We start from the raw sequence: 71,570 nt of genomic DNA, 5'->3' as shown, positions 1-71,570 counted from the left end.
GCAGCATCACCATCATTTGTCTACACAGAGACACTGAGCTACAGAGAAATTAACCTGTTGGCAGAAACTTGTTAAAGGTAGAAGAGGACAAGGGACAGACTGCAGTTCCATTCCACCCTCCAGGCAGCTGCTCTATCATCCTGCCTTGTTGACTCAAAGAGTCACAAATAAACAGGACACCTCTGCTTTTGACAATAGTCCTCATCACCCTCACCAAAGCCTGAGAGACATCATCTGACCACCTCTGGTTTGCTCTGACCCTTGTGGATTGAAGCTGAGCAGACTGAGGATGACAGTTCTGAATTCAAAGGCTGTAATGAGCTGAGGAAAACAAGCATCTCCTCTCCAAACCAGGACCTACCAGGTGGAGGGGATGTTGCCCCAGGTGCTGTGGAGGTAGGACTGGGTGTCCAAGGAGGCTGCCCTCTATGGAGAGTCCGTCTCCAAACTGTCTCATGTAGCCATAACAGCCAGGAGCAAGGCAGGGAGAGAACCTGTCTAAGGAAAGCCAGTGTATTGTAAACAGGATAAAAGTCACTGGGAAGCCCCACTTATCACTGACTAATGTGTCCCCAGGTCATCAGAGACCTGGACCCCTACCAGCAGCCATGAGCAAGGAAAGAGAATTCCTGATTAACCCCCTCACCTGCATGCAGGGCCAGGGCAAAGGTCTGGCTTTTTCTCTTGTTAAATGATTCCCATGGTCTTTAGGCATTCACGGGGCCCACAGCATAGTTTCTAGAAAGCCCTTCCCTGTGTAGAGGGCCTTTGGAGTCCCCTGGAGCAGATGTCTAAATGGCATTCTTGGAAGGAGTGGAAGTCTGAGGGAGGCAGAGGTAGAGGGTCAGCCGCTTGGCTGAGACTTGAGGGATTGATTGAGAAATGTTACTCGGTGCTCAAGAATACTGATTTGGGACTGGAGGTGAGGCTGAATAGCAGAGCGCTTGCCTAGTGAGCACAAGGCCCTGGGTTTGATCCTCAGCACTGGAAAAAAAACAAAACTCTCATTCGTTCCTTATAAGTCCTTATGGGGCACAGGTATCTAATTTATAGGAAAGGAAACCTGAGGCTCAGAGGAACTGAGTCAAGGGTCCAAAGTTGTTGATCCCATTGCCCAAGGCATACTGTCTAGACCCACACAGCCCAGTATTCTGGCCAATAGCTACATGCCACTACTGAGCAACTGATCTATGGCTGGTATAAATGGAGATATGCTTTAAGTACACTAGCACCTGGCTGTCAAAGAGAATTCAAAAAGTGTGAACTAACACTAGTACTTCCTAATGTTGGTTTATGTTGAAACAAAAACACTTTGCATGCATTGGGCTAAAGAAAACCTATTTCTAAGATTAATTTCATCTGCTTTCCTCCCTCCCTTCATGCTCCTCCTCTTCCCCTCCTGGTCCTCCATTAACCCCAACCCAAAGCTTTGTTCATGCTAAGTACATGCTCTACCACTGGGCTACACCACCCACAACCCCTTTTCTTTTCTTCTTTTCTGTCTTCTAGAAATGTAAGTGAACAGCTCACATTTGCAGCTCCTGATGTTTCTGCCAGTCAGTGCTGGCCTGGCACACAGGCTCTTTGAGGGCTCGGCCTCAGTGCTGCTTCCTCCCTCCCTCCCAACCTGACAACCCAGCCCATGCGCACACTGAGTCACCCACTGTGTACTGGTTCTCCAGACCCCACAGCCCTTGTGTGTGTGCTCCTCTGAGGTCAGGGAAGAGTATGAGGAAAATCAAGGCAGGCTTCCTATTGGATGTGAATGAGGCATCAAGGCAAGAACCAAAGCAAGGCACATAAGAGGCACAAAATATAAGGAGGCCCTCACTTGGATAGCACAGGTACTGACCATAGGAGCCCTGCTTGTCTCTCTCCCTCCTGCTGGCCTCCTCCAGGTTTCAACATGGTGCCTCAGTGGCAGCTGCATGAGTACAGGGGTCTACAGGTCAACTTCCAGCAGTCCCACGGTGGTGGTTCAGTACCCTTGCTCCTGGGGTACTTAACACCCATGGAGCCAGCCTCTGCCCTTCCCTCCCAACTCAACCCCCAAATAAGGCATCTGAAGCTGGTTGTCTTGGTCAGGAGTTGGGGCCTCTTTCTCCCTTGCCTCTCCAAGCTTCCCTCCAGGAGGTATGCTACACTAATGGTGATAATCTTGCAGCTTTGAAAAGGAAGTACCCAGGACCCTGAGGCATGAGGTATGGGGCCCAAAAGGAACGCTCTGAGGAGAGGGCCAGACGGCAGCGGTCCCTCTGAGGCCTCCTTCCCGCTGCAGGCCATGGAGCCAACGTGTCCTAACATTTTCAGGCTTCCTTGCACAAGCCAGACCTCACAGAGTGAGGGGGGTGCGTGAGAAGGGGGACAAGAAGCTTGGCAGAAGGGTCGGGGCTCATCCATCAAGAACTATCAAACAGCAGGGCCATGGCCTGCCCAAATGCTTGCCTTGTTAAAGGGGCCTTCTGGGGCTCACCCACCCCCAGAATCTTAGCCTTCTGGAATTGAGCACATTCCACTGTGAGGGGATTAGAGGGTGGGCAACCTGGGCTGGCCCCCGCCTGCTCTCCCACAGTGCTGGAACTGAACTCCCTACACCCCCAACCCCAAATGGAACTGTGGTTAGGAGGCCCAGGGCAAAATAGAAATTTGTGGGGCCTTTCTGTCTGCCCCTGTTTTAAAGAAAATAGCACACACTTTGAGAGGTAATCTTTATTACGTTTTTTTCCCATTGAAATCAAGACAGTTGAATTCCACTGAAGGTCTCCAAAGCCTTTTTTATGCTAAGAGCTGGAGCTGGAGAGCTGGACGGTTCCCTTGGATAGAACAGAGGACAGATGACAGAGGACCAGTGAGGGTGTCCTTCCCTTCCAGCCTGGCACCTGCACCTGCCTGTCTTCCTAAAGCTTGGGGACAGCCAGCTGCAGGTGCCTGAATACAAAAGTCCTGTATTATATGCTGTTTCCTCCTCCATGATGTCAGTTACAGATGAACAACCATGGCTCCAAAATATTAAATGGAAGATTCTAGAAATAATGCACGCTTTAGCTCACCTTTATTACAGTATATTGCTATAATTGCTCTATTTTATGTTTAGCTATTATCTCTTACTAGTCTTAATTTATAAATTAAACTTCACTTGATCTTAGCCAAAAGGTGGAGAGGCAATTATAAGTTAACCCTATAAACATAGATGTATAGGAAAGCATGGAATATATAAGTTTCAGTACTATTTGTTTCAGGTTTCCATGGGGGAGTCTTCCTTGTGGTATGAGATGAGGGGGATCCTGACTGGGCACATACCATCCTGAGAATAGTAGAACAGCAGGGCCAGAAAGAGCCCTGAGCCTCAGCACTTGCTCACAGAGGCATCAGAGAGGCCTTGGGTTCAAATCCTGGACAGGCTACTTAGATTATGTGGACCTACCCCCTACTCCCTTTCCTTTCAGCAAGTGTTCCTAGTCTACTCCTGTATAGTGGAAAGCCATCTTGCCTTGCAACCAGAGAGACCTGGGTTGAACCAGTGAATGGCAGTGCATCCTTAAGCAAGTTGCGTGACTATTCTTTTTTTTTGGGGGGGGAGGTCTTTTTGAGACAGGGTCTCCCTATAACCACAGCTGTCCTGAAACTTGCTATGTAGACCAGGCTGGCTTTGACCTCACAGAGATCTGCCTGCCTCTGCCTCCCAAGTGCTGAGATTAAAGGCATGTGATACCATGCGCAGCTTGCGTGACTGCTCTTAAAAATTTATTTTTATTTTGTATTTATGTGTCTGTGTATGTCTATGTGTCTTGTCTGTGTCTGTATGGGTATTCCATGTGCCTGGGTACCCACGGAGGCTAGAAGAGGGTATCAGATCCCCTAGAGCTGGAGTTACAGGCAGTGATGCGCTATTTGATGTGTGTGCTCAGAACTGAACTTAGGTCCTTTGGAAGAGTATCAAGTGCTCTTAACAGCTGAACTGTTACTTTTTTTTTTTTTTTTAAAGACAGGGTCTTCCTGTAGCCTTAGCTGACCTAGAACTCACTAACTTCAGTCTCATAGAGCTCTGCCTGCTTATGCCTCCTGGATGCTGGGATTAAAGCCATGTGCCATCACGCCCAGTTGTATGATTAGTCTTAAGCAAGTTTTCGTGAGGACCAAATGAAAGCATGTATATGACAGCACTTGTCCAGACACAGTTGATGTGACTATCCCTTGCTCTGTTCCCTGCCCACCCCAGATCCCAATCACTGTTCCATTTCTCTTAGAAGCTTCACAGTAGATCCCTGATTACCCCAGTGGTTCTCTGTTCGGTGTACCTGTGGTATACTTACAGGCTGATAGCCCAAATAGTGGATCCCAGGCAGGGCTTGGCACACTCATGACACTGCAGCACTGCTTTTGCTTTTGTGCCTTTGGGAGGTGGGCTTCATATTAGTTCAGAGCATCAGTGCTGTCCCTGCATCCAAGCTTGAGCCCTGCCACTTCCTGGATAGCTGACATCAGATAAGTCACTTATCCTCTCTGTGTTTCAACCTCCTCATCTGTACACTAGGCACAGTAATTATAATAATTGTACCCTCCCTCAAAGGTTTAAGGAGGTTTATAGTCATTTGTGATAAGGAAGGACATGGGACATGTGCCATAGACATGTTTTGTGAAATGAAATTTACCTTGTAGCCTACTGGCCCCGGGAGAAAGGCTTTTTGGCAACCTTGTCCTGTGAGGGCAGGGAAGTCCTTGCTGACCCTGTGTCTGTTTTCTTATGGGAGAGGCAAGGGGGCCACACTCCAGAAAGGGCCAGATGATGGCCTCAGTTTGGCCTCCGGGTCTTGCCTCCCACCCCGCCCGTTAGACCTGGTCCCATGCGGGGCCTGGAACTCCTTCCTGGGCTGGCCTCTCAGGAGTGGGGGCTGGGTTGGGTGAACCGCTGTTCTGCGCAGGAAGGGAACGACAGGCAGGGAAGGATTTGTGACGCCCAGTCTCAGCACAAAGGTGGCTCAGGAGGAGCTTCCTCTTCAGGAGGAAGGGAGAAGGTCGGGGCCCACATCCGGCCCTGCCTGTTCCTCCCAGATGCTGTGGAAAGATGGCCTGGCCCCTCCGTCACTCCTGGGCAGGAACTTTCCTTCACACTGGGGCAGGTCCCTTGGAGGACCCTTGTTGACAGGCCTGGGCACACCCTTACAGGCCCACAATCCTGTCCTCTCTCTTGCTAGCACGTGCACACATGGTATGGGATTGCAGGATGAAGTAATCCATTAATGATTTGGCTAACCCAGGCTGCAAAACCTCACTATCTGGATACACATGGAGCTCCTGGATTGGTGGTTTAGCTCTCCGTGCTCTTCACCCGAGGTCATGGGCTGCAGATGCTGTCTTGCACCAAGGCTCACTCTCTCATCTGTGTTTGACATGTGCAAAAGAGATCACCTTATTACCCTGCAGGGCAACATTGGGCCTTCTACCTGTTGCTCGCCCTTGCATTGGTTTCTTTGAGCACCATCTTCACAGGGATCTTCTGGATTCTGTGACACAGGCTGGCTAAGAAGCTGAGCCCATCCCACTAAAGCTAGTGCAGTTTTCCTCTTTGTCCCATTTAGGAACAGACTTTAGGACCGTGGAGACCTCTTCTAAGACCCCAGACCTAGATTTTTTTTTTTTTGGTCTTTTTGAGACAGGGTCTCTCTGTAGCCCCAGCTGACCTAGAACTTGCTATGTAGACCAGGCTAGCCTTGAACTCACAGAGACCTGCCTGCCTCTGCCTCCCAAGTGCTGGCATTAAAGGGGTGCACCATCACGCTAGATTTTTTTTTGCTGGGGTTGGGCAGCTTCTGCTTTGTGTGTTAGGAAGGGAAGGCCCAGGGAAGAGATCTCTAAGGAGATAGGCGATCCCATCACCAAGAAAGGCAGACTTCTGCAAGAAACTGGGCAAGAGAGCTCTTTCTGAGATCTTTACTGAGATCCAATTTTTCCTATTATCTCCAAGCAGGGAGTGGTCCTACATTGATGTGAGGACTTCAGGCACTGAGTTTGGAACCTTGATGGAGGGTACATTGAGAACTAGAAGAGCTGATGGTGGGACAAAGTTGTGATAGCTGGTATATTCCATCTATCCATCCATTGAGTACCCACAGATAAGAAGGTTTGTTGATGGGTGCTAAAGATCCAGGGAGGAGGAAGCTATAGACCTTTATGTTTTCCAAGGAGGGACAGTATTGCTTAGGACACAGTGCCTGAGATCCCTGCCTGAAATGACTTCAGAAAGAAAAATGTCTTCTAAAATAAGGCCAGCGGTAGGGAGGCATCCAGACATGCCATCTGGGCCTTGGTGGCATCATTGAGAATTCGGATATTTTCTATCTTTCTGCCTGCCTGTCTTCCAAGTGCTTGTCAGGTTATCTTGTGGTGTTGAGGTAGCTGTCACACATTTGGAGACTGTAGGCCAACACTGTAAATAACTGAACCATAAGAGATAGTTTCTTCTTGTGACACCTTTAAAAGAGCCCTTCCCACAATCTCCTGCAGATCCTCCCTTAGCTGCCTTTGGTTAGTATGTTCCATCTGCCCATGCTCAAATGCATCTCTGTGAAAGGAAAAGGGGTGGCCACTCCTGGCTTGAGTGAGTCAGGATTTACCTCAAGCTGGGGCGGGGATTGGTGTCTGGTCAAAACTGGGATTTTTTTTTTTTTTTTATCAAAAAGAGGGGCTCTGGGAGCTAGAGAGATGGCTCAACAGTTAAGAGCACTGACTGCTCTTGCAGAGGACCCGGGTTCCATTCCCAGCACCCACATGGCAGCTACAAACCGTCCTTAACTCCAGTTCCAGGGGAATCCGAAGCCCTCTTCTGACCTCCACGGCATTGTATGACACGGGTGCACTCACATACATGCAAGCAACACACTCATACACATAAAATAAAAAAATAATAAAATATTAAAAAAAGAGGAGGGGCTCTAACTGTTGGATTGACTACTCATAGTGTCTGTTGGCAGCCAGACAAAAGATAGTATGTTTTATGTTTCTTCCCTGGCCCAGGAGCAGCATAGCAAATCCAACCCTGACTTTCTGGGCCCTCTATTCTGCCTGTTTGTTTTTTCTCTAAAAGGTCTGCTTGGCCACAAACCGCAATGTGTTTGTTGCTAAAACCTGGCTGAGTGAAAACTTCCTGCTGTTTTGTTCTATCACTCCCTGTGCCTCAGTCACACACATCACACACACACACCCCACATACACACCACATACACACACACACGTGCATGCACACACAAATTCCCCCATCTAGATTTCTGCTGCATTACTCTGAACCCCACATATTCTGGGGAAAATAAGTTCCATTGCATTTCCCCTTCCTACCACAGACCCTCAGCTCCATTTCCTGCAATGTTTGAGCAGATGTCTATGAGCCTCTGTTTCTCCATAAATAAGAGACCAGGTTTGAGCACAGCATGGACAACTGACACCTGAGCTCCCATGCCCTTGTGGGCTGCCCAGAAAGAACAGGCTTCAGAGGGCAGCACTGAGAGGCAGGCTACACATCTAGTGGATACCATCACAAGGACCAGCAGGAATTCCAACAGAAAGGTTCTGATCCCTCCAGCCCAGAGATGGAGCCTGGCAGCTGGACACTGTAGAAAGAACCTAAGGATTTATGAGACGTGCTGAGACACCACTACTAGACACATCCCTTGGGATTCTGTAAACAGCAGACTATAAGAGGTCTAGGAACTTCCCCTGCCACCTGCTACACTTAGAGCCAGAATCAAGTCCTTGGTGCAGAGCCACTGGCCCTGTGTAACAGGCCTGGTCTCTCTCCTGGTCTTGCTCTGTTCATGTCCCCAGCTGTCCTAGACCCATCTACAGTGCCTGCTTGCTGTGCTTTAAGTGGACTGAGCTTATTCTCCAGATCCCTCTACTTCAACTCCTTCCTGTTTTAGCTCAGAAGTCAACTTTTTGTTTTTGTTTTGTAAAACCTTCCTTGAGATCTGGAGTCATCTTTCCTCCTTTATGTGATTTATTTTCATTGTATTGTAGTTGATCAAAAATACATTGTTGTGAGCTCCTATCTTGTTATTGTCTTGCTCCCCTACAAATGCAAGCCCCATTGATGGTGAGACTTTGGACTGTCTTGATTCCTAACGGATCTTAGGGCCAAAAGGACAGAATTTTGCTTGTAGATGGCATTCAGTTATTTCAGCCCAGGCCACTTTTCTAGGTTGAACTGGGAAGCAAAGGCATATAAAACACCTGCTGGAGATTAACTAGAGAGGTCATCTTCTACCCCGTAGCTCCCTGCAAAGTCAAACACACTGGAGTGATGCGGGGAGAAGGAGAAGACTGTCTTGTAGCTCCTTCTTCCTCTTCTCCATCCTATTCTCTAAGGGTAATGGTACTTTCAGGGGCCTCTGTAAGTAGAAAAGGATGGGAGGAGGTTGTGTTGCTATTATGCCAAATAGTAACGCTACTTATGTACTTTCTGTACACTAGGCACTGTTCTATGTGGGTGACACAGATCACCAGACCCAATTTACAGAGGAGGATGCTGAGTCTCATGGAAGTTGAGTAAATTATTCAAGATTCCTTCATTAGGGGAGTATGGAGCAGCCTCATACTTTGACATCTTTAACCATCTTATTAGACCTCTCTCTACCTCCAGTGTGGCGTCACTACAAGAATTAAATGTGATAAGAGTCTACCCACCAAATAGCTTCCTAGCATACTCTAAATAACTACTATATTGAGCTCTCTTGCTTGCTTACTCTCTTTTTCTTTCTCTCTCCCCCCTCTCTCTCTCTTTCTCCAGTTCACCCTTTGAAAGCATACAATTCAATTATTTTTAGTATCTTCACAGCGCTGTACAACCATCACCACTGTCACTTCATTGTCTCCTCAAAACCACCATAACTATTAGCAATCCCTCAATTGCCTCCTCCCCAAGTCCTGGGCATCCATTAATCTATCTTCTGTCTTTATAGGCCATGTGGATGCTGGTGGGCTTGTAGCGTTAATGATTGGCCCTATGATTTCAGCTACCTGACACAGGATAACCAGTGGAGCTGGACAGGGAAGGGAAGGAGAGGCTGAGGTGTCTCTAGGCTCCTGAGCTGCAGCCTGAGCATTCCCCAATCCCTGGCAGGCTCAGCACAGCTCCTTCTTTACAGTTCTTTTTCTGTTGACCTCCTCCCTTAGTACACCAAGCAGCTATGGGTGCTCTGCAGTCTCCTCAGGAACCTCTTGGAGAGTCATAGTCTAGAGCATTTTACTTGAAGCTGCCAAGCCCTAGTGAGATAACATGTAGGCCCTGGCATCCCCAGCTAATGGTCCTGGCTTCAGCCAATTTCTGGGCCATACAGGTTCTAATAGGGATGGTCAGGCCAATACTATGCATCTCTATTGCTTCACAGACTCACTTCCCTCCCCGATGGGCCCTGGAATCTAGAAAAAATAGGGAACAGAGTGTCGAGGGCTGCCTTACAGTGAGAAAAATGTCACAGAAGAGAACACATGGTCTGAGGATGAGGAAACAGAACAGACGCTCATGACTTGGACTAACCTGGCCTCTGCATCCCACAATTACCAAGGTATAGTGGGGACTGGGTCTCTGCCCCCCCCTCTGCCCCTCAGGCTCAGGTTAAGCCCTGCCCTGACACCTCCACCCCGTCATTAGGCACCTGTAACTGGACCAGAGTTTCTCCAGTGGCAGGTGGCTTTTAACAAGGCAAGTGTCAGGGAGGAGCATTAAGTATCACCTGTATTATTTATAGTGGCTTCCATGCCAAATGGGAATAACTTGATCTATCAACTTACTACTAAGAAAATAAGATCTGGGGCTGGTGAGATGGCTCAGTGGGTAAAAGCAGTTACATTGTAAATCTGATAACCTGAGCTCAATCTCAGGGATCCACATAAAGATGGAGAGAATTGATTCCACAAAGTTGTACTCTGATCCCCACACATGTGGTATGGCATGCATACATTTTATATACACACACGCATGCACACATGCACACACGCACACACGCACACAAATTAAAATTGTAAATGATAATAAAATCTGGGAAAGTCATAGCTTTTTGAACCTCTGCAGCACAGAGGCCTGCTAAGGGAATCAAGAGCATGAAGAGGAGCTGAGTGCACAGCCAGGCAAGGCCGCTTTTATCCATCCTCATGTCAGACTGCAAGGTGGGCAAAACTGTAGTCATCCCTACCTCATGGAAGGAACAGTGGCACAGAAAGATTCCATTTCCTGTAACGGCCATGGAGATTTTCACCCAAGGGTCAACTCAGCTCCCAAATCTACATTGGTTAAATTCTGGTCTGCACCTAGTGCCTGGCTGAGTTATTTGGAAGTATTTTGTAAGGGACAGACTGCGTGCACAAGTTATTTATTGTAAGTCGCTGATGGGGCAGGGAGTTGGGTATCCCAGTCAGCAGCCTCTGCATTGACCGGTGGCTGAACCCAAACTGGGCTCCCTTCCCTGGGAGCAGGGCGGTGCCTGGGGATGGATGGCCCCATGTCCTCTTGGCCTGGCCCTGTGGGAACCTAAGGCCACCTTCCAGTGGACTCTGCTGCGATGCAGGCAGGGGGAGCTGCAGAGGAGTTGGGATCCAGCAGGTCCAGGCAGGTCTGCTCTGCTGAGGCTGAGTGCTCCTAGTGGCTGAGACATCCCAGAGCAGGCAGGCAAGCGCATCCAGAGCCCAGGCCCCTGCCCGGGAGGCCCGGCTAATGACCCCGTGCGTTCCGGCCTGCCATGGCCCAGGAATTGACTGAGGGCAGGGCCATTAGCTGGAATCCTCCCAATGCTCACACATCTGAGTGGAGGGGGGGAAAGGGAAAAGTTGAAAAAGAGCTAATTATCGCTTTTATCAGAGCGGTGGGTTGATGGGTCCTGCCCGAGGGCAGCTGGAGCTGCATTAAAGATTAAACGCCAGGTGAGGGGGGAGCTGGGCTGTCATTCCACAGGAGGGAGGCCAGCAGGCTGCCCTACAGAGACCTGGTGGCTTGCAGCAGCCTTAGATCTGTCAGCCGAGCCCTGAGCCCTCTGTCCCATCACCCACCACCACCACATTCCACCAGGGGACCCCCACGGTGCTCAGTGCTTCCGCCGCTGTGAGGAGGGCAGCTGAAGTCCACGTCTGCTCCCTCAAGGGATGCAGCATCGGGGCAAGCCTAATTACCCAATTGGTAGGTTTCCTGGCACCTGTCTTAGGGCACTTGATGACTCTTGCATGTCATCTAGTGACCTTGTGTGTCAAATCTACATCTGAATTGTATGAGGTCTAAAAAGCACCTGAGAACAGGTGGTCTGCCCCTCCTTGTTATTACAGGGGACTATGGTCCAGAGAAAGAAGGGCCTTGGTCAATCACATCTTAGGGGCTTATTTCTGTAAGACTCTAAGTCACTTCAGGATGGGGCTGAGTCTTCAAGCTTCTCTGTACCTATCACACTCAGTTTAAGGAACTGGGCTTCAAGGCCAGGTGACTTCATCGTAGTTACAACTCAGCAATGTTTGGGAACACTGGGTGTTCAGTGAGCAAGTTTTGATTGTGTGGGTGATCTTGATGGCTAAGAGAGCAGAGCAAGCATTCTCTACATTGTTGAGGGTTTATTCACTGGCTGTGAAGAATGGATGGAGGTGGGAATCATGGTTTTGAGTTACCAGTGTACAGGTGGGCACTGGTTTGCTCACAGGAGAGCGGCATCAGATTGGCTGCTGTGCCAACCCAGCTGTGTTAGTCTTTCATGTTTGTGTCTCAATGAAGATGTCTGCTAAGGGCTGAGGATACAGCTCAGTTGGTAGAGTGCTTGCCTAGCATGCACAAAGCCCTGGGTTTGATCCCCAACTTTGCATAAAACCAGGAGTAGTGGCACAAGCCTGTAATCTGAACTCTCAGGAAGTGAAAGGTATATCAGAAGTTCAAGGTCACTCTTGCTAAATAGAGTTCAAGGCCAGCCTGAGACATATATGATATATATGTATATATTCACCAAGACATCTGTGTACCCACAGAGGCACTTAAAACACAATAGTGACCATCTGACCTCACCAGGGACTCACAGCCCTGCCTGGCCACCCTGGCTCTTCTAAAGATCTGCCATTGCCCAAGAGAATGGATCAGGCTCCTTTCTTCACTATCTTGCTGACCATTATACCAACCACTCTAGACTCCTCTAGAAGCCCAAGCTTATCCAGTCTGGTTCCTTTGGGCTTCCAACCACAGATCAGAGCAGATCAGAACTTGAAATTTTAAAAAATTTATTCTTTGAGAATTTCATACATGTATTCAATAAAATATGATCATATTCACCACTCCCCCATTTCCCCTTCTGAATTCCCCCTGGATCCCTCCTAACACATCCCCCTCTTACTTCATGTTCTTCTTTTTAAAATCTAATTAATTCTGTCCATGTGTGCATGGGTATGGGGCTATCCACCAGAACATGGGAAACCTACCAGGGGTCACACCCTCAAAAAAGAAATTATTCTCCCTCCCCCAGCAGCTCAGAAAGGGGTGGGGCCTTGAGAGCTCCCCCACCCCACATTTATGCTGGAATTTTGGTTGGCTTGATCTTCTATGGGTTTTGTGCTTCTCTGAGTTCATGAGTGCAGTGGCTATGTCATTCCAGAAGACAGCATTTCACAGCACGCCTCCCTACTTCTGGCTTTTATATTCTTTCTGCCTCCTCTTCCACAATGTTCTCTGTGTCTTGACAGAGGTAGGGGGATTGATAAAGATGTCCTACTCAGAGAAGAGCGTTCACCTCAATTATTCTTAGCATTTTGACCCAGTTATGAGTCTCTGTACTGGCTGCTGCTTACAGTAAAAAAGAAACTTCTCTGACCAAGGTTGCAACAGCTCAGGTCTATGGGTATTATAAACATGAATATTTAGAAAGCAATTTGACAACATGCTAGGTCAGAACTCGATAGATCGTCACCTGTTCCTATGCTCAGAAGACTTGTAGATAAAAGCCTACTCAAGACAAGAGAGGCTTGACCTTTCCCACCTGCTCAGAGACATTAAAAGAGCTGTGTACCCCAATCTTAAAATGCACTGGCCATATGGGTGGCCAGGGAGGTCAACCAGCATGATTCAGATTGCTTTCTCCTGAGCATTGCTCCTAAGACAAACCAGGAAGTCCTGGACTGCATACTTTACCTCCTGAGGCCCCCACAGAGCCTTTACCACACAGGTGATCATTTTTTTGATTCATCATATGGGAGCTAGATTATAAACTCCAGGAAAACTTTTACTCACTCATGACCCCCCCATTATCTTCCCTGGTACATTGAGGGACTGAATAAATATTGTTTGAAGGTGAAAAGGGAAGGGGGTAGGGAAAAGAAGGAATGAAGGAAGGAGGAAGGGAGGGAGGGAGGGAGGAGCAAGCACCTTTTGAAGAATTGAGGCAGTTGAGATCCAGCCCACAAGGAGCTCATAGACCAGTAGGGGAGTGGGATGGATGATAAACAGGCACCTACTAGACAGGTGGGCAGTGTAAGCACAGGGGAATTGGGTTTGATGGTGGAGCTCAGATGAGGATGAACTTCTTTCTGGGGAGAGTTGGGCTTTGTTCTATGGCTGCATCCTTTGGTTGGTCAGGAGGTGTCAGGTGGCCAAAGGGAAGACTTCATCCTCAAGAGGACAAACACAAATAAAAGCACAGAGGTGCCACGTGTAGCCAGGGTGCCTGGGTAGGTGAAGCAGCTCAGGGTGACTGGGATGTGGTTATCTTGAGAGCTATGGGTGTTGCAGATTTGGGGTGCTGGCTGGAATGCCAGGAAAAGCTGAGGACAAACAGCTACCCATGGTTTGTAAGCAGGAATGTGATGTGTCCAACCACCAAGAGTAAAAGAGGACTTTGAAACTCTGAAGACTGGTGTGAACTTCAGTGGAAACAGGTGTCATTTGGTTTGGAGCCAAGTTCTGGGATCCCTGAAGCCCCTGCAGAGGCTGGTCCTCAGACCGGCATCATCAGAGCACAAAGAAATACCAATGTTGGTGGCAGGGTTAGATTGTCTCAAATGAGGACTTTTCTGAATGGAAGACCATCAGGATGGGTGACAGGAGACACATCTCATGGAAGGTAATTTCATCATTGGTGCTCTGTACAAGGAAACTGTCACCCCTAACTGAATGAGTGAATTGGGATAGGAGAGGTTTGAGGGACCCAGATGGTACCCCTGCTTTTCCACTTCCTAGCCTGTGACTTTGCACAGGGCACTGCATTTCTCTGTCTCCATTTCCTCACCTGTAAAATCATGATAGGCAGACCCACCACTGGAGGCTGCAGAAAGAATTCAACAGGAGCAGGTTCATGTAGTCCTGGCCATAATGGCCCATGGAATGGCTGGCCATTGGACATCCTTGTTGAAGTGACAATTTATCTTCTTCTGGTCCTTACATTTGATGCCCATTCCCCTTCTACTTTTGCTTTTTCCTGTTAGCCTTGCTCAGAGTTACTGATGGACCCCAAGGCTGCCAAGATTGCGTATTTCTGCGCATGTTCATGTATGTGTGGTGTACATGTGTGCAGTGAAGGCCAGAGGACAACCTCAGATGTTCCTCAGGAGCCATCTACCTTGGCTTTTGTTTGTTTTTGAGACCAAGTCTCTCACTGGTCAGTAAGCCCCAGGGATTACCAGCATGTGCCACTACACCTGGCTTTTTATGTGCATTCTGGCAATCAGTCCTCATACTTACACAGCAAGCATTTTGCCAACTGATCTATCTTCCCCAGATACCATGGCAAGAGTCTTGAAACTTGGGTCTAAGGAAGGTAGGTCTGAGAAGGATCACCATGGATAACATCGTTCAAAGGAGAGGCTACACTGGTGTCTGTGAGAGACCGCCTCAGCTCAAAGTCTGGGTTAGCCTTGTGGTTTTGCTAGGAGTATCCTTATGGCAGAATTACACAACCCTGGGACTCCTTTCTGAGTGTCTCAGACATGGTCCCCCATGGGATGCTGTTTGAGGACCCTGGGTTGAGTCTACCCACAGCAATGATGCTGTGATTCTCGGGGCTTTTGCTCCCTGGTCTTGGCCTCAGCTGCTGCTGGCCACTCGTGGAGGTTCTGCTCCCCTCTTTTCCCCCAGTGCAGCTCCTGCTCTCATTGGAAACCCCACCAGGGGAGCTCACAGATCTGCATTCTTCTTCTGAATCACCCTCCAGCTGGGCAGCTCCTGTCCCTCTTATAGCTCTTTAGGCAGAGATGGGAAACCACAAAAATGTTAAGCTGAGATGAAGGAACGTAATGGGCTCTAATCTGAACTGACAGCAGCATTATTAGCTGGCAAAGGGCTGCAGGAGAAGCAGGGATAGGCAGGGAGGGAAGGAAGGGGAGAGAGGTGGAGGAGGGATGGAGGACAAAGAGACACAGTAGACCTGAGGACAGGGCTGAGTATCTGAAGTGGATATGCAGGCAAGGTTGGAGCTGCCATATTCAGTGATCCCAGCAACGACAGAAACAAGAACAGAGATGCTTAGTTAGAAAGGACCATGTGCCTGGCCCTGCTTGAAGCCATTGTACTAACTGATGCAGTCCCCATGATGCAGGTGTTTGTGTTACCTTCCATGTTTTACAGATGGCAGAGAGACCTACTGATGAAGCATGCCAATTCAGACGGCACGGCTGGGGACCGGCTGCTCCAGGAAGCCACCATTGTCTCTCTAATAGTCAAAAGTAATGGTCCCTCTCAGGAATCAAGAAAATGCATTGTGCGTGTGTGTGTGTGTGTGTGTGTGTGTGTCTGTGTGTGTGTGATATTTCCATGTTTGTGCAGGTATGTGCATGTGTGTATGTATGTAGAGGCCAGAGGTCAGTGTCAGATGTCTTCCTCCTCAGGTGCTCTCCACCTTATTTTACTTTAATTTAATTAATTTATTTTTATTTTGTGTGTAGAAGTGTTTTGCCTGCATGTAAGTGCACCTGTGTTGTGCCGTGCCCAACAGGTGGCTAGAAGAGAGCATCAGATCCCCTGGAACTGGAGAAGGTTGTTAGCTGCCATGTGGGTCCTGGGAACTGAATCCGGTTCCTCTGCAAGAGCAGCCAATGCTCTTAACTACTGAGCCATCTCTCCAGCCCTCTCCGCCTTATTTTTTGAGACAGTTTGTCCCTGAACTTGGAGCTCATCCATTCAGCTAAAAGTAGCTGGACAGCCACCTCCAGGGATCTGCCTCACCCTACCTCCAAGCACTGGGGTTACACATGTACCCCACCCTGCCCAGCTTTTACATGGGTGCTAAGGAACCCAATTCAGGCCCTCCTACTTGTGTAGCAGTCATTTTACCAACTGAGCCATTTCTCCAGCCCCAGGAAATGTACTTTTTCAGGACTAAGAAGGGCTGAAGGAAGGGCTAAATGGAGTCCCTGCCTCCAGGTTCTAGAAGGAAAGAAAAGATGCCCTCCCTATCCACAGTTCCTGGAGTCAGGTGAATGCTAGGGAGATGGGGGCCAGGAACATAGGGGTCAGAGGTCTTAATTAACCTTTTAGAAGTTAGAGGTCAGAGGTCTCATTTAGTCATTTAGGGGTCAGAGTTCCATTTAGCCACCAGGGTCTGGAGGCCTTCATCACTGATAGTTGGCTGGTGCCTACAAGGTCATTGTGGAGTTTTGAGTTAGGACATGACTTCCACTTGATTCCAATAAAGAAAGAGTCACCAGCTCTTCTAAAGTAGCCACAGCCTAGAGTTGTGATCCAAGAATGGAGGGGACCTCTACCTTGTGAGGAGTGGCACCCTCTTCCTCATCCCACATCTGGATATCAACACCTCCAGACCATCTGGCTGGCCTCTAGCTGATCTCTCAAAGCTGAAGAGACCAAGTCTAGGAGTCTAGTAAGTTCTGGTGGTGCTTAGGGCTTTGTTAGAACAAGAGGAATGCTTCTTCTCCTGCTGTGGGAGATACCTAGTAGAGGCCAAGAGCTCTGCTTAGGAGCTGGAAAGGCCTGACAGTGTGACCTCATGGAGGTCCCTTAACTTTTTCATGCCTTCGTTTCCTCATCTGCAAAATAAGGTGTGGTTATAGTGTGGAGCTCCTGGTGGATGACTGAACAGATATGTAATTTATTCATGGAAAGCATTTTGCAAAGCGCGAGAGCTTTTCCTATACTCGGAAACTGCTTTTCATGACTACACCTCAGGCCTGCAGCGGGGAGTGGTCCTGCCCTTCTCCACACAGAGAGGCTTCTTGATTTATGACAGGAGATTAACTACCACATCATTGGAGATGTTGATCCCACGTTTGATGGAACACTGGGTTTTTTGTTGTTGTTGTTGTTTTTTGCGGGGGGCATCTTTTTGAGACAGGGTCTCCCTGTAGCCCCAGCTGTCCTTGAACTCACTATGTAGAGCAGGCTGGCCTTGAACTCACAGAAATCTGTCTGCCTCTGCCTCCCGTGTGCTGGGATTAAAGGCATGTGCCACCACGCCTGGTTGGAACACTTTTTTAAAGGACCAGAAATTCCCTTGATGGGGGTTCCCTGACCTCCTGTTTGCTTTCCTGCCTGCAGTGGTTCATGAGTGGAAACCATCCATGCTGCAGCAGTGGTGGAAGTTCCTGGCACCAAGAATGTATCAGTAGAGTTGACAGCAGCAGCATTAGGGTCCCTTCCACCTTTCCCCAGCCCTACCAATGACAGCAGCCATGAATAGGAAAGAACTGTAGAACTGGCTGCCATACTCAAAACACATCCTCTGTGCCAGGCACTTTCTAGGGACATTCTCTAATCCCCCAGTGACTCCACAAGGTTGGCTTTATCACCTCATGCCATAACCTTCCACTGACTCCTACCTCCTACCCCCTCTACAGCATCCCACCTAGTCAGTATCTCCTATGGCTTCAAATGGTGGCTGGGCTCCCTCACTGCCCTGGGAGCCTCCTCTAACTTCCCTGGACCAGGTCTGTACTCCACTCCCCATCAGTGTTCCCATAACCTCTTCTTTCCCCACTTCATTATAATTCATTATGTATGCCAGTAATCTTGGAGGCAGGAAGAGCATGAGTTCAAGGATAACCTGGACTATGCAACAGAACTTTGTCACAAAACAAAATAAAGCAATTCATCACACTTTATTTGTTTTATTTTATTTATTTATTCACATATGTAGTATATTCACGTAAGTTGGAATTCAAAAAGCATAGACAATGAGCCACAGAGAACATCCCAGATCTCCCAGCCTCGTCCCCAACCGGAGTTCTGCCCCAGGGGACGGGTTGTCAGTTCACACTAGATAGCAGTGACTTGCTTATATTCTTCAAGAGCACATATTGTGCCTGCCTCGTTAACTGCTTCATTCTTTGTACCCAGAACAGTGCCTGGCACATGGGAAGAGCACTTTGTATGCCATCTGTCTACCCATCCATTTATTCATCCACCTGTATGTAGGCTGGGCATGGTGGGGCATACCTGTAATTCTAAACTCAGCTACAAGGCAATTCAAGGCCAGCCTGAGCTACATGAGGCCAGAGAGAGGTAGAAACAGAGAGAGACAGAGAGAAGCAACTTGCCTGCTTCACTCTGTGTAACTCCCAAGACCATGCTCACTGGGGACTCGTCTATTAAAGACCATATGTCCCTTCCTTCCTCTTGGACATTTGGGCATCTTCTGGGAACTGGCTCTGACTTCATTTTTCAAGTGTGACTTTTAAATTGGGAACATACATAGTACCCTTCATTAATTACTGGAGCATGGAGAACCATATGTCAGGGAATAAAATATCATGACACTGAAGGCCCTGGAGCCCTGTGAAGCACAGCTTCAGTTGTCAACTTGACATACCTGGAAAGAGGGAACCTCAATTGGAGAATGACCTCTATCAGATTGGCCTGTGGTATGTCTGTGAGGCATTTTCTTGGTTAAGTGATGTGGGAGGACCCAGCCCAATGAGGTTGATGCCACTCCTGAGAAGGTGGTTCTGGCTCCCTTCCATGATGAACTGTGAGCCGTAAGGTGAAATAAACCCTTTCCTTCCTAAGTTGGTTTCAGTCAGTGTTTTATCACAGCAATAGAAAGTAACTAGGACACCCCTCAATTCTCATCCCATTTCAACAGCACCCCAACATGGCTCTAAGGATGCCATTGCTTCAGCTAATCACTCTTTGGACCTCTGTCTCCTGTCCTCTGGTGGTCTATGGGTCTGTGATGTCTTCTTTAGCTTAACTCCTTACTAACTAGGGCTGTGTGCACTGAGAAATAGCTGTAGAAGCTCTGGATTAGCACTATGGGGTCAAAACCAATACAATGGATGAACAAGGAGATGAAGGCAGTTTCCTGGTCTAGCTTCCAAACCATCTAAGGCCATGTCTTTAGCTCTGGCCCAAATCAGAAGTGTACCTGTCTGTGGGTCCTCTGAAGGCCTGGAGGGAGTGGCAGCAGGGAGATGGTCTACAGAAGCAGATAGAGCTGAGGAGCTGAGACAACCTTGGGCAGGGTGACCTCAGCCCACATGCCATCTTTGTCATGGGCCCAGCAAGCTGCTTCCCACAGTGCCACCTCCCTCCATATGGAAAGTCTAGGCTCAGGCTTTGGCCTACCTTTGCTCCTCGTGCTGGCAAGGGAGGCAAGAGGGAGTGAGGGGAAGGAAAGGGAGGAGAGAAAAGGGCAGGGAACTTGGGCGGTGAGGAGCCAATGTGTCAGACACGGACAAGGTATCAGCTACAACAGGAAGTCTGCTTTGCCTGGACTCTGCTAGGGGGGAAATGAGGGTGGGAGGACAGTATGGAGAATGAGATTCAGTCAAGTTCATTTATGCATTTGTTTTTCCTTTCATTCATCCAATACAACAAAGAGCACTCATATCAAGACACAGTTGCTAATTGAGGCATATGCAAAATGTTAAGGAATTATAAAAGAGGGAGCAAGCCAAAAGACAGACTGTAGCTCTGGGGAGGCAGAGACAGGAGGGAGCAAGCCAAAAGACAGACTGTGGCTCTGGGGAGGCAGAGACAGGAGGACCTCCCAGGAGCTCATCGGCCAGTCAGTCTGGCTGTATCGGTGAATTTCAGGTTCAGTAAGAGACCCTGCCTCAGAAACTAAGGTGGAGGGGATTAGGGAGATGGCTTAGTAGTTAAAGCACTTGCCGCACAAATGTGAGGATTGGAGTTCAGATTCTCAGAAACCGCAGCAATGCCAATTGGCTGTGGCTGCCCACCTATAATTCCAGCCTCAGAGGGAAGGCAGAGATGGGATCCCCAGAGCAACCTGATTAGAGCCTAGCTATACTAGAGAGCTCTAGGTTTGATTGAGAGACCCTGCCTCAGTGAAGAGTGCCCCAGGATGATTTCCAACATCAACCTCAGGCATCCAAATGCACTCATACACATGTGAACACTTGTACACATACACACACACACATACACACACGTGTTATAAACACACACACACATAAATGTCAAAAAGGAAGGCAAATGATGTTGACTTTTGGTCTTTATATGCATGGATACACAAACATACATATACATGCAATGGGCTGCAGGAATGGGAAATGTGTGGAGGTTTTAAGTCAAGACATGAATCAAATACAGAAACAGCCAGCCCCTAGTACTCCCCCGACCTCCAAGTCCCAGTCCAACTGTTGCCATCGCTGGGTTGAGTCCTAGCCTTGCCACAGTCTTGCTCTGTGACCTCAGATGAGTGATCAGAGCCCAGTTTTCTCAGCCTTGAAGTAGAGATGATACCAATTTGAAGGGGTATCATGCCATTCAAACATGATAGTGCACCAGCAAGGTGCCTTGCAGGGAGCCCAGCACTGTGCAGAGCATGCTCAAAGTCACTTCCTGTTGCTAGAGTCTACTGCAGTAGCCACAGCCGCAGCTTCCTGTGTGTGTTGAGCTGGAGAGCTGAGGCCTTTCCCAGCATCCCCCATTCCTGCCCCCCCAACTTGGGGAAATATGAGAAGCTGAGCTTGAAGATCTCATGTATGCCCCCCAATACCCCTTAATCCTTCCTGAACTTGAGGTGGGGGTGGCGTGGAGGGCGGCGCCACTGCCACACCTGCACTGCTCTGACATCTCCTGCCTCTGGGCAGAGAAAGCAATTTCAGAAATGACATGTTGCCAACAAGCAGAAATCAGTTTGTGAATTAAAATGTGTCTGCGTCAGGTGACCCCAGGCTCAGAGGGCTGGCTGCATGAAGACAGCTGAGATTAGAGGCTGTCAGCCACAGGAGGGGCTTCACGGGAAGAGGTGGTGAGACCCGGGGCTACCGTTACTCTCCAGGCCCTTGTCAGCCCTGGACTTGTTCAGACAGCAGGGTTAGAAATCCGGACAGAGTCAGGTCTGCCATGCATCTGACCAGCCGTTCTACCTCTTAACTAGTCACTCATGGTAAAGGCTGGGTAGGGGAGTCTGGCTTGGATCCTCTGCACCAACTCCAGTGTAAACACACTAATGGGCCTGAGAGAGTCTGGGAGGAAAGTGGGCCCCATAGCCCCTGGGCATTCAGGGGAGTTGGGAGTGAGGGGGAGAAGGTACCCAAGAGACAGAAACCTGGGCTCTGCAGGTATGCAGAGGGGAGAGAAGAGGAGGAACTCCCTGCAAAACAAGGGGGCAGGTGCTACCAGCCTGGCTGAATGCGTCCAACTCCCAGATGCGCTTTCTGGTGTCCCTAGGACTTGGTCCAACCAGCCCTGCATTCCTAGGACAGAGGTGGTAAATCTCAGCCATGTTTTTCATCGTAGGACCTTGGGCATGGTATGGAACCTTTCTAAGTTTAGTCTCTACCAGGCATGTCCAACCTGCGGGCTGCATGCACCCCAAAATAATTATGAATGCTGCCCAACACAAAATTGTAAACTTGTTTAAAACTTTAAGCATTTTTTTTCTCTCTTTTTTTTTGTAACTCAATTTTCTAGCATGAACTTTGTAGAATGTTGGATCATAATGTCACAAGGCATGTGTGAGATGGGGCTTGATGCTATATGTACCACCATGATTAAATGAGAGGACACAAGACACAGACCGGTCTGGAGCATCCTCGTGGTCAGGCTCACACAGCAGCATCTGCAGTCTAGCAATCTCTTTTCATGTCTGGGACACCCCTGAAATCTCTTCACCCAGCACTTTGTCATTTGCTCCGTGGACTGTGGGTGACCAATCAGTGTTGACTGCATGACCAGTTACAAGTAAGAGAGCTTATGCACCACAGTAGAAAATAAAGGGCACAGGCATAGGACCCTACCACCTTCTCCCAGGATATACTCTCATCTCAGGTCTCATTGTGGTCATTTGCCATCTTTGTTCTAGAGCCAGACTTCAGTAGGCTATGCTCAGTGTTGAATGGGTGATAATAATTCCCCAACTGGAGATGGGGCACATAGGGAGATTGTTCTGTGCATCTTCAGGAATCCAAGAAGTAGAGAAATGGACCTTGGGGCTTCTCAATAGCTCTAAGAGGGGTTAGGGAGATGGCTTAGTAGAGCACTGGCTGCTCTTGCAGAGGACCTGGGTTCAGTTTCCAGCACCCACATAGTGGCTAACAACCATCTATAACTCCAGGTCCAGGAGATCTGATACCCTCTTCTGACCTTCATGGGTATTGCACAACACATATACATAAAACATAAATAAAGCATAAATAAATTAAAAGACTGAGATTTATGGTAACCACAGTGATGCTTCCAAAGCCCAGGACATAGCAAGGGCTGGCAAGGATGGGGTTCTTGGGGACAGTGAGGCACCAGCTTGGAGTCTGTCAGGTGCGAAATGGGCTTGGGATGATTGCGAGTGAGCCTGATTCCTGGATTCCAGAGGGTATCCTAACTGCTCCCCATGCCTTCCCCACCTGCTGGGATCCTATTGGTAATGGACACTGCTCATTGTCCTCTGTTCAGAGCAAAGTCATCTGAGAATTTGAGGAGATTCCAAAGGAAATGAGCACAAGAATTTGAATCTTATCTCTGCCCACTCAGCAAATACTTCAGATTCCCCGAACCTGTTTCCTCATCCATAAAATGGGAGTGATGATTCTTACAGCACAGGATGACTGTGAAGATGAGGAATGTCACATGACTAGGGGAGAATGGAAAGAAAGCTGTTCACTATAAAATATCAACTAAAGGTTAGGGAGATGGCCTGGTTTGTAAAGTACTTGCCACCCAAGTATGAGGACCAGTGTTCAATCCCCAGAACCCATATGAGAAAGTCAGGTACAGCGGTGTGCACTTGTAATGGGTAGGTAGATCTCTGGGCTTGCTGGTCAACCAGCCTAACTTACTTGGTAAGACCCAGACTCAGAAAACTAGATGGCCGGCTGGCTCCTGAGGAATGATGTCTGAAGTTGTCCTCTGCCCTCCACACCCATGTACATAGGCACAGTTGTGCGTACCCGAATGCTAACTGTAAATAGATTCGGGCTGGAATTAACAATAGATGGTGAAACTCTTGGGTAAAAATGTTATTGGGGCCGATAAGATGGGTAGGTAGATAAAAGCACGAAGCTTGATGACCTAAGCTTGATCTCTGGGACCACATGGTGGAAGGAGAGAATCAACTCTGAAAGTTATCCTCTGACCTCTACACACATAGACATGCCACACACATAAATAAATAAATAAATAAATAAATAAATAAATAAATAAATGTAATTTTAACTTATTTATGTATATGTCTATGTGCCTACTTGTCTATATGTGCACCACATGCATGCAGGTGCCCAAGGAGACCATAAGATGTTGGATCACCTGGAACGAGAGTTACAGGCCATCATGAGCTGCCCTACATGGATATTGGGAACCACCTGGGGCCTCTACAAGTGTTCTTAATCACTGAGCCTTCTCTCCAGCCCCAATAAATGTAATTTTTTAAAACATGCTTTTGGGGGGCTGGAGAGATGGCTCAGCAGTTAAGAGCACTGACTGCTCTTTCAGAGGACCCGAGTTTGATTCCCAGCACCCACATGGCGACTACAAATCACCTTAACTCCAGTTCCAGGGGAATCCGAAGCCTTCTTCTGACCTCCACAGCATTGCACGACATGGGTGCACTCACATACATGCAGGCAATACACTCGTACACATAAAATATAAAAATAACAAAATATTTTTAAAAAAGCAGGCTGAGTACAGGCTAGACAAACAAGTCAATAAGCACATTCCTCCATGATCTGTGCTTCAGTTCCTGCATCCAGGTTTCTGCCCTGTGTTCCTGCCTGACTTTACTAAAAGATAGACGGTGCCGTGGAAGTGTAAGGTAAAATAAACCCTTTCCCCAAGCTGGTTTTGGTCAGTGTTTTATCACAGCAATAGAAAGTAAGCAGGACACTCACTGAACTAGAAGCTCACTATTTCAGCTATGCTGGGTAAACAGTAAACTCCTGGGATCTGCCTGTCTCCTTCCCACCACTGTGATTACAGCCACATGCAGCCACGCCAGTTTTTGATGTGGGTGCTGAGGATTGGAACACAGATCCTCATGATTGCACAGCAAACACTCTGGCCTACTGAGCCAGCTCCCCAGCACAGTCTGTTTTATCATAGGTAGGAACCCCTTGAGTGATAGTCTCAACAAGTCCCTGGTTCCCTGGTTCCCTAAAAAAAGTGGCAGCTTTGGATTGAAGCAGCAGAAGACGGAGAGGCCTCCGGGCCTATTTGGGAACCTTTTTGGGGTAGAACAGGGATGACTCAGATGGTGTGGGAGAGGCAGAAGGCAGAGGCTTGAGTCGGCCCTTTGGCAGAAGGGACAGCCCTCTATGCATCAGTTAATCATCTGGCCTCAGTTCCTCTAGCTGTGAAAAGGGGCGAGGCTGTGCACCAGGTGGGGCTCTGGTGAGACAGATTAGAAAGCCTTGCACAAACAGGAGCCTGCTGCTGCGTGTGGAGCTGTCTGTCATTGCTCAGAACCAGCTGGAGTCTGGGCCTGAGAGTACCAGGCCTAAGAAACGTGTTAGGACGGGACACAGGGGTAAATGTAGGTGCCCTCAGGGCTGGCTCCCTCTCTGAGGACTCTGGGTGAGACATGTGGCTTCCAGCAGGGCTGAGAGCTGAGATAGGGCAGGTCTGGGCTGGGAAATAAGGACTGTGAGCTGCTCAGAAACATCTCCCCTGCACCAAACCCCAGGACCAGTGGTTTCCCAGAGCATGCTAGGAAGGCTGTGCAGCTGAAGCAGGGAGTTTGGGGTTGACGTGTAAAGGGAACAAACTATTGTATAGCTGTTCTTTTTGTTTGTCTCATCAGGCCATAGTCCTTGAAGGTTCCCACTTTGCTTTATCCTGCCCACATTCTCCCCATTTTTCAGGCCACAGGGTGGGGGCTCTGGAAAAAAATAAAGTGGAGGTGAGGGAGTGCTCAGACTGGTCTGACTTGCTAGATAACCTAGATTGGATGACGAGCTTCCCCAGGCCTCAGTTTACCCAGAATTCATAACACAGAGTCCATCCCTGCCATGCCTGCCTCTGAAGAGCCATGGAAATGTGGGGAGGAAAGAGCCCTGTTTTGGAGGTTGTCGGATGTGTGTTCAAATCCTGGCACTGCTGTCTGCTAGTGGTCATAGGAGCCTCCTTATCTCATGACTTCCTAGCCTGGGCAGGTGGCACCATCCACTGAGCAGGATATCGCAATAAACTGAAACAAAAAAAAGGTACAGATAGGACTAGAGAGATGGCTTAGTCAACAAAATGCTAGTTTTGCAGGCACAGGACCTGAGCTCACTCCCCAGAATTGACATTTAAAAAGCCACACATAGTAGTACACACTTGTGATTCTAGTGCCTTGGAGACAGAAACAGGAGGATTCCTGGGGTTCTCTAGCCAGCCAACCTAGCCTGCTTGGTGAATGCCAGGCCAAGAGGGAACCTATCGCAAATTAAACAAAAAAGGTGGATAGCACCTTGGTCCTACACATGTACACACACACACACACACACACACACACACACACACAAAGTACAAATAACCAACATGTCATTGTTTATTGGTTTATTAGCTTTCTTGCCAGAATGTCAGCCCCATGATGCTGGGATTTGCCCTTATGCACTGCTGCACCCTAGCACCCCAGGTGGCCCCTGGCATTCAGTAGGAGCTTCCTAAATAATCATTGTTTGTTGGTTGGTAGAATGGATTTATTGGCACTTAACGGTTGCCATTGCAGTCCTAATGTGTGCTCAGATGGGAAGCATTGAAAGCTCATGGTGTTTGGGAGAGGAAACCTTGGAAAATGAGATCTCCAGGGTTGGTACAGTCTCTGTGGTCATCCAGGCAATGGAGGATACCAGACCAGCTGGGTTCAACTAAACCAGGGGACAGGTTCTACATGCCCATGACATCTGGACAGGAGCATGTACAAGGTGAGGGACAGCAGAGGACACTGGGCCAATTAGAGAGCCCCATGCAATCTGTCCAGTGGAGCTCCCTATACTGGCAGCCAGGTGGGGATGCAGGCCCCATTTGCCAGTGCAACTGATTTTTAAAGAAAAAAAATTAGAAATCTAGAGGATGACATTTCTAGAAGAAAACACACACAAGACAGCAAACAAAATTCATCCATGGGCTGGGAGGTGCTATAGCCTGATTGTCTCAGGCAATGTGACTCCTGGGAATGATCTCTATGGGGGTCCTTATATGTCCAAACCTCTCAGGAAATCCCAGTCCCTTATACATGAGACTCAGCTTGCTGGAGAAGCTGATATACCATCCAGATGGAAAAGCCAAGGTCACACACAGCAAGGAATGAAACTACCTCTCTGAGTTCCTGGGCTCAAGGCAGGTCCACTCCTCAGGGCCCAAGTCAATATTCACTCACCATCCTCTTTGTGTGGCTTTGAGTACAGCTCTCTGTTTCTGGGCCAAAGTTGAAAAATGGGCACAGTAGAATGGCCTCACCTAACTTCACAGGGATGGTGAGGAAATCAAGGGAGAGTAAAAAGAGAGAAGGGTCTCTGAAAATGGAAAGTGCTTTACAAGTCCAGGTGTGGTCATCCTTGCTGTCATTGTTATTATAAGCAAAACCCTTTTGCCAGAGCAGGATGGTGCCTGGGACCCAGAAGCAGAGGATCTACAGGCTTCACAAGGAAGATCTAGTTCAGGCTTTTAGGGTTTATCACAGAGGGACATGTGCTCACCAGCTCCAAGACAGACTTTCATGGGACACCGGAGCTGTGTGGCCTCCCCCAGCTACCGGGCACACAGCTCTGTGAGGGCCCCAGGCAGACTCAGCTATGTTTCCCCAGACAGAGGCTTCTGGGAAAACACATGAACCCTACATGTGCTGCCCAGGAAATAGAAAAACTATATAAATAACATAAATACTTTCCCATATAGCTTAGCTATATAAATTACTTTCTAAAATCTATATATGTGAGGTAGACAGAAATACCCTGTGAACATCTCCCTTAAAGTTGCAGACTGAGGGGGGCCCAGCATGGCTGTGGTGGGTCTTTAGGGGAAAAAGAAAGAAAAAAGGCCTGGGAGATAGGAAGAATGGAGGGAGAGGACCTGACAGAGGGTACCCTGGGGCATCAGTGTTAGTGGCCAGCCATAGCCTAAGCTTCAAGTCCAACTTTGATCCTCCTGCACCCCCAGACTTGCTGGCCATAGGGTCCTGGGTGCAGGTGGTATGGTGGTGGGTCAGGGTGTTCTGGTCCCCAAGTTGTTCCAAACCCCTCTTCTTGCTGGTGTGGTCTTCTGCCAGAATAGAAGCAAGTAGGGGTCAGAGAAGGAAAGGACACATCAGGCTGCCAGGGAACAAGTCTCCATGTAGCAGGGAAATAGAAAACCAGCCCTTGATCCATCTTGATCCATTTTTTCTCCTACCAACCTGTGGGTAGCCTGTTTGGGTTAACAAAGTCATTCCAGGGAAGGGTCTCAGGCCATTGTGGCTCTTCCTTGGAGCCTCTGCCATCAAAGATCCTTCCAGTATCCTCAGGCTGCCCTGAGCCACTGAAGATAGGGTAGCCCCTCCTTGCCTATGGAGGTCTTGGCAACAAAGCCTCCTTCCTGGAGTTGGCATCATCGAGGTTACTGAGCACCCATTGATTTTGAAGTTTCCTGTTCCATTGGAGGGGCAGCAACCCCGGGTTCAGGATGGAAGGAAGCTTACAGGAGGGTGTGGCCCAACTAGCCAAGCAGCCAAGAGCTTCCCGAAGGAGGTCACTTCCTCCTGGCTGGCCTCAGGCTCTGCTCTGGAGAAGCACATGGCCTCCAGTAGAGTGACCTGGGTGAGGTCTTTGTCCTGGGCTGGAGAGATGTGCAGTCCTCCGTGGGAAGCCTGTGCCTGGCTGGACTGCATGTGTGCATCTGTGCGAGCCTGTATGTGTGCACTGGTTTCTCTCTTTACACAGGGGGCCTTGGTAGGGGGCACTGGAAAGAGCCACAGGGTCCAAGGAAATTAGCAGTCACTTCTATTCATCTGGTAGGAGTCCAAATAAGGAGCCATTAATAAATGAAGGGGGCCACTGAGGAAGCAGGTATAGTGAAGACTCAACCAGGACGAAAAGCCTGCATTTGATAAGCATCCTTGAGAGCGGAGATATAATCAGCAGGTGTTGGGGGGCTCATAGCCCTGGTGGACCCTGGTCACAGGGAGCTGGTAGAACACACTCCAGGGTGGGCTGGGACACCAAGCCGGCCATGTCCCTCCTGAGCACCAGGACACTACCACCCTCCTCTGGGCTGTAATTAACAGCCTTTGGCCATCAGGGAAAAGGGAAGAGATCACTGTCTCTACATTCAACCAAAGCCGCAGCATCTGAGTCCCATGGTGCAAACTGAGTCCTGCACCTTTCTTACGTGTGTTAGTGGGAGCGGGGCCGGGGGGAGTCTCATAGTGCAGGGTTGGATGACTGTGGGGGACTCAGCTATCAAGACAAGGAGATAAGGAGACAGTCCTGAGTTCCAGGACATTGGGCTTCCAGAAATGGGCTTTGTGACTTGGTCCACCCAAGCCTAGAAAGGTTTCCTTGCTCTCAGCAAACTGTCTGAACAGTCTCCAGCACAGCAAAGCCACTGGAGCAGAGCAAGCATGTGGCATCCAGAGCTCCTTCAGAGTGGAGCCATGCTCAGCTGGATGCCCGCCTGTGCTCCAGCTGTCTCTGCCTCCCTCCTCTACATCCTCCCAGCAGTTTGTGGCCTTGAGATGGGATGACTCTTCTCTCCTCCTGCCAGCCTCCCTCCTGTCCTCCCCCGACACTCATGTGTAGTTCCTCTCTTCTTAGTTCACCCTCCTGTTCCGAGTCCAGGTTGGGGATCATGGGGCTTGGGGACAGAGCTTTGCTGCTCTCTGCTGAGGGCTGAAGAAGGCAGAAGGCTGGCTGAAGGTTTGTGGGGCCAGGGAAAAGAGATGAATGGTACACTCTTGTGCATGGCACAAGCATCAGCGTGTGCTTGCACAGGGTTCAGCAGGAGTCCTGGCAGTGCCACGGCTCACCTGGTGGCAACTTAGCGCTTACAGGTATACACAAGCTCCTGCTGTGCACACTGCTGGCACTCCACGTAACAGCACCACTGCACCTGGCAGTGGCAGGAGAAGGCCACCAGGCGGCTCTGGGTGTCATAGCCCCGCCCACAGCATAGGCTGCTGCAGCTGGCATCACGGGAGCACACCCTTCCAGCTGTGCCAGGAGAGTACTTGCTGGGCCGGCAGAAGCTGGGAGAATCCTCCATGTAGACCAGGTCCCCTGGCCGGGGTGGCAGGCCCTTAGCCGGGCCACCTGGCTTGGCAGGTGTCCATAGCTCCAGGCGATCTAAGGCCTCATTGGTGGCACTAGATACCTTGACAGCTGTGTCATAGCGCAGCTTCAGCACCTGGCCTGTCTCTCGGAATGGGGAGAGCTGCTTCCAGCAGGTACGCACAGCACAGGAGCCTGACACTCCATGGCACTTACAGGTAGTCCTGAGGCCACTCTTTACGGCCTGTAGAGAAAAGCAGAATTGAGACCTGGTCAGTGGCCTGTGGCCCACCAACCCAAGCCTGTCCCACAGTACCAATCCTGCTGGAGAGTATGGACAGAGTGACAGTACAGGAAAACTCATGAGAAGGTGACAAACAGGACCAGAGCCTGCCCTTGAGGCAGCTCTGTGCAAATTAGATCTTCCTTCCTTTGGGCATGCACACCTTGACATGGGCAGTGTAGGTCAGATCTTAGCTCCTAGCTCCTCCCTTTGGCCCAGAGATCTGGTAGAGTGTACAGGCCTCACCACTGAACACAGACACCTTGGTTTACTCAAGCCAGGGACAAAGACAGAGAGTTCAGTTTCCTAAAGAATTGGAACACTAGGCTCCCCTGTCTTCTTACTCCAGTAGACCTAGAGACTTATTACTCTCAGTTCTCTCACAACTGTGTGACCTTGGACCACATCAAAGTTGTCAAATGATGTTGGCTTTGCCCTTGGAATGGAGACCATTCACCAAACACATTCCTACTTTATCAAGGCCTGGTGCCAAGCCTGGCTCCACTTTAATGATGCCCAGGATCCTATACCCCTAGTGTTCAGTAATGGTCCAGAGAAGCTCACCTGAGGGGATGAAGTGTCTAGGGCGAGGTGCCAGCCTCCCGTGGATCTTGCTCCCTGATTCTGCACCCTGCCTGGGGCAGCACTTTGGACAGCAGGGTACTCACTCACCTTGATGCCTACATGGGTGTTGTGGGCATCAGCTCGAGCCCGTAGGTCTTTGCTTCCTCTCTTGGGCCCCAGGAAGTTACTCAGAAACTTGGTGCTGTACTTGAGGTTGTCACCACACACACCCCACTGCCAGGCCTGCCGACTCTCCAGGCCAGGGGAGTCGTCACAGGTACAGCGCTCCATGCGACCGGCACTGCAAGCCCGGGCTAGTGCATGCGTGAGGGCGGCCGCAGACACTGCGTACAGGAAAGCTGTCTCCTTGAAGCCTGTGCAGGAGAAGAGGACGTTTAGAGGCAATCTGCAGCCCTCCGAAGGTAGGTGCAGAGTGAACAGGATTCGGGAGTGTGAGCCCAAGGACACAGCTGTGTGAGGCTCCCCTGTTACCTGCCCCTCAGACTCAGGCTGCATTCTGTCACTTAAATGGCCTCTAGATTTGTGTCCACCTCCACAGAGAACAAGAAGACAGGGCTGCTGACCCCAGTAACTTATGCAAAAAGTAAGTTGGGTACCTGGGGAGGGGTCAGGCTGAGGCTAAGCAGTCATTTTTACTCCAAATGCCTTTGTGACTACTTTGAAAAACCTGTCTCTGGGGTTCCTGAGCCCCTGAGAGATGCCCCATGGGCTTCTTGGTTTCCTAGTGTCTCTCAAATGTCCTTTGCCACCATACTGAAATGACTCAAAGACATGGTTTCGTGGGGGCGGGGTCCTTCCTGATACCTACCCAGTACTGGGACCACCACTATGCTCACACTGTTGGAAGAGGGCCCAAACATGCCTCCTCAGGCTCACTTCCTTCTGCTCTCAATGCGCCTGGAGAGCAGCTGGCCTGCAGAGGGGCTAGCCACCCCAGTGACCATCATTGCATTTTCACAAAAGTCTCCATTAGAGATCCGAGCATCGTGGCCTAAACTCCCAACACTTGGGAGGCTGCGGCAAAACTACTGCTGAGTTTGAGACAAGGCTGGGCTATACACTGAGTTCCATGCCAGCCTGAACTACAGAGACCTTGTCCCCCAAAACAAACAACAACAACAAAAGTCACCATGTCACTTCCACATGGCAATGGAGTCACAACAGGACCTGTTTTCTCCCTTCTAGAAGATGCACTACCTTCCAAGCTGCCAGGTGACATTCAGTCTGCATCTCCAGCCCCTCACAGAGTGCCTTGCTCATTGTGAGCCTCTGCAGATAGTTGGCAGATGGATGAGGCAGGGGTGGATGAGGAAGAGGGGGGAGGCAGGTGGGAAGGGAAGGGAAGGAGGGAATGACATCAACAGATGTGATGAGCAGAGACAGATGAACACACAGACAAACGAACTCGCCTACCTCTCACATTTGTGACTGGGGCCACCTGCCTCCTCTGTCATCTGTTCCAGGAATGCTGTGTCCTTTCCTCTCGTGTTATCCTTGCTCCTCTGCTCCCCAAAATTACTCGCCTTCAACAGAACCTTACCAACTCCCCAGGGCTCTTATTTGGGGCTGTGCCCTGGTAGCCCAGGCAATGAGGCCATCCCACCTCCTGCCTGCCGCTTTTCCTCCCTCCCTCCGTTAGCTTTCCTAGGCCTCCTCTCCCCTCTCAATCCTTCCCAAACCCTTCCACCCCCCTCAGTCCTCCTCCTCCCTCTCAGTCCTCCTTGCCCTCCTCTCTACCTCTCTTGAGCAGGCCAGTCCTCCCCTCCAGGCTGCAGTTCCACCGCTCCTGTCGGAACTGGAACTGGCATTCCAGCAGGCCGAGGTGTGCAGCATCCCTCAGGGTTTCAGCCAGGCCAGGCTCCCTCCGGCAGAGCTGCTTCTGGCGACGGGATAGCTTCAGCAGGTCACACTGCTTCAGGTGGGCACCACCCTGTGCCGGAGCTGCTGCTGTGCCCAGGCCTGGGAAGGGCGTCAGGACCTCGCGCCCAGTTAGGCTGGAGAGGGCAAGAAGGGAGATAGTGAGCCTTGGGGGTCCTGATCACGGATGGCAAAAGATGACTACCTCTGAGGATGCAGGGCAGGGAGAGGAAGAGGCCCTCTTAGGTGCTTTGTATATTGAGCTTTTGGGTGTCAGGTCAGTATCTCCATTTTATAGAATAGAAAACCAAGGTGTTGTAGTAAAAAAAAAAAAAATGGCACAGAACCTTAAACCCAAGCCTTCCAGATTCCAATCTCTGTTCTTCTTCTTAAAAAACTTGTATTTGGGGGCTGGAGAGATGGCTCAGCGGTTGAGAACACTGGTTGTTCTTGAAGAAGACCCGAGTTCCAATCCCAACACCCACATGGCAGCTAACAACTCCAGTCCCAGGGGATCCAACAACCTCTTCTGACCTCTGCGGGCATTGCACGACGTGGGTGCACTAACCTACATGCAGGCAATACATGTATACACATAAAATTAAAAAATTAAATTTAAAAAACTTTATTTATTTAATATGCATGAGTGCTTGCCTGCATGCATGTATGCACTCAATGTGCAGGCCTAGTGTAGGAAGAGACCAGAAGGTGTTGGTTCCCCTGGAACTGGAATTATAGACAGCTATGAGCCATCATGTGAGTTCTGGGAACTGAACCTGGGTCCTCTGCAGGAGCATCCAGTGCTCTTAATGCTGAACCATCTCTTCAGTCCCCAGTCTCTGGTCTCTGCTCTTCTTAGTCACCCTAGTTTTCCAACTTGATCAATTAGAAGTCATCTGGGGTGCTTAGTAGAAATACAGACTCAGGCTGGGTGTGGTGGTGCATGCCTACAATTCCATCATTTGGGAGTCTAAGGCAAAAGGACTGCCAAGAGTTCAGACCAGCAGGTGCACGGAATGAACAAACAGATTCCCAAAATCCACGCTTCGTAGTTCTGATTCTATAGCTCTGGAGCGGGACCTGGAAATCTCTGCATTTGCCACATTCCCTAGGAAGCTGCTGTGTTCAGGGAAGTTTGGAAAATGTTACATGTGGCATTATTGGTCACTTCCTGTAAGGGGAGTGCCATCTTCCTATAAGGCAGGAAGCACAGGGGGTGCAGATGGGGAGTAAACATCGAGACAAGGTCCCCATATCCCTCTCTCCCTTGCATTATATTGTTGCCTAAGTAAGTACATGCCAACCTAGTTCGTTTCCTGGATCCTAGGTAGATCATCAACCATCTGGCCACTTGGTGCCTGGTACAAAAAAAGAAGCTTAGGAAAAGGAAGAGAGGGAGGAAGGGAGACGGGGAGAGTCTGACTTTCCAGACTTCATGTTCTATATCCAAAGTCACTGATTCTAGACTCAGGCTGTCAAATTCTAAACATAACTCTGCCACATCCTAGCTGTGACCTTAAAGCTTTGGTTTCCTTCTCTGTATACATGGAGACTGATTGTCCTCACCTCCCTTGAGTGCTGGTGGGATTACACCGAAAGGTCCAGCAGGCTGGCTTTCCTGCTGGTCTGGAGTTTCCTTCTCTCCTCTTACATTCTAACTAGGCAATCTCCCTTTGTCCTGACAGTAATCAGAGGCTTTGTGAGAAGGTGATAACTACCTCAGGTAATAGGCATAATTTGTTCCCTCCCCCAGAGCCTCACTGTGACATGGTATTATCATTTCAAGATGTTTGCTGTCCCCTACCCTGGTGCACCCCATGTGGATGGAATATACATCATTGAAGGATCCAGGCTGGAGGAAGCAGCTCCCTTCTGGGACACAATAGCCTCTCAGCCAGGGTAAAAGAATAAAGGTAGAACCTGAAGGGGACTCTCAAAGCTTCTACTTGGATGTGGCACATTTGTTTATACGCCACTGGCCAAGGTAAGCCCTGTGACCAAGCCCTGAGTCATCAGAGAGGCCCTTGTCCTATAGAGCCCACTGCTGTTTGGGGTCACCTGCCTCAGCCAAGGCAATTGACTAAGTGCCACAGTCTCTGTATCTGCTTGGGGAGTAGGAAGCCTCACTAGAAGATGGAGGTCCTGGCCAGGCCCCAGGTGCCCCTGTTGATTCCAAATCCATCAGGTGCGGCCAACCCGGCGTGGAACATATCTCCGAAACACTGAGCACAGACAGATGCTATCGGCTCCCCTGGGCCCAGCCTGGACCATGCTCCCCTCCCAGACAGGGTGAGGGCAGGGGCCGGTTAACCATTAATCTGGGGGCAAATGGGTAAGTTTCCAGTCCACCAAGCCTACACCCAGACCCCTCCCTGTAGCCTGGCAGGAAACCCTCAGAGCTTGACCCTGGGCAGGCAGGAGCAGAGCCTGAGGTCAGCTCCTGCGGGCGAGGCCCCATTTTGACTGGCTTCCAGTGGGAAGGGCAGTTCCAGGGCTGCAGAGAACACAGGGGGACTAGCTATGCAGCCTCTGAAAGGTTCGCCTCTCCACACTAGGTGCTGGTGTAAGGGACAATTTGTCTCACACAATTCCTATTTCAGAAATTAAAACTTCCCTTGTAGGAGCTGATGGCCATACCAGAGAAGGGAATAAAGGGAATTTTGGCCAATGGGGTTGCACATCCTTTAAAGCCTGTTTCAGATTCCATTTTAAGAATAATAGGGGGTTGGGGAGATGGCTCAGAGAGTAAAGGAGCTTGCCATGGAAGCATGAGGACCTAAGTTCAAATGTCCTGAACCTATGTAAAATCTAGACATGGTAGTGCACATTTGTAATCCCAATGCTCCTACAGTGAGATGGGAAGTAGAGAGAGAAAAAAAAAAACTCATGGACCAGCCAGCCTGGCATGCACAGCAGCAAACATCAAAGAGACCCTGTCTCAAACAAAGTAGAAGTCACTGGCGCTCGAAGCCCTCTGATCTCCACGCATGCGCCATAATACACACCCTCCCACACTCATACACATGAATGTGCATCCATACACAACATACCCATGCACACATCATACAAACACATACAAAAGGATAATAGGGCTGGGCTGTAGCTCAGTTGATAGAGTGCTTATCAGGCATTCGGGGAACCCTGGGTTCAATCCCCAGTACTGCAAAACCATTATTTTTAATCTGGGCATAGCCCAAGGTCATTCTAAGTGACAATAATAAGTTCTAGAATTGGGGTGTAGCTTAGTTCAATGGTAGTGTTTGCCTATCATGAGCAAGAGCAAGACCCTAGGTTTGATCCCCAGCACTGCAAAAAAAGAAACAAAATAAAAGGAATAGCTACTATTATTTTATCACCATAACAATATTACATGTCATACTATGTAATACATTAAAATATTGCATTTATTATGTGTTGTTGTACATAGGTTTCAGAGTCCTACATATGGTTATATAAGTGGGTCTGTTGCCACCGATTTCTTCTATCATGATTATCATACAGTCCCTGTCCCTCATTGTATGTATGGCACATGACCAAGCAACTCTGATCTGTTAATTAGATCCGTGATGAACACTTGACTGAAGCTGAATCAATCAGTCTCTCTGGGAATCTGGAATTTGAATGAAGACAACATACTCTTGCTTTTCCACCCTTCCTCTCCTTGGGTGACTAAGCCTGGGACCCAGAAGATAAACAGAGGAAGCTGAGCCAAGGCGGGAGAAGACGGAGGAACCCAAAGTCTTCCTCAGGGGCTCTGTGCTCTTGCCTAACACCCCAGCTGCACCCCATCCCACCCCATCCTGCACTGTGGAGTCAAGGCTGAGAATTGCTTGGTCTCACTAAGGTCATTGCCAGTCATTCTAACATGTTGCAGCTGGCTACAGAGTAACAATTCCCTGGGCTGCGCTCATGAGCCAGGCTCTGCAAATGTTCTTCCACTCATCAATAGGGACCTGTTTTTTTAATTTCATGTAATAGACCCTGAGATTGATGGCTCTAGAAGTCCAGTATAAAGTCTGTTAATTTTATTAGCGGTAATGATACTTAGTAGTGATTAATGGTCAGGAAAGGCGACCAACCGCACAGAGGCCTCAGGCCTGGCTGGACCCTAGTCTACCCATAGCTGCTCTCAAAGAAGGATTCCCAGCTCTGTCATGAGGTCCCCACCAGGCCCAGGAGGACTCCTGGGACTAGGTGTCCTTTTTATAAATATATATAGAGAATATATATATATATAGAGAGAGAGAGAGAATATATATATATATATATATATATATATTATACTGCAGTTTGGGGTCGCTCTAAAGAAATAGTACCATGGCAGCAAACTGAGGAAAAGGCTCACCTATTTCCTTACCAGGGCTAGTGAGGTCCTGTCTGCCTCTTATTCCATGTCATCTGCAATGGAAGGTTCTGCCTGACTCCAGAAGAATCCTGAGTATTGTAGATTTCTGCCCTTTCAGTGACCATCAGGTATGGCAATTAATCTCTGGCATCCCACATCCAAGAACCCCACCTTCTGATGACCCACATGTCAACTGAGCCACATGGAAGTGGGACAGACAACTGGAGGCATTCAAGTGAACTTCCTTTGTTTATAAATCCAGAATAAAGATGTTTGCGAGGAAGACACTGCTCTGTGTTGATCAGGAACTCACACACAGGTAACTAATGTACAACCAAGGAAGAACAACTTGTGAGCTTGCTACATCTGGGAAGCTCTTGGAATGGTGCTTGGCACACTGTAAGCTCCAGATAAGTGTGCTGTTATTAAGCACCAACTATGTGCTATGCACAGTGCTGGGTGTAAGGACACAGTCCTGCCCTCCAGAAGCTCATAGCTTGAGGGAACTTGGTTGGACCCCAGAGTCATCTAAACTCTCTCACAGTGGACCACCCCCACCCCACCCTCCGGCTCGGGAAAGAAGAAAGCTTTTGAATTGACCTGGTGGCCTGAGGAACAACCAGCAGCTGAACTCCCACAGCCCAAGCCCTGACCTTGGCCAGTCCCATCCTGCCAGCAGCAAAAGAGGCAGAAGCACAATCTCAGGAGAAGTCCAGGCTAAGGAAGACAGCAGATACGCAGCTTCTCATCACCAGAGGTGACAGATGTTCTTCCAGCCCCTTGTCTACCTGTTTCTTCTCCAGAGGATCTGTGGGTTCCAGCAGAGACTGCCCCAGGATATGGGTGACCAGGTGGTACAGGGAGAAGCAGGTGGTACCTATAGCACTAGGTTAATGTCAGGGTGTCTGGACTCCTGGCTGGAGGAGCTGAGAGCTGGGCCTGGTACCAGGGCCCATGCCAACTGTGGTCCGCTGCCTGGGAAGCAGGAAAGCCTGAGCTGCCTGAGGCCTTGGCCTGGGCCCTGCAGAGCCCCATTAGATGCTCCTGATAACGGCTTCCGCTGTGGGACCGTTTGCATGGTCAGTGCTCCCTTTGTGCTTTCATCTTGAGCATCTCGGCCCCTATCCTGACCCTCACTGAGCCACTGCACACTCCCACACCTGTGTGTATGCTCCCACACTGTGCACACACTCTCACACCTGCTCATATACTGCCCCTTCCTTCTCTCTCCCTAGCAGGGGGCAGCTCTATGGGGACAGCACCTGCCTGGACAGAGATGGCACCAGGACACTGACTAATCCTTCTTCAGAAAGGATATCCAACAGCCACCTCAGCCTTCTCACCCCAACCCTCATCATGCCCTGCTGGGCAGCACTGCCCCCTTCATCTTTGGACCCCTTTCTCTGAGGCTTCCGGTTTACCTTGCACATCCCCTCATGAAGACATCTGTACTGTGCAGCCTAAGCTGAGTTGGTGGGTGCTGTTCTACCCTTGCCTCAACTCTCTCTGATCTTTCCTCCCACATTCACTCATTCCTTCCTTCACCAAGCGTCCTTCATGATGGGTCCACCCACAGGTGGGAGATCACTCACAGAGCCCCTCCCTGACTCCACTTCCTGCTCCCTCCACAACTTTAAACTCAGAGCCCAGAATCCTAACCCCCAGGGACTAAACCTGGCCACCAACCCCCGCTTTAGAACTCACACAGAGCCTGGTTCCCGACTCTGTCCCTCTTCAGAGAGAAAAGAGCCTGGCCCAGCTGTGGTGTGGGCTTTATCTCTCCACTTCCTGTCTCCCAAGACTGTGTGCTGAGGATGGCATCAGGGAGAGGCTGGCTAAGCTGAGTGGGCATCAGCAGCTAGCCTCACAGACAGTGTATTTTGCATCTCAACAGTCTCCTGATTTAGAGTTGCTGGTTCAACATCTGCAGAGGAAACACTTCTACCCCATACCCCTCCCTCTGCACAGACAGAAACTGGGAGGGGAGGCCATTGTCCCTGGCATGCATCCCTCAAATGGCCACAGAATGCCCAAAGCTACTTCTGGGCAGAGGGACCCTTAGCTTCTCTAAGTCTGGGGTTATTAGTGTTGTTCAAGGCTTGGCCAGGTATAGATGGGCACCCCTGGAACTGTGACATGTGAGGTCAGGAGATGCCCTCTCATCTGGCTCAGAGGTTTTGCTCCAGAGAGAGTCACAGAGGCTGATGGGGGACAGAGGAGAGGCAAGAAGATAGTGGGTAAGTCTCTGCTTTAACGTATCTGGTGCCCGGGGGATTCATGTAAGATTTATCATTCCAAGTGACAATGGTAGCTGGGATGTGACCCACACTTTCTGGAAGTTCCTGCTTTCAGCCTGAACCTAGGAAAGCTTCAGGGAAGCAAAATCAGCTATTGCCATGGCCATTGAGGTGTAGGGAACATAATACAGATGGGCGTTCTGGGAAGGAGGCCTCTTCATACTTCCTTTGAGCCTCCTGGACAACCAAGAGGGCTGAGAGATGGGACCTCAAGAAGGAAAAGGAAGACCTTTAATTTAAAAAGCATTTTTTCCATTCAGTCTCTCCAGCTTCTTGGGTTCACAGGCCCAACTCTAGGAGGAACAGCTTCAGGAACATGGCGGGTGCAGGGTGTTACGGAGAAACACAAGTGTTCACAGCTGTCCCTCCTTATGGCAGGAACACAGCCCCCTCCCCATGCTCTACCCCGACTGTGGGATCCTGGCTCCTAGGCTGGGTGGCTCAGCCAGGGCATGGTGACCAACTCACTAGCTTGGCAGGCTCCTGGTGCTCCCCAGATCTGGCACCCTCTCTCCACGGACCAGGGCTGGGCTGGGCTGGAAAGATCCATGCCTCTGCAAGCTCACTTAGGGACAAGGACAGTCTGCTGTCTGCTGGCATGGGCTCAGGCAGAGATGTCACTTGTCTCCCTGCAGGTCCCAGGGATGACTACACGTATCTTCTCTGCTCCAAGGAGAACAAGAGATCCCCACCTGGACTGAGAGCCACTTTTGAACACTTGAGGAGGGCCAGAGCGGCCCAGGGTAGGCTGAAGAGGGAGAATTGAGAGGCTCTCTTGGGAATGGAACAGGACTATAACAATTTCCTACCTTGGACTGTCCTGCCCTAGAGCCTGAAGCAGAGGGCTACTCCCCACAGGCCAGGCTTCTCCTTGTTCTCCTGCCGGTTCTAACTCAACCAGACCTCAATGCCTTTCTTCATGCAGTCACTCTTGCCTGTAAGGCCTTTCCAAGTCTCAAAGCCCTTGTGTCACCTGGAAGTTTTCCAGCTACTGCCTTCGAAAACATTTGACTCAATAATGCAGGGAGTGGGAAAGGTGACTCTGAGGCCTCCCAGGAAGCCCTCTTTGCTTGGCAGCCCCATCTTGTCTTTTTCCATTTTGTACATATAGTGCCATTGGTTCTGCATGGGTGGCATTTTGTTCTTCCTCCTTGGGACTGTATAGTTTCTCCAAATCACTTGTGAGGTCATTGGTATGAGGCCATGATTTCTCATCACCTGAGGTGGTTCTCCCCTAGCCCACATCTCCCACAGCAGAAGATGGCTCCTCAGACCTGTTGGTTGCATCAGCCCCTCTATGTAGTGCAGGCTCCCCCTCAGCCTCCCCACAACCCACCCTACTGGCTTCCCTTGGCTGCAGAAACCATCACTTCCAACCCTACAAACCTTCCCATGGGAGGGCAGGGCTCTGCAGAAGCCTGTCTATAGCCATTCCCTCCCAGTTCTCACAGAGATTACTAGAATATGCTCTCCCCAACACCAGACTTCAGGACCATTTGGCCCTTCAGCCATGCAGTCCCTGTGAGGTCTGAGAAAGCCAGGCCATGTCCCTCTGAACTTCAGCCTAGCGTTGAAAGGTACTAGAGTTCCCTTAGAAACCTACTGAGGGTCAGCCAATAAACTGACCCATGTCTTCCTTTAAAACAGCTTGTACAGGGGCTGGAGAGATGCTTCAGTGGTTAAGAGCATTTGCTGCTCTTGCAGAGGATCCGAGTTCTATTCCCAGCACCCATATCAGGTGGCTAACAACAGCCTGTAATTCCAGCTCTAGGGTATTCAACACTCTCTTCTGGCCTCCATGGGTAATGCACATATGTAGTGTACATTCCTACAAATAGACATACATGCAGGTACATAAAATAATAAAATAAATAGATTTTGAAAAAAAAAAAAACCCAGCTTGTTTGACCTCTCATGGTGACATGGTACCATAGATTCACAAATCCGTATCAGTAATTCAAACTCCAAAAACTCAGTGAATCCCAAGGTTTGTCATAATTGGGACAAACCTGTAAGGCAGCAAACCTAAACCACCCCAAAGGTCAGACTAAAGAATCTTATGGTCTCAGGTTCAAATCCCAGCACCCACATGGCAGCTAACAACTGTCCATAACTCCAGTTCCAGGCGATCTGACAACCTCTTCTGTCCTCCGCAGGCATTGCATGACACGGGTGCACTTACCTACATGCAGGCATAACACTCATACACATAAAATAAAAATAATAAAAATATTTTCTAAAAAAAGAATATTATGGTCTTTATCCAAATCTATTGATGTTTCCTAAGAAAATTAATGAAGTGTCTGTGGTCAGAGTGCGTGTGTGTGCACGCTTAGGGGCAAGTGCATCCTATGAGCTTTCTAAACTCAGAGGCATTTTGAAATCCAAACTACAGCAGACCTCTGACACCCTTTCCCTACTCAGCCTCTAATGCTTCCCACCCCCTCCCCAGCTCATCCCTGCCACCCACGAAATGCCCAGTGTAAGTGACCACAAGAGCCCTCTGCTCTTTTCCACATTTTGTGCTGACAGAGATCAGGCAATGACTCGGGCCTGGGTAAAGTGAAAGATGCTAAGTGTCTGCAAAAGAGCACTTGCAACAATGAGCACAGAAGAGAGTCCAGGGGAAGAGGAGGGCCACCAAGGGAGTGAGCACTGTCTCCCTAGACATTTAGGGCAGGACAGGGGTGACACCAAAGGTGGGGGAAGGGATCCAGCCAACAACAGAACCCCAAAATCTCTGCCCACAGGGAGCTATGAGAGAACTAGAGATGTGAGTATGCGGAAGATCAGGTAATAAGAGCAGAGGATACACAGCGTAAGAGGTGCTGTGCATGTGAGAGGGAAGGGTAAAGGGAAGAGAGGAGGAATCGGAAATCGGAAACTCAGACTGTGTGGAGAAACGCCTGCTGAGCAGGCAGAATGAGGCAGAGACAAAGAGGTTGGCTCTGGATTCCCATAGACTAGAATTCAAATCTTGGCATAGGGCCAGGCGTGGTAGTTCATACCTTTAATCCCAGCACTTGAGAAACAGACACAGGTGGATCTCTATACATTCACAGCCAGCCTGGTCTACATGGTGAGTTCTAGAACAGCCAAGGCTACATAGCGAGACTGTCTCAAAACACACACACACACACACACACACACACACACACACACACACACACACCTCTCTTGGCACAGCTGCCCACTAGCTGTGTGACTTTGAACAGAGCACCTGGTCTCTCTGAACTTTCCTCCCACTCACCTACAGAAGATAATAACCATGCCAGCCTCCCCCGACGTCACCCTGGTAAAGTGACATGATGTGCGGAAAGTGGTGAGCACAGGAAAAATTCAGTTTGCTCTCAATTATATGACAGTTGGGATAAAGATGTAGAGAGGGTGGAACAGATGTTGCCAAAAACATTCCTTAATTTGGGATGCTGTAAGGCAGGCCTTTAGATTTCTTGCATGCTTTATGCAGGGATAAAATTTCAGCACTTTCATATACTTTTTGGGGGGTGGGGCATTGCTGAGGAGCGGAAACTGAGGCCTCACCCATGGTCCCAGCATGACTTCTACTACCGAGCTACATCTTGATCCCCGTGTGCATTTATTTAACCCTCACAACCACCTTGAGAGAGAAAGATTATCCCATTTTACTGATGGGAAAACTAAAGTCAAAATGGCTGACTTGGTCTGGGTCATTTAGTAAGTCTCAGCATATTTGAACTCTAATCTTTGTAGCCTGGAGCCTCGTATTCTTTTTTCTTAAAGACATGATCTCACTGTGTAACACTGATTAGCCTGGAACTCCCAATGTAGACCAGGCTGGCTTTGAACTCACAGAGATCTTCCTGCCTCTATCTCCCAAGTGCTGAGATTAAAGGCATGTGTTACCACACCCATCTAGCTCTTTATGCTTGGTCACTTCCCATCCTGCTCAGGTTGACACTAGTATGGGGTGACCCTTGCTGATGACTGGCCCATCTCCCAAGACCATTCCTGCCTGAGCACATACCGCTGAAGGCACTAATATCTTGAGCTTAGTTGATCCTGGTGCCAGATGATACCTGTCCAGTTTCCTTTCCCCCTAGTCCCCTCCTTGCCAGAGAAAAGTCACCAGCATGCACTGAGGGGGCTGTTTTAACCCAGAGCCCAAGTCTGGAGCACATGTTCTCAGGGGTCACAGCTCAGCTAGGGACAGACAGCCTAAAGTCCTTCCCACAGACACAATGTTTCTTATCAGGGAGGCTTGGCTTTTAATCCACCACCCAAAGCAGCAAGATTTCTTTTACCCTTTCTTCTTATCCTATTTTACTTAGGACTCAATTCCATTTCTAAAAGTAAGGGGGGAATAAAATTAAAATGACATTATCTAATCATGTAAAACACTGTAAAAATATTCTCAAGACCCAAGCTGGGCACAGCAGTACCTTTAATACTAGCACTTGGGAGGTAGAAGCAGGAGGATCAGGAGTTCAAGGCCAGTCTTGACAATGTTGTAAATTTGAGGCCAACCTGGGCTACATGAGGCCCTATCTCAACCCCCACCCCCACTCCCCCCAAAAAAGAATATTGCAAGACTTACACACTAAGAACTATAAAATCTTGCTGAGGAAATGTACAAAGCCCCACATAGTCAGACATGGGTTGTTTATGAAACAGTCTATTGAATATTAGTGGGATGTCAATCTTCTATAAATTGGTTTCTAGATTCAATACAGTCCCAACGAAAATCCTAGCAGGCTTTTGTATAGATGTTGACAAGATGACACTAAAATTTATGTTGAAGTAACAAAGGACCTGAATAGCCAGAGAAAAGAAGTGCAAAGTTAAAGGAGTGTGGTGGTACACACCTTTAATCCCAGCAGTCAGGAGGCAGAGGCAGGTGGATCTCTGTGATTTTGAAGTCAGCGTGGTCTACAAAGAGTGTTCAGGGCTACACAATGAGACCCTGAAAAAAAAAAGAACTCATAGTACTTGGTTTTGGTTTCTAGACTTTCTATAAAGCTCAGTAATCAGTTTTGAACAATACCGGTGCAAGGTTAGACACAGAGATGAATGTAAAAACATGGAGGGGCTAAGAACAGAGTCACATACTGTGGATCAATTGGTTTACAACAAAGACAGCAATGGAGCAAGGATATTCTTTCCAAGAAAGGGTGCTAGAAAAGTAGGTATCCATGTGGTATGCCCCATCCTTACCTCACACTGCACCTTAATTCACAGAGCTAAGAGTAAAAGCTAAATCTGTGAAGCTTCTAGAAGAAAGCATAGGAGGAAAAATACGTAAGTTGTTACATATGTTAGATATCATCAAAGCTTAAACGCTTCGCTTTCCTCCTCCTGCCCCTCCTTCTCTTCCTCCTTCTCCCCTTCTTTTTCAGTACTTGGAACCTAGGGCTTCACACATCCTAGGCAAGTACTCTAACACTGATATATCCCCAGTTCTCTTTCTATTTTGAAACAGGGTCACACTAAGTTGTCCAGGCAGGCCTTGAACTTGCACACCTCCTGCCTCAGCCTCCCAAGTAACTGGAATTACTGGTCCCTGCCACTAGACCTGGTTAAAATTGCTCTTCAGGCAGGGCATGGTGGAGTAGGCCTTTAATCTCAGCACTGGGGAGGCAGAGACAGGAGGATCTCTGTGAGGTCAAGGCCAACCTGGTCTACATAGTGAGTTCCAGGTCAGCTGGGGCTAGAGGTAGACAGGGAGGCCCTGTCCCAAAAAGACCAAAACAAAAACAAAAGCAAACAAAAAACTTGCTCTTCAAAAGAGAGAATGAAAAACAAAAGACCAAGATAAAATATTGCCAACACTTCCTGCAAAGGAGGACTTGTACCAAAATATATAAAGAACGCTTGTAACTGATTGATAAAAAGACAAGCCAATAAAAAAGATATTCTAAGGGCCATATGAAAAAAATGCCTAGGGGCTAGAGAGATGATGGCTCAGTGGTTAAGAGCACTGGTCCTCCTTGCAGAGGACTAGGGTTCGATTCCCAGCACCCACATGGTGGCTAACAACCATACATAACTCAGTTCCAGGAAATCTGACGCCCTCTTCTGACCTCCACAGGCATTGCACAACACGGGTTCACTTGGATGCACGCAGGCAATACACATGAAATAAAAATAATAAATAAGCTGGGCGTGGTGGTACATGCCTTTAATCCCAGCACTTGGGAGGCAGAGGCAGGTGGATCTCTATGATTTCAAGGCCAGCCTGGTCTACACAGTGAGCTCCAGGCCAGCTGGGGCTACAGAGAGACCCTGTCTCAAAAAAAAGGCCAATAAATAAATATTTTTAAGAAAAAGAAAAAAATGCCTAACACATCATTCATCAATGGAACAATACAGATTAAAACCATGATGAGATAGGGGCTGGAGAGATGGCTCAGTGGTTAAGAGCACTGACTGCTCTTGTAGAGGACCCAGGTTTGATTCCCAGCACCCACATGGCGGCTAACAACTATCTATAACTCCAGTTCCAGGTGATCTGATGCCCTCTTCTGACTTCTGCAGTCATTGCATAATAAATAAATAAAATATATTTTAAAAAACCATGATGAGATAGCAGCATATACCCAACGAAATGGCCACAATTAGGACTGATGAGGGATATAGGGAATACGGAGCAACAGGAACTCTCAGACATTACTGTGTGAAATGGTGCAACCACACTGGAAATTCCTTGGTCACTTCTTATAAGTTAAACATATACCTAGCATATGATTCAATAATCCAGTCCCAGACAGTTTATCCAAGAGAAATGAAAACATATGTCAACAAAAAGTCTACATGGATGTTCATGCCAACTGATTGGGAATTGCCTAAACTGAGAACTGATTCAAATGTCCATCAATTGTAGAATTAATAAAAAATTTTTGATATATCCATATAATAGAATACTACTCAGAACTGAAGAGGAAATAGCTATTGATATATGCAGTGATACAAATAAATCTCAAAAATGCTACTTAGAGAGGCTGGGGAGACAACTTAGTAAGTAAGAGCACTTGCTCTGCAAACATGAGGGTCTGAATTTGAATCCCTAGCACCCACTTAAAAAGCCACACTTGCCTACAACCCCAGCATTTGGGGGTGGAGACAGGTGGATCCTGGGAGCTCTCTGGTGGGCCAGCCCACCTGAAATGGTGAGCTTCCAACTCAGTGAGAGACTTTGTCTCAGAAAATAAGGTGGAAAGTGACAGAGGACGACACCTGACCTCTGTATGTATGTGTGTGGACACACATACCCACATATTCATGTGCATTCACCACACACACACACACACACACACACACACACACACACACGCATGCACAATGTTATCATGAGCAATGGAACCTAGACCAGCACAAAATACCATATGCTATACAAGCCTATTCACACAAACTTCTTTAACAGGCAAAACTAATCCATGATGACAAAAAGTGAAGAAGTGAAGTGGGCTAAGGGGGAAGAACTGATTGCAAAGAGGCACAGCGATCCTTTGGATGTGGAGAAAATGTTCTGTATAATAATTATGGTATCTTGGGGGCTGGAGAGAGGGTTCAGCGGTTAAGAACACTTGCTGTTCTTCCACAGGATCCTGGTTTGACACCCAGCATCCACATGGTGGCTTACAACCATCCATTAACTCCAGTTTCAAGGGATCTGACACCCTCTTTCGGCCTCTGCGGGCATTGCATGACACAGGTGTTCTTACATACATACAGTTAAGACACTCATGCATATAAAATAAAAATAATAAATAAAATATTTAAATAATGTTAACTGTGGTCATTTCCAAAGTGTTCTACAGGCATATCCATTTGTTTGAGAACCAGTATACTTAAGATGCATGCACTGTATTATATGTAGTGAGAATGTAGGAAAAACAGGTAATGCTTTGTCTCTTCCATGGATTCACAATGACAGCACCTGAATAGCCCAAGAGAGAAAGAGTCTGGAAAGCCGGCCACTGCTGGGTAGTCCTCTGGGCTGTCTGAAGATGTTATGATGACAGGTGGACCAGGGCTTAGGGACTGTGTTGCTCTTGGTCAAGTCACTTATCTACAGGGCCTTTTGAACCTGGAGGTCCCATGGCTCCCCACGCTGAGAGGCCTGGAAGTCTAGGCTTTCCTAAGAGTGTGTGTCTTAGCCTGGACTTACAGGCAATCACACTGCTTATGTGATGGGCTGGCACATGCCAGGTCACTCAGCCCAGTCCATAAGTCATCCCATAAGGATCTTTGTCACTAGAAGTTGTTCCTGTGTGTGTGCACATGTATGGAGGCCAGAGGACAATCTCAGGTGTCATCCTCAAAAATACTGTTCCTCTTCTTTAAGACAGAGTCTCTCATTGACCTGGAGCTCACCAATTAGGCTAGACTGGCTGGCCAGTGAGCCCCTGGGATCCTCCTGTCTCTGCCTCCCCAGCACTAAGATTACAAGTTTCACCATGCCAGGTATTTTTATATGGATGCTGAGAATCTGAACTCAGGTTCTCATCTTGTGAGGCAAGTGCTTCACTGACCGACCTGTCTCCTCAGCCCTGTGGATGCAACTTCTTAAAGCATAGTTGACACTGGTAATGCTCTTAACATGTGTGGCCTCTGCACTGGTTGAATGTCTTTCTTCTCTAGGGACAATTCAGAAAAGGTTATGAAAGCACAGGCCTTTGAGTTCCAGGTCTGAATTCCAGGTTTGCCTGGTGCTGGCTGTGTGACTCTGGGCTGATGTTGCTGAGTTGGTCATTAATGATAATGCCAACCATTTTCTTTTCTTTCTGAGACAGGATCTCGCAGTGTAGCCCAGGCTGGAACTTGCTATGTAGACCAGGCTGGCCTTGAACTCACAGAGATTTACCTGCCTCTGCCTCCTGAGTGCTGGAATTAAAGTTTTGCACCACCATGTCCACCGGGTAATGTCTATCTTAAAGGCAGGTGTGCAGCTTGGGACCATGAATGATAGGGTCTGACAGGGTGCCTTGCCATCTAGCAAATGTTCAGCATAGCCTCATACTTAGTGCACTGGGGTTCGAGCCACCTTCTGACCCATTGCCACCCTCTGAGCACCCACCTGACAGCCTAGAAGGGCTTGAGGAGTCCTGTCTCACTGCTCAAGACAGAGATGGGTGCTGTGGCCTCCCCCACTGTGGCCAAAAGGGTCTAAAAGAATGAACCAAACAGGGGAGGGAAGTCACCCTCCAGCCCTCACCCTTTGCAGCCCCACTGCAGTTGCTGTCCCCCTGGGCTGTCACACAATGATAGCTTAGAAGGCTGTTCTCTACACAGCATGGAGCAGCTCGGACTTGAGGCAGAGCTGGTTTCTATCCTGCTCCTCACTAATCTGCTGTGTGATATCAGGTGACTCCCTGGACCTTTCTGATCCTGTTTCCTACCTACCACAGAATGGCTTTGAGGGTCCAATGAGGGAAGGAGCTTCCTGAGAAAGTGATTTGCAGACTTTTACACTCTTTTGTTATATCGCCATTGCCATCCATTGAATTAGGCTGTGGGTTCATGGGAAATCAGTGAGGCCACTGCTCACTTCCTGCAGCTTAGGGAGAGGAGGGGCACCTCATCTGAAAAAATGAGGATAATATGTGACCTCCTTGAAGTGGGGGATTTATCACCCCCCTACTCTGAAGTCTTTGACTGAAAAAGTTCCGAAAAGATTGGCCTTACCAAAATTGGTATCACCTGGTCTCCTGATCGTTGAATTTTCTTTTATCAGGAAATAAGAGAAAGTATTTCATGTTATAGTTAGAAACGAGACTTCAAAGGCAACTGACCTGGGGGAGGGAAAAGCATGTTGCTTCACAGTCTCACTAAAGTGTGGATGACTGAGAGAGTGCAAATACTGATGGGAAGCTGGGAAACCTCGTCCCACCAAGTCACAAGAGGGTTTCCTCAGTGACAGCCATGACTGAGTCCTGTCCATTCCCTAGGATCAAGGCTCAAGTGTGCTTTGCCAGCTCTCCCCAGCAGGGGCTCCAATACACCATTCACTCTTCTCTGGGATCTAACTGATCTCCCTCTTATTTCCGAGGCTTCCCTTTGCTCCCAGCCCCAAATTCTAACCCCATGCACTGCAGAAAACTACACCAATGCACCAACCAGGGTGGTCCAGACCTCCTGGAACCCCTCTCCTCCCACCCCACCTGACCTTCACTCCTATCTCCAATCATAAAACCGAAGCAAACTAAAGAATCATGAAAATAACCTGGCATAGTTAAAGAGGATGTCTTTTCCTCCTCTATTCAGGCTCAGAGACATCGCAGGAATGGAATATCTGTATACTGTACCTGGTTTCCACCACACCATTATCAATAGTATTAGTTGAGCATTTACTATGTGCTAGCCACCGTTCTAAGAGCTTAACATATGCTAGCTCAGCACTCTTACAAAACAGATCAGACACTAAAGGACAGAGCAGCTGAGACACACAGCTAACAGCACACAGCTAGAATGTGGCAAGATTGGACTCAGTTTGTTTTTAATTCCTTGTGTCCTGCCCATTGAGGAAGAGCGATTCTTTCAATCCTGAAACAATCATCACCTATGTTGCACTGTTCTGGGGGTGATCAAAAGGAGACACTGAGTCCCCAGAGGCTGAGTGGTGCTCCCAGGTAATCATCAGCTGGGCTCCACAGTTGAGATTGACAGTCCCTCCCCACTGGAGGTGGTTGTCTATAACCCAGGCAGGTTTTAGCCAGGGGTCATGACCTGGAAATTAGCCTACTGCCCTTATTACAGGCAGTGAGGTTCCCTCGATCCTCACATATCCTCCCTGATGGCTTCCGAGGGCAGTCTGTTGCTTGCTGATATCTCCTTAAATTTGCTGTGCTCAGACTAAGGCTCCCCTGATTTGGGGTGAAGTTGGCAAAAAGAGCCAATGTTTAAAGTTGCATTTTTAGAGCCTGCTTTGGACAGAGGTTGGGAAGGTGCCTTTTAAATTCATGATCCCATCCACCACCTCCACTTCCCAACCATCTCCAAGGGTCTGCAATTCAGGGTCAGAGAAGACATTTAGAAACAAATAAATGCCTTTTTACTTGCCCTCCGGGCATTTCCCTTGTGGTTCCAGACCCACTGCCCAGTTGTCACTCCAAGCTATAATCATTTGCCAACCATGTACACTCCCTGCCCCCCCCCCATGGGCCTCTCTCCCTCTCTCTACCACGCTCCCCAGAATCAGGTCCGGACGCCTGCGCAGGAATTTATTTGGTCCGGCTTTCCTCGCCAGCACACAGTTCTGTACTTCTCCCGCTGACCCGCCCAGAGGTCCCCCAGACCTTCCATCCCCTTGGATCAGCGAGATCCTCACTCAGCCTCGGTCGCCCGTCCTTTCCCCTACCCACCAACTCAGTCACCCAGCCAGGTGTACGGGTTCCAGCCCTGCCGGGTGAAGGCGAAGAGGGCAGGACTCCCAGGCTAGGAGTGTGTGTGGATGGAGCTCAGAATGAGGACAGACGGAACACCGAGGATCCAAAGAGGACACGGGAGCCCGGGACGGACACTCAGACTGGAGGGGACAGGGCGCACCTGGGCTGTCCGGCCAGCATCCAAGGTGTGAGCAGGGCCAGGCGCTTGGGCTAGAGTCTGACACAGACGTGGCAGGGGACCTGAGACTCGGATTCTAGAAGGGGCAGTGGAGTCTGCGCCCAGAAAGCCAAGGATGGAATCGCCGAGCGAAGAGCGCCCGCAAAGCGATCCTGGTCCAGCCGAGGCGAGGGACTGAGTTCGAGGTCTCGCGAGGGCCGGAGCCTGGGACAGGGCCCTGGGGGCGCGGGGATGCGACCGGCACTGACCCGAAGTAGGCGGCGGCGGCGGCGGCGACGGGCAGCGCTAGCAGGCAGAGCGCGACCAGGGCCAGCGTGGGCGCGGGGCGCATGGTGCCGGCGGCGGGCACCCTCTGGCATCTCCTCGCGCCGCTAGGCGCTCGCAGCGCCGCCACCAGCAGCCCGCGGGGCTTTAAACCCGGGTGGGGCGGAGCCCGAGACGCTTGGGGAGGGAGCGGAGGGGCGGCGAGCCCCCCGCCCCATTGGCTCCACCGCCTTCTCCCCGCCCCTCGTGGGAGGAGCCCCCGATACCACGCCCTCGCCACGCCCCCGCCCCTGCTGTGCGCTCACCTGGCGCCGCGCCCAGGGCAGGAGGTGAAGCCCCCCCCCACCCCTGAACCAAGAGGCTGGGTGGGACGGGCGTCCGGAGTCCAGGCCCTCTCCTGGGCGGGGTGCGGGGGCTATGATCCCTGCTCCGAGCTGGAGGGTGAGGGAAACCGGTCCTCCTGGGGGTCTGTCTGCAAATCCAGGAGTCGCAGGTTCAGCTCTCTAGCGGCAGTCCCGGGTCTCTGCGGGAAAGGCCTCTCCAACAGCCGGAGAAATTCAGGCCCCATAGCTGGGAAGACCCTTGCCAGAGGGCAGCATAAAGAGGGCAACCCGGTCTTAAAGGAGGGACTGGCGGTCACCAGCGAGGTGCCAAGGGCCGGTGTGACAAAACGCCGCTTTTGGGACCAAAATGTCTGGGGAGTGAGGCAGAGCTACAGAAGGAGGAGGGACAGGCCTCTCCTCAAAGCTCCCTTTTGCTCCTTCTTAAAAGTTGACTCCAGTTCTGACAGCGAAGGTGCTGTGTTCAAAGCAGGAAGTGTCATCAGTCTAGGAAGACGACATAAAACTGGAGACCCAAGTGAGCTTCCAAATGTTTTTGAGAGTCTTGAACACTGAACTAATCAAGCAAAACCGAAATTCAGCTAGCTCGCAATGGATGTCAAGGCCTCAAATAAAGTTAAAAAAAAATCAGCTATGCATAAAGAACATCAGGTGACATGGCCCTTGGATTTGCAGTGGACACCAGCACGATGGGTGGGTGGGAGCTGGTGTTGGGAAGGTGACAGCTCCTGACATCAGGTGGTGGTAACAGCTGTAGTGAGCCTTTTTGACTCATTTCCCTGTCAAATAGCCCAGGGACCAGATGACCCATTTGACTTTAACAACTCTGGGGCCCTATCAAATCTGATAGTCCAGTTCATTGTGGTTATAGGCCCAGCGTGGGCTGCAGAGAACTGGAATCCAGTCATGTAAACTATGAACTCCAGGTGTGAAATGGAGAGGATGACAAATAACTGACAGGATTTTTGTGCAGATGGGATGTCAAATAGAAAGGATTCTTGGTATGGATTGTTATGCCTGCAGGCAGGAGCCTGGGTGTGCTAGTGTTAACAAGGCTAGGGGATGAGGGATGAGTGTCTGATTTGCATGATTTGTTGGTTTCTGGGCTGTGAGTATAAATGTCCCCTTCTGAGGCTGATTTTAAACCACCACTGTGGTCAGTAATCACTGGAATGGGTGACTAGTAGGTGACCCCACCCTGAGTCTCCTTCCTTCTGAGGTTAGAACGCTGCCAAGAAGACACATGCATGCTTTGCAAGCCAGTTATATCTGGATCTGACTCATCACTTGTAAAATCTTGAACTAGGATAGAGGAGTCTCAAAGGAACAGAGGGCTGATCAGGACCAGTGTGAGTCCAAGGAGAGAGTGCACTGGAGTGGTAGAAAGATGCTGCCAAGCCTCAGCCACACCCATGGACATCCCAGTGTGGGCAGAGGAGTGAGTTCAGCTTGGGCTATTCCAGCTGCCTCTCCTGTCCTCATGCCCACAAGCCCAAGCAGTGCACAGGTGCATAGTAAAGGCATGAGAGTTAGGAGGGGGAGCAATTTTTCCCAAAGTGACAGATTTTTAGCATTTGGTGAAAGTTGCCTGTTGCTGTCTCATGGAAGGCTGTGCTGTAGGAAGGAGGTTGGAGGAAGCCTCAAGGTTCAGTGGAGACCTCAGTGGTTGGAGAATAAGAGACACACAGAATATGTTCAGAAGATGCTCTTGTGCCCCCACAAGCCTGTGCAGAGGGCCCCACCTACCCTGAGGCTCCTTTTTTCTAAGGTTAGAGCCCTGCCAGGACTCTGCCTCCTGAGGGGGGGGGTCCCCCAGCAGCTCACACTGACCTCAAGGTACTGCTTCTGCCTCGTTGGCCAAGAGGGCTTCACAGAACTCCCAGAAACAGCTTCTCATTGTTGACAATAAGAATTCCTATGGCAGGGCCTGGAGAGATGGTTCAGCATTTAAGAGCAGTGATGGCTCTTGCAGAGGACCCGGGTATGAGTCCCAGCACCCACATGGCCGCTAACACTGTCTGTAACTCCAGTTCCAGGGGATCCAATGCCTTCTGACCTCTGCAGGCATTGCACAACACAGGTGCACCTACCTACATGCAGGCAATACACTCATTTACATAAAATAATAATTTACAAAAATTTTTACTTATTTTTATTTTATGTGTATGCATGTACTGCCTGCATGTAGGTAAGTGCACCCATGTCGTGCAATGCCCGCAGAGGTCAGAAGAGGCTGTTAGATCCTGTGGGACTGGAGTTACAGACAGTTGTCAGCTGCCATGTGGGTGCTGGGATTTGAACCCGGGTCTTCTGCAAGAACAACCAGTGTTCTTAACCCCTGAGCCATCTCTCCAGCCCTTAAAATAATTTTTAAAAAAAGAATTCCTATGGCAGTTCCAGTGTATCCAGCTCTGTGGGGGGAGGGGGTCTCTATGGGTGTTTGACTCGAAGCTCAGCCTATGGTCTCACTGAAGCTTCAAGTCCCCTGGGAAGCAGGGACAACCATGATCCCCATTGTACAGATGAGAGCAGGGAGGCTGAGGGAGCTGAAATAGCCACTTTAGGTGATCCAGCTGTAGGAGTGAAGGCACGAGTGGACCCCAGCTACAGGAGGACTGCCTGCTCTAGCTGTGGTTCATGGTGACCTAATCCATAGCAGCCTTCACATCATGCATGCTTTCAGAGTACTATGCAGCTCCTAGGATCTCACTCCCAAGAGTGCATTGTCTAGAGACAAATATGGGAGGTGGTGAAACAGATTCCCTCACTGCTGCAGTGTTGTGGGATCCCTGAGAAAGACCTGAAGGGGTCCTGAAAGGGGTGACCCCTGCAATGTATAGCCTTGGGCCCTGAATGGCTTCTTCTGCCCCCGCCCACTGCCTTGCCTTACAAATTCCTCAAAGGCAAGGCTGAATTTTATTCCTCTCTCCAGGACCAGCACATAGTAGGTACTTAGGAAACATGTTGTTGTCAGTTTATAACTTTGACCTGTTAGTCTTTGCCTTTTTAGGGGGCTACAGAGGTGTAGAGTAACATACCAACATGATGCATGCTCACAGAAGCACTCCCTCCTATGCTGACGCTTGCCCATCCAGCATGCATAGGTGAGTAGACACACACACACACACACACACACACACACACACACACACACAACCTACCCGATGGTTGTCTAAATTCCTAGGCAGACTCGCGGCTGCTCTGGGATCCACACGTTCATACAAGTATGCAAGAGAGCATTCTTAGCTATCCACAAGCAGCTACCTGTCTCTATGAACCAGTCCAAGGCAGTCGTTGCCCGGGGGTGGAGTAGTCTCCTCCCCTCAAACACACACACACATACACACCACAACCCGGAGTTCACAAGCATATGACAAATTCAGCCCTCTCTTCCTCCTCTCCTCACCAAAATACCTGCTGAAATGAGAGTGACACTAAGTCAGAAAGGGGGCCTCAGAATCCCCACGCAGGACACTCATACTTGAGAATGACCCCCGCACACAAACAAAAAAAAAAGAGAGGGCAGAGAAAGACACCTTGGAGGAGGGGTGTAGATTAAAATGTTTTGAGGTTTATTTATTATTTTTATTTTATGTGTAAGCATGTATTGCCTGCATGTAGGTAAGTGCACCCATGTCGTGCAATGCCCGTGGAGGTCAGAAGAGGCTGTCAGATCCCCTGGGACTGGAGTTATGGACAGTTGTTAGCTGCCATGTGGGTGCTGGGATTCAAACTCTGGTCTTATGTAAGACCAACCAGTGTTCTTAACCCGCTGAGCCATCTCTCTAGCCCCAATTAAAAAGTTTTTATTATCTTTGTATTTTCCAATTTTTCTATTACAAGGATATTGAAAAGCAAAATCATGTAAAGAGGGGAGGAGGGCTGAAGATGTAGCTCAGTTGCTAGAGCGCTTGCCTAGCATGCATGAAGCCCAGGGTTTGAGCCCTAGCACTGCATAAACCAGACATAATGGCACAGGTCTGGAGTCCCTGCACTTGAGAGGTAGAGACAGGAGAATCAGAAGTTCGAGGTCATTCTCAGCTACATAGGAAACTCAGGTCAGCCTGGCTACATGAGATCCTGAAAAGAGAACAGAGAGACAGAAAGACAGAGAGAGATATTTGATGGCAGAACTTTAAGCACTGGACAAGGAGATAATTAGGAAGGAGACAATGGAGATCTTGGGTGGATGGCCCCACCGTATCCATTCATCAACCCTTCTGTAGAAAGGGTCTGGTCCTTTCTTGGGATGCTCAGTCCAGAGCTCACCCCTACCCCCAATAATTATAAGTTGAGGCCTTTCATTCTTCCTCCTTCCTCTTCTGCCTCATTCCATCCAGATCAGCACTCTGTAGTGTGTGTGGGAAGTAGCATGATCCACCCTCTTTTGCCTCTTGCCTGCCTGAGGCTCTTCACCAGGACTTGAACATGGCTGCGTCTTCGCACCTAACCGGGGAAGGGTGAATGCAGAGGGGTGTCCCTTTAGCACCCCTGGCACTGGTACTCCTATTGCCAAGGCAACAAGTTTCATCCTGGAAACCTTGACCAACTCCTGCCTCAGCTCACTCATCACCTTGGCCCAAGAAACTCTATTGGAATGCCATATCAGTGACCGTTAATGTGCAGTATTCTTGTATTTAGGAGCTGTTGACCTCCTTGCTAAACTAAGGGCCTGCGCCCTATTTCTTTTTTGCTTTGTGGTATTATGGATCTAACCCAGAGCCTCACATACTAGGCAGCACCCTACCACTGATCTGCACTCTCAAGCTCCTCCTGCTTCTTTTATATCCCACAGTTTCTCCTGTAGAGGAGGACTTAAACTTTAGCTCAAAGTTAAGGGAGCACTAAGTATTTTAATTAATTAATTAAAAATGATTAATGACCCTGGACAGTCATACTTGACTTACTGATGGTTAGATATCCTACCCTGGCCTTCATGATGTTCATCAGAGATACAGCAGAGACCTCTCTTCTGACACAGGTGGGACTTGGGGGGGGACAGTATTCTCAGCAGGCCAGTTTTGTAATCACAGACATGCAAGTTGGTATGGAGTGACCTGGAAGGAATATCCCAGTGCTCCATGGACTCAGAAATGGCAGGTGATATATATGCCTGGGCTCTACCTGGCCACTGGACTCACTGTGGATAAATGCCCCATCCATTCCTGGAGTCCACTTCCAGAAGTGTCAGAACACAGTGAGACAACTGAGCGAGTAGTGTGGAGCAGAGGCATCTGTCCTTCACCATGTGGATCCCTAGAAGGCCTTCCATGGGCAAAGCAACAAGGAAGGACTGCACAGGGTGCCTTCCAGCAAAGATGTTCCATGAAGGACAGCACTGCTGATTCTGATCACAGGAAAGAAAGAAAACTGAAATAAGAGGAGGAGGAAGGCAAGAACAACTTCCTTAAGAAACAGGAGTGAGGCTGGGCATGGTGGCACACGCCTTTAATCCCAGCACTCGGGAGGCAAGAGGCAGGCGGATCTTTGTGAGTTCGAGGCCAGCCTTGTCTACATAGTGAGTTCCAGGACAGCTGGGCTACAAGGAGACCCTGTCTCAAAGAGACAAAAAAAAAAAAAAAGAGAAAGAAAAAAAAAGAAAAAGAAGTGAGTACCAGGATATCACATGCCCTCTGGCTCCCCTGAAACATAGTGAGTTCCAGGACAGCTGGGCTACAAGGAGACCCTGTCAAAAAAAAAAAAAAAAAAAAAAAAGAGAAAGAAAAGAAAAGAAACAGAAGTGAGTACCAGGATATCCAATGCCCTCTGGCTCCCCTGAGCACCTGCACACATATGGTTCACATAAACACATAAACTCTCATAGGCACACACACAAATTAATTAATAACAAATAATAAATAAAATTTTATTGTTAAAAAAAGAAACATGTGCCAGACATGGTGGCACACATGTTTAGTCCCAGCACTCTGGAGGCAGAGACAGAAGGATCTATGTGAGATAGAGGTCTACATAGGGAGACTCTGTGTCAAGAGAAAAAAAAAATGCCGAAAAAAAAAAGAAGGAAAAGATGGCTTACTCAATTTACTCAAGTTTACTGTAAAGTTGCCATTTCTTCTAAAGTCTGAAAATTTAAAAGTCGGGTTAACAGTTACCCTCAGCACCTTGGGGATTGGGTCCAAGATCCCCCTTCAGATGCCAAAACCCAAATCCACAGATGTTTAATTTACTTATATAAAATGGCATAGCTGAGGTTGGGATATACCTCTATGCGGCAGAGCCCTTGCCTAGAGTGATGGGTTCCACCATAATTGGCACAAAAAGTAAAATTTTAGAAATGGCATAGTGGGTACTAGAGAAACGGCTCTGCTGAGTCAAGAGTGTACTGTTCTTGAAGAGGATCTGAGTTTGGTTCCTAGCACCCATATTGGGTGGCTCACAATTGCCCATAACTCCAGTTCTAGGGGCTCCAATGCCTATGGCCTCCACAGATACCTGCACTTATGTGCACACACCCATAATTAAATCATGTGCATACACATAGTTTTAAAATAGTAATTTTTAAAAATGGCATAGTATTTACATATAACCTATATACATTCCCCTCATGCAATTTGCAACATTCAACATAGTATGTCTGCCATGTATATGGCTGTTATTCTGCACTGTTTGGGGAATTACAGCAAGAAAAAGCCTACTGTTCAGTACATACTTTTTTGATATTTTCCACTGTCATTGGTTGAATCCACAGATACAGAACCCGTGGATGGATAAGGTCAAGTGCATTTTAGTCAAACATCTGATGCTAAACTGTAACAGATGGATAAGTTCATTTCTGTCCTTTAAGAACATGCAGTCAGGAAAGCTATATAATAAATGTTTAATGGCACCTAACATTTCCATATAAGGGTAAATTAGTCCCTGAGCACTTGCTATAGGTTAGGCATAGCATTAACTCACTAGATCCTCACAGTATTTTGTACATGAGGAAGCTGAGGTATATGGCTGGCCTGTTTGTCAGCCTAGAACCAGGATTAGAGCCCAGGGAGCTGGTGTCAGAAGCCGTGTGTTTAATTGCCTGCTACAGTAAAGAGAAGAAAGTACCAAATAAGATGGGGAGCCAGTAAGAGGACCATCAGCTCATGGTTCCAGGAAGGCCATAGTTAAGACAACATTGAGATGTCACCTTATTTGAGCTCAGTCTTGCGTAGTGATTTTTCCAGTCTTTTTCTCACTTCACCCACTGGCACATCCCAGCCTACTTTTGCCACAGAAGTGCTTGAAATGGAATGAGGTTTTCCCACTGCTGGTCATGACAACTCTCAAGGATGTCCCTACAAAGCATGCCTTTTCTATACTGGGCTTCAACTCTGGAGTGGAAGGGTTGAAAGTGTGATGGGAACTTTAGAACGGGAAGTGTCTTTTGAAACATGCTAAAGCTTTCCAGTCACATTATTGGAATCTCAAGCTCTGTCTCCAGCACCGACATTCAAGTCTACTCCAGGTGGACTTAGGGCTGAGCCTCAGTCAATGCCTATCTTCTTCCTGATGACCAGTGTTTACTATGACCTAGTTGTAATGCCACACATCTCCAATAAGGGTGACTAACTCCAACAGGATGGATGCAAGTGGGATTTCATGAAGAGAATCCTGGATCCTAACAACTTTATCAATAGGTTTTTCTGGGATCTGTTTCCTCACTCATTAAGTAGGTTAACATTCCCTGTCTGCCCTCCTCACAGAACAGTGGTGAGAAGTGGGAGGTCTTCAGTATAACTGAGAACTTTCTTCCAGCCCCTACCCACAAGAGTTCAAAACCCTATTTATTCCACAACTATATTTTGAGTATTACTGTACCATGTGCCATGGACAATCCAGAAATCACTTCTACCTTGAATAAAAATGGACTTGAATAAAAATTTAAATCAAACTGTACCCTGACTGTGGCTTCAGGCTCTGGCTCTCCCTGGTGAGAAGTAGACGCATTTGTCCCTGGTAAAGAAAATGGGCAGCAACATGGCTACCTCCTCTGTGGCTGGAGGTCTCTCAGGCACATATATCTTCCTTCAACAACCTAAGAGAAGCAAAATTGCCTTCCCAAGGATCTAGATCCAGAAACTTCTCAGCCAGAACATGGAATGGACAGAGACAGCGGGAGAAGGAACATGGCCCGAGTCGGCTGGGAGGGATGGGGAAGCGAAGACCTTCCTGTTCTGATTATCCACCAAGAAGATGGAGCTGATCAGGGCAGCTGTGGCCAAAGGTGGCCAGGGCCGCCTGCCTTCTGCAGGAGCGCCCCCTGCTGGTCTGCGGGGCCGCGGCGCTGGCGTGCTGGCGGACTCATCCTTTAGAGCAGAGGTGGAGGGGTAACCCTAATGACTTCATTTTACACATGGCAAATCCAAAAATCTAGGGAAAGTGACCTGCTCAAGGGCGAGCCAGAGCCTCTGGGATTGTCCCAGAATGCCTGCCTCACACTGCAGAGCCTTCCCTCTCCCGGGCGTCCGCACCTGGCGGTCTTTTCTGCTAACAGCACCCTCCTTTCTTGTAGTCTATATAGACTTCAACAGAAGCCATGAGGAGGGGAGGATTAAAGGAGGAAAGCTCACATCTAACAAAGGGGATGCCAGAGCAGGCCAGAGAGACCAGCTCCCCTGCTGTACCTGGAGACTCCCCCTTGCTTTCTTCCTTGCACCCTGCCAGTCCCCTGTCTGTGCATCCTCTAGCCGCACCACCTTTCTCTGCAGACCCTGAGTACTCCCTTCCTGCAAGCTCTTTTGTTTCCAGCCCTTGAGCTAAAAGGGCTCTCAGGTCGAAATGAGGTCTTACAACCCAGGGGCATGACTTTGGGGACTAAGGTGGGAAGCCTCTTTGTTGTGAATTCCCCTCCCTTCTACCCAGGCTCTCCACACTCTCTCTGGGAGGACTATTGATTTGATATGACTTGACTATTGGTATTGATTGACTTTTTCTTTTTTCCACTGAAAGGTGGCCACCAGGGTTTTTCTGGCACTGGCCAATAACTAGGCTGGCTCAGCTTTCCTTCCTACCTGGGTGACCTTGGACAAGTCTCTTAAAATCCCTCAATGTCTCCATTTTCCTGACTACAAAATAGGGATGGAGCTACAGTTTGGGCTGGCTGTAAGGACTCAGTGATATCATGAACACGGTGTGCCTGGCACATAGTCAATAGCGGATTTAGTCAGCCAGGTGTCCAGCAAGCCTTGGGCTGGTTTGCCTGGCCTGTGCCCCATCTTTTATGACATCCTATTTGTTTTGAGCCTTCCTGCCTTGATTTTTCCCATTCCCTGCCTCCTGCTGAAAGCAGCATTCTGGAGTGGGTCATGGTAAATCTATATGGACTACAGGAAAGGAGGGTACTGTTAGCAGAAAAGGCCTCAGGAGGTAACTGGTCACATTGTCAGCTAACATTGCTGTGAATGTGACTCCCAGGTTGCTGGGTCTAGCTCTCTCCCCTCTTCCTCATGGTGTGTTCTTTCTAAACAGTCTTCCAGCATCTGTTGCTATTGGCTCCTACTTCCTGCTTGGAACATGTGGCCTGTAGGTGGCTCATCATGCCTGCTTTGACATCCTCTCTGTACCACAGCCATTCTGTGTTGGGGCTCAGTGGGATCTCTCATGCATCTCAACACATGTGACTAAGAAGAGAGGGGACCCCATACTAGTGCTATCTGGATTTGTCAACTGCTGATGGGTGGCTGAGGAACGGCTGGCTGTAGAAGGTTCAAGTGTCCACACTTGCTCCAGGAGTCCACAGCTGGACACAAGGACAGAGTTAGTGCTGTGAAGTATAGCAACAATCATATTTGCATGTCTAACAGAATAAATATCTGATAAGCACTGTTATAAGTAATATTTTAAATCCATGAAAATTCATTTGAAATTCTTTAGAAATCAAAAGTGCCTCCTGTGAGTTGTTTTATATGGTGGATAGTCTCCTCTCTTTCCCAGGTCTCCCCACCAAATTTTCTGTCAGCTTTGGGCCTGAGGATGTAGCTGAGCTGGTACAATGCCTTTCTAGCATGTCCAAAGCCCTGATTCAATCCCCAGCAATGCATTAACCAGGCATGGTGGCACATGCTTATAATCTCAGAACTCCTGAGATAAAGGCAGAAGGATTACAAATTCAAGGTCTTCTTCAGCTGCATAATGAGTTTGAGGTCAGCCTGGCCTAGACACTGTGTCTATAAATAAATAAATACATAAATAAAGGCTGGAGAGATGGTTCAGTCAGTAATGTGCTTGCTATATAAACATGAGGCCCTGAGTTTAGACCCCCAGCACCCACAAAAAAGTTGGGTGCAGTGGCATGCCTGTATATCCCAGCACTGGCAGGGGTATGGAGACAAGAGTATCCCTGGGGTTTGCTGACAAGCCAGTCTAGCTGAATTGGTGAGTGCCAAGCTCTATGAAAGACCCTCCCTCAAAAAATAAGGTAAAGAGCAATGGAGGAAGACAGCCAACATCAACCTCTGACCTTTACACCCATGTACACACACATGCACACACACACACACACACACACACACACACATACTGTAAGCCCTTATTTGTATGGACTGTATCTGCTTGAGGCCTAAGGTCCTCATATGCTATTTACAGCCAGTTTGCTCCAGGAAGCAATCTTTGAAAGCCTGACAGATGATGTTGGGAGAGGAGCTGTCCCTTTCCCCAAGTGATCTCTGAAGCAGGATGAGTTTTCTGGGGTTTTTTTTGTTGTTGTTTGTTTGTTTGTTTGTTTGTTTGTTTGAAATAGGACCTCACCAGGTAGCCCAGCCTCGTCTTGAACTCATGGCAGTTCGCCTACCTCAGCCTCCTCAGTGGGTGTGTACCATTTGGGCTTGGTTTCTGGGGCTTATTTGTTGTTGTTGTTTTGTCTTTTTGTTGTTGTTGTTGGGTTTTTTAAAGATTTATTTTATTTTTTGATACAGGGTCTCACTATGTAGCCTTGGCTGGCCTGGAACTCTCTGTGTAGACCAGTCTAGATTTGCCTGCTTCTGCCTCCAAAATGCTGTAATTAAAGGCATGTGGCATCATACCTGGCCCAGAGCCTGAATCTTCACTGGATTATTTCTGTGAGAAAATGGGCAAAGCCAGTGACAGTGATAGTTTTACTTCCTGTTGTCCTTATGATGACTTCAGGGTGTTTGTTGTTTGGTTTTGTTTTTAAGATTTATCTATTTTTATTTTATGTGTATGAATGTTTGCTTGCATGTATGTGTGTATACCACATGCATAAATGATACACAGAAACCAGAAGAGTGGATGAAGGATCCCTTAGAAATAGAGTTACACAGTTGTGAGCTAACATGTGTGTGCTGGGAATAAAACTGGGGTCCTCTGAAAGAGCAGCAAGTGCTTTTAACTCCTGAGCTCCAGCTACCTTTTACAGCCCCTTGTTCTGTTCTGTTCTGTTCTGTTCTGTTCTGTTCTGTTCTGTTTTGTTTTGTTTTGTTTTTGAGACAGGGTCTCATGTAGTCTGACCTTAAACTCACTTGTAACCAAGGATAACCTTGAGTTTCTGATCCTCCTACCTCCACATCCAGAGTGCTGGGAGTATATGGATTATGCAGCGCTAGGGACTGAACCCAGGGCTTGATGTGTCTATCAACTGAGCTACATCCTCAGACCCCTCTGATGACTTCCGAGAGAGGGGAAAGAGGCTGAAAATGAGAACGTTTCCTCCATCTCTATTGCAGGATGGGGAGTTGGAGCTTCAGCCTGGAGCTGCCTAATTCCTGCTCACTCCCAGCTCACGCTGCCCGCCTCAAATCCCTTCAGAGTGGCTCAGAAACAAGTTCCTCCTCCAGGCATATCATTTCCAATTGGCAGATGATGGCTACTACAAAAATGCCTGTGGTGCGCCTGGGTCCTCCTCTGCAGAGCACCCTTCATTGGTATGCAGCATGTGGAGCTCTACATGTCAAGCTCTAAAGTCGAACACCAGCTCTGTCCTCTGCAAGGTGAATGGAAAATTGGCCCCAGGTACATTCCCAGAAGGGATGTCAACACCTTCCTGAGAAGCCATTTTTCAGCTGTTTGGAGTCACCCCAGGCCTCCAGATTTGAAATAAAGAAGACCTGGGTTCACATCTCAGCCCTCACTTCCTAGAACTACGAGCTCTACCAGCTGTTAAGCCTCCCTGGGCCATATGTCATTTATTTGTGAAGCACAGGTGGCACCAACCAATTCTTGTTTGGAGCTCTAGTGAATATTATGAGGAAACAGAGTATAGTGAGACCAGGGCCTGATGCCTGCTGAGCCCCTAACGAGATAGTTTTCCCATGTTGGCTCCAAGTTCCCTCTGAGGAACATCAGCATCAGGCTCCAGGGTAGACAGTGTGTCTCTGGCACTCCAGCATTGCAGCAGGGTTGATTCTACAGTAAAGGGGACAATGTGAGGAACAAATGTGGTGTGAGTTACTTGCAAGAGTCCCTGTGTTAGATTCTTCCGGAGGGTTCTTGTGCTTACTTAGGTGTGGGGGGTGGGTGTCTTTTACAAACCCTGATCTTTAGGTCTTTTCACTCACACATCCAGCTGAGCAGCACACCTGGGTGTCAGAGCAGAGGTCACCAGAACATCACCTTAGGACCTGGACAAGCTTACCTCCAGCCTGGCTCACCAGGGCGGCCAGCCACTCTCCCCAGGGAGTTGTGTTTTATCAATGAATCTCCCCTCACTTTGAGTATGTCAGTTGTCAGGCATGGTGCTGTTCCCTTCGTTCCCCTATTTATTCTTCTGACAATTGACAGTGCCTTGATCACCTGGGGCTGTTTTTAATCATTGATGGCTGCAGTATAGCGGTGCTGTACTTTGCTCCTCTTATCAGGGCAATAAAACACAAAGATATACAAAGCATGTACCAAGGGTGTGTTTGTTCTTTGCCCTCAAAACCCCATTGTACACAGACACAGACACAGACACACAGACACAGACACACAGACACACACAGGCACACACACACACACACACACACACACACACATACATACATACACACACACACACACAACTGGCCCTGCTTCTGAGCACATAAAGGAAATCCAAATACCAGTACTAGCTCCAAGGATACAACTCACAGCCATAGAGGAAAAGATCCTGACTTTCCTGGGGTCCCCACATGGAATCTCCCCGTGTAACCCCATTAGGCCTTTCCCCAGGAGTGGGGAGGAAGATACAAGATCCGAGGGGAGTCTCGGGATCCAGGGTGAGAGGTGCTGTTTATTAATTGCCCCCAATCCCTCTCTTGCTGCTGTTTCTGGAAACCCCAGCAGGTGTCACTATCACCCTGACCATCTACCCTGGCCCCTGTCTGAGGGCTGTCTGGGCACAATTCCCTAGAAGCTTAGGGGGCTCTCAGTGGTCCCTGAGGTGAGACCTTGGCAGGGAGATTCCTTGTTACAACTTCACTGTCTCCCAGAATCATTACAAGGGAGGGGCTATGGTTTAAAGAAGGTGGTTCAAGTTCATGGTCAAGGAGCTGGGCAGTGTGCCGAGTGGGAAAGGAAACTGACATCAGGGGCCGAGACTCTCTTCTTTCCCACCAACCCAGCTGAGTCTCTCCAGCTCTGAGCTCCGGAGGAACCAACCTTGGTGACTGATGAGGACCACTCTGGGTCAGTAATCATGAGACTGATAAAGAGTTGGAAGGCACAAAGGTGGCTATAGGTCAGGGAGGCTTCCTGGAGGAGGAGATTTCAGCCTCAAGAAATCAAGTCAGAGCCCAGTGTGGGTACACACCTTTAATCCCAGCACTCAGGAGGCAGAGGTAGGCAGATTTCTGTGAGATTGAGACCAGATTGTAGCCAGCTAGGGCTACAGGGAGACCTTGTCTCAAAAAGACTGAAAAGGAAAGAAAGAAGGAAGGAAGGGAGGGGGGATGGGTAAAAGGAAAGGAAGGGAGGGGAGGGGAGGGAAGGGAAGGAAAAGAAAAAGAGAAGAGAAAGGAAAGAAGAAAGGAAAGGAAAGGAAAGGAAAGGAAAGGAAAGGAAAGGAAAGGAAAGGAAAGGAAAGGAAAGGAAAGGAAAGGAAAGGAAAGGAAAGGAAAGGAAAGGGAAAGGAAGGGAAAAGTCAGGATTCTGCCTCACTGGACTGGGATGTGTGGCTCTCCACTACAGTCTTTCCCTACAGATCTTTTCCCAACCCCTTCATTCTTGACATGGAGCAAGCCTGTCCTGGGACAGCCAAAGAGGCAAGGCTGCCAGAGGGTATGGAACAGTAGTAGTACACACAGGAGTGAAAGCTCATGGCAGCCTCCAGCAGTGCCAGAATGGTCAAAGGGAAGTTAGAGGCTCCACTGGGGTCCTGGGTGGATTGCTGCTGGTTTTGTCCTAACACCAACACTGAATCTCATGGGGTGGGGGCCAGTGCTGCACTCAGAACTAGAACTGGGGTTCAGAATCAACAGAAATGGAAATAGTTTTCTCCAATTTGACAGACACAAGAAGTAGCCATTGCAGATGGGATTGAAGAAGGCCTAAGTCCAGAGACCTTTATCAAATGTACCCGGAAGGGCTCCAGCCCAGCTTCCATGTCCTGCTTCTGGCATGCTGATGGCCCCTGAGGCCCCTGAGCCAGAGCACCCTGCCTTGGCTCACTCAGCTGACATGCCTCTCCATGGACAGCCAGGGCCTAGGACACTTGAGTTATGTCGTTAACAGCCCTCGACCTCTGTTTACTCTCCTGGCTGTGGGGTGGACTCCACCTGGACACAGACTTGGCCGCTGATGACTTCAGGGACAGTCCCCAAGTACCAAGACACAACCTTGAGTAGCCTGTTCCCTCCACGGAGGCCAGCATGCTACTCTGAGGGCCTAGCTCTCCAGCCACCCCTTCTGAGTCTCCTGTTGAGGGTCTCTGAAATTCAGATACCTGGAAACCGCAATGTACCATCCAGAATCATGGACGGGCCATGCCACAAGCGCCTGGCCTCATGCCCTGCTAGCCCTGACCCTGGCTGTTGCGTGCCACCTCAGAGGTGGCCAAGATATCTCAGTAGCCAGGGCCACTGTCTCCCCGCCCCACCCCCGGTCCTTTTCCGTAACTCTCCAGCCCAGCCCCGGTCATCCGTAACCTCCAGGAAGGGGGAGGGCTAGGGGCATAAGGGGTTCTTGGGGTAGCAGGGGGGCAGGGGCTCCCCTAACTGCAGAGGCTAGCCTTACACACCCAGCAACACATGTCCCCCTTTATGGCCCGGGCTTTCTCTTGGTGCTTAAAGGCAACTGTGAAAAGAGCAGGGCTGATTCTGGCTGCCTGGCCGTCTCCTGGCAACAGGCCTGGCAGGAGGTCTTTCTTTCTCCCCCCAACCTCCCTTCTCTCTTCCACAACCCCCCCCCTTCCCTTTCCCCCCTGTGTCTTGTGTTGTGTATCATTAAAACTTCCCTCCCAACCACTTGGCAGCCAGCAGCCAGGCCCTTCTGGGGCCAGTTCCCTCAGGGCAGCTCAGCTGGCCCCAGGGGTGCAGGATCCGAGGGGTCAAGCCCCCAGAGGGGCAGCTTTGTGTGATGGAATGAGGCTTAAACTCCAGTTGGCAACCTTCAGTGTTCAGAGGGGCAGCCACTAGTGCATGCAGGCAAACACATGCGTGCGTGCGCACGCGCGCGCGCGCGCGCGCGCACACACACACACACACACACCTCTTCCTTCTCTCCTCCCCTCCCTCCCAGGACCCCAGTGTCTTCTGTGAGTGCTCGGGACCTGCCAAGAGGGCCACTGGCACCACCCAACCTGCAAGTGCCTCCTGGGCCCATACAATTCTCACCTTGGACAAGTATCCATGGAAGGATAGGCGGGCACTGTCAAGGGTTCACAACCAGCTCCAGTTTAGTGTCCTGGGCCTGCCCTGAAAGGCAAAGACATCAAGGGAAGTGGCCACAATGATCACAGGGAATCAGAACATCCAATCACCACAGCCTATTGTGATCAAGACTCCTCATTTGGTCACTTCAATTTAGAGAAACAATGAGAGTCAGAGAGGCTAGGTACCTTGCCCAAGGCCACACAGCCCACCTGTGGAAAGCTGTGCTGGACCTCTGGCTTTCTATCCCTGTCCTCCCAGCTCTTCCCACTCTTTAATGAAGTGGACGTCAACACCTCTTCTGGGCTCTGACTTGCCTACCCCTAGAACAGTGTCTGAGAGCTATCTGAACTTGACCTGGCCACTCTCCTTTGTCACCTTACTCCTTGAGAAAGCCTCCCACAGACCCAGACCAAAGGGGTGACCCAGGACCTTGCCCAGCCCCTGTGGACAACTGAGAGGCAGTTAAGCTTCCCACTCTACCAGGAGTCTCTGGGTTACAGTGGCCCAAGTACTGAGCCATGTTGTCACTCAGCACATTCATAAGTCTGGATAGGTGTCTCCAAATCTTCTGTCTGATACTTTAAGGTAGGGATGATACTGGAGAACTCTCAGCTTATGACCATAGTTATATAAGGAACTCCATTCTGTTCTTGACTACAAGGAACAGCCTCCAGTGGTATAAGGACAATGTGTCATTTTGTGTCACACACACAAAAAGTCCAAGGGAGCTGATGTCTCAGCAATGACTCATTTCTTTCTTCTTTGTTCTATCACCCTTTGCTTCATTCTGGGTCAGTCGTCCTCATAGCTATAGGATGGCTGCTGCAGCTCCAGCATTCCACCCAGACACAATGTCCCAAAGCAGGGAAAATGGATACCCCTTACTTTATCTCATTTTAAGAGCCCCCTCAACTCTTTCCAGAAATTGTCTCATACCCTCCAGCTGATCACCTTTCATGTCTCCTGTGACTCAATTTAGCTCAATCCCTGGCAAAGAGTTTGGGTCCCCATGCCCAGACTAGTGAGGATTTATCTCTGAGCTACAAGAGAACACACTAAACAAAACCCACAGCCTAAATAAAACCCTTTCCCTTTTTAAAAAATTTATTTTTATATTTTTAAAGTGTGTGTGTGTGTGTGTGTGTGTGTGCACCATGGCATACTTGTGAAGATCAGAGGACAACTTCCAGGAGTTGGTTCTCTCCTTCTATGGGTCCTGGGTCTCGAACTCAAGTTGTCACTGCCCCTTTTGTTCAGCTGATTGCTTGAAGGAACTCAGCGATAGTTTTCTCATCACCCAACTCCTGCTAAACACCATTTCACTAAATGCCAGGCATCACCTCACTAAATAGGCAACAGCCTTCTGAGGCAAGTGTTACTATGTGCATTTTGCAGGTGAGGAAACGGGCTCAGAGAGGATAGGCACTATGCCCAGGACCACACCGCAAGAGGCAGAGCTGGGCTCTAAGGCAACCACATGAAAGGCCATTCCAGTCTTCCCTGGGAGCCAAAGCAAAAGAGCAAAAAAGGCAGATCCTGCCAAGCTGGAGACAATGCCAGTCAGAGTCCCTGGTTTGCACAAAGGTCCTCCCATGACTGTGCCTGCACCTGCTCCTGAGTTTCTGCTGGTGAGATAGCTAGGACCCCAGTAACTGCCTACTGGGCCCTGTGCTTCTATTTGGGCTCCCAGGACCCAGGGCTCATTTCTGGCCCAGGATTGGTGGCTGGTGCTTGTCATACTGATCTGTGGAGAGATGATTGGTGGACAGAGCTCTGGAGGGTACAAACAAGGGTGTGCTGGATAGTTCCAGTTGTCAACTTGGCCAGCCTGGGAAGAAGGAACCTCAATTGGGGAATTTCCTCTGTTGGTTTAACCTGTGGACATATCTGTAAGACATTTTCTTGATTGTTAGGTGATGTGGAGGGCCCAATCCATTGTAGGTGGTACCGATCCTGGGCAGGTGGTCCTGGGTTGTATAAGAAAGTGGGCTGGCACAGTCCAGAGAAGCAAACCAGTCAGCAGCATTCCTCCATGGACTCTGCTTCAGTTCCTGCTTCAGGCTGCTTCCTGGGATCCCCTTAGTGATGGACTGTGACCTGTAAGCCAAATAAACCCTTTCCTCCCCAAGTTGCTTTACTCATGGTGCTTTATCAAAGAAATAGAATGTAATTAGAACAAAGGGTGTGATGGTAAATTGTCTGCACCTTCTCCTGGGATAACACCAGGTTTGTTCCATTCCATCTTCCTAAAGTGCTCCCACCAAAGTCTTCCCCTCCTCAAATCTTCCCATCTCTTTTTTAAAAATGTTTTTCATTTTTATTTTTATTTTATGTGTATGAGTGTTATGCCTGCATGTAGGTAAGTGCACCCATGGACAGAAGAGGCTGTCAGATGCCCCAGAACTAGAGTCATAGACAGTTGTTAGCTACCATGTGGGTGCTGGGATACAAACCTGGGTCTTCTGCAAGAACAGTCAGTGTTCTTAACCAGTAAGCCATCTCTCCAGCCCAAATCTTCCCATCTCTTATTTTGCTTTTTAGAAATACTTATTTGATCCTCTGAGTTATGACTCTCCCCAGCATGATGCCTTCCATGCATCTAAAACCTTGTTGGGGCTCAGGAATGCTTATCTGGCAAGGACTGTCTCCACACAGTTGGTCCAACTTGTTTGGAGGGGCCGCAGTGACTTCTGTTCAGGCTGCCAAGCCCTGATCTCAAACCAGTAGACAGGGCAGGTGCCACTCTGAGGAAAGCGGAACCCAGAAGCCAGCAGGGTGAGCAGAGCACAGGTGAAATATGTACCTGTTGGGACCACAAGGAAGACAAACTCGGGGCCCTCCCATCTAAAACCTCAGCATCTTACCAGCATGCCACCTGTGCTTATATGAAGCCATCATGGGCCGAGAGTGCTCTAGATGTTTGGGTTTCATGGAGTCCCTGAGTTTTTATTTCAGAGTTGGAAATGGGCAGCATAGAGTCGACATGGTATGTGATGGGATGATTTCATATCAGTGTGTTAGGGGCTGCATGGAAAAAGAAAACTAAGAGGCCTAGAACCATAGGGTGGAATTCCTGCCATTAATGGGGATAAGGAGGTGCTGAGGTGGGTGTGAGGCTGGTCAAATCCTACAGGAGAGGGCTCTTGGCTCCTCACAGACACTGGGACAGGAGACAATGGAGAGAAGTGCCCCTCAGCAAAGAAGCACCCTGGTCCTGTTTGCAAGTTCTCATTTAATGCTGATGGCTCCCTATGAGAGTGTGTTCCATCCCACCATGTTCCAACAGAGGGGAGCAGCACCTGGGGCCAGCTGCTTCCACCAATGGACTTCTGGATCTTTTTGCAGTTCACTCCCTTCCAAAGGACTCTGGCTCAGGTGGCTTTCCAAACTGTGGGGCCCTGAGGCTGGGGCAGGAGGAACTACTGGCATAAGGGAAGCTCTGGGATCTTGGGGTCCAGGAGAGCCAGGCCTGGAAAGAACAGCCCTTTCAGGTGCAAGGCACAGAGGCATAGCAGGGTCCTAGCTCAGAGGTTGAAACCAACCTCAGCCAGTCTCTATACTGGCTCTAAGACAGGCAGGTTCTCCCAGGTGAGCCACCTGGGTGGGGAGAAGAGGGGACCTGGAAGCCATATACATCTGATCTCCAGCTAAGCTCCCAGACTGCACAGTCAATTAAGGACATTCACTCAAAAGGATACCACCTCCTTAGACTGGATCCCCAAAGATGCAGGCTGCCTAGTACAATGACTCCTGGGGTGGGGGGTAGAAGGCGCATGAGGCGGGTTAGCCCTGTGGGGCCCCGCAGGAGCACCGAAAAGGCCCTGAGCTTTGGGGCAGATACCCACCAGCCTGCTTCTTTGGGTGTTTTAGTGCCACTTGTGGTTCCCCTGCTTGCTGGCCCTGGGCAGGCCACGGACTTCTTACACCTGGAGGCTTCTCGGCCTCTACGCCTAAGAGAATCCTCCCGGTGTAGACGAAATCATGTCCAATTAATTTCTGCGCCCACCAGTCACGCTATGACCCTCCTACTTCCAGGTCACCTTCTTCTGCTATCCAGTATTCCGTTGGCCCACAGGGAGCTCAACTGAAATTGTTCGGAGCTCCAGGGGCTTGTAGGAGATCCTTAAAAAGCCCTTCTGGACAGTGGCGCCTCAGTACACCCCCTAGTGTTGTTCCTGGAAGTCCGGGCTTTAGGCCTGGCGACCTTCGCACTTGCTGCCTCCCCGACTGCCTGCAATGGTTTCCCCTCTCCTCCATCACCCAGACGCATACACACAACACATAAGCACAAGGCTGGTCTGGTTCCGTGCCCCCACCTCCATCCCGCAGCTCCTCTGGGACAGTCCCAGCAAAAATGAATGGTACAGTCAGTGCCTGGGAGGGAGATTTCCCCTCCCTCCCGGCTGCAGACCCGAAAGACCAGCAGCCCGGTGAGGGCGGGTAGGGGCCTGGCCACGGTATTCTTTGTCTGCGAGGTGCCTCGGCAGGGGGTCCGGTGGAGCCGCGCGGAATACACAGCGGCTGACCAGGAGTTTCGGCAGGGAGTGCACATCAAAAGGAACCTCAGAGCAACTACAGAGGTGGGGGTGGGGTCCCCATCCCAAGTCTGAAGTCCCTGACAGTCACACACACCAGTGTTCCCACGTGCCATCCTTTGCTCCAGGTCCTTGACCCAGCTGCCTTCCCTTCCCTCATCCA

The 71,570-nt window shown here is 49.2% G+C and overlaps 1 protein-coding gene across 1 annotated transcript; it reads right to left on the bottom strand.

The window, feature by feature from the left end:
* Positions 1 to 27,711: 27,711 nt before the first annotated feature.
* Wnt9b (Wnt family member 9B) lies at positions 27,712 to 50,828 on the bottom strand. Its single transcript, XM_008821917.2, has 4 exons — positions 50,737 to 50,828; positions 32,186 to 32,442; positions 30,536 to 30,801; positions 27,712 to 29,824 (listed from the first exon to the last, which is right to left on the bottom strand). The coding sequence occupies exons 1-4, from the start codon at positions 50,817 to 50,819 to the stop codon at positions 29,351 to 29,353; spliced, it is 1,080 nt and encodes a 359-aa protein (XP_008820139.1). The 5' UTR covers positions 50,820 to 50,828; the 3' UTR covers positions 27,712 to 29,350.
* Positions 50,829 to 71,570: the final 20,742 nt, after the last annotated feature.

The sequence above is a fragment of the Nannospalax galili genome, unplaced genomic scaffold (genome assembly GCF_000622305.1).
Source record: "Nannospalax galili isolate Female #2095 unplaced genomic scaffold, S.galili_v1.0 scaffold1128, whole genome shotgun sequence".
Lineage (NCBI taxonomy): Eukaryota > Metazoa > Chordata > Mammalia > Rodentia > Spalacidae > Nannospalax > Nannospalax galili.
This window is presented reverse-complemented; position numbering and strand designations above follow the sequence as displayed.

Bases quoted from the DNA above. Each gene is read 5' to 3' on its own strand.
- Wnt9b (XM_008821917.2), bottom strand. From the start codon at position 50,819: ATGCGCCCCGCGCCCACGCTGGCCCTGGTCGCGCTCTGCCTGCTAGCG. The intron at 32,443-50,736 runs GTCAGTGCCGGT...TGCCCTCTCCAG, and splicing joins GCCGCCGCCGCCTACTTCGG to CCTAACTGGGCGCGAGGTCC. The intron at 30,802-32,185 runs GTAGAGAGGAGG...TCTCCTGCACAG, and splicing joins GACTGGCCTGCTCAAGAGAG to GCTTCAAGGAGACAGCTTTC.